Source organism: Solanum tuberosum, unplaced genomic scaffold (genome assembly GCF_000226075.1).
Source record: "Solanum tuberosum cultivar DM 1-3 516 R44 unplaced genomic scaffold, SolTub_3.0 scf00004, whole genome shotgun sequence".
NCBI classification, from domain to species: domain Eukaryota; kingdom Viridiplantae; phylum Streptophyta; class Magnoliopsida; order Solanales; family Solanaceae; genus Solanum; species Solanum tuberosum.
Window position 1 is genome coordinate 1769826 of NW_006238930.1, and position 69351 is coordinate 1839176.

Sequence of the window (69351 nt, forward strand, 5' to 3'; positions counted from 1 at the left end):
CCTTTGTCCAGATAGGACCTCATAATTCACTAAGTTACAGACTCCAAGTTGAAATAACACATCAATGAGTTTTTAGAAAATCATTACCTTCTCAGGCAGTTCTTCCATACGAATTCGGTCATCTACAGCATGAACATGACAATGAGTTTAACGTTGCTAGAATCGAATAAAAGATCATAATCTTGACTATGTAGAATCAAGCAAAAGATCATAATCTTGACAATGTAAAAAGGGACGCACATTTATTTTGACATAAGAATATACTCCTCCGCCAAACAGTCACAGAGTGATGAAACAAAAGATAAAACACCTATGTAGAAATCCCATACTCTCTACTGTCTCATTCTTGCCTTTCTTAGCCTAACCTAACAAAAGGGAATTCACAAGACTTCAAGCGTCTTTCGGCCAATTCATTCTCCTGAGGCTCAGATTTGTTATAAAACCAGGCAAAAGGAAACAAAGAAACCGCCATGGCTGCAGACCTCGGTTGCAAAACGGAGATGCCTTACCGGGTTGCCTCGCCAAGAAAGGGTAGCTCCATTTCCTGACCCAACTCTATACAACTTCATTTGTCATCATCACAACCTTATCCTATAATTAAAAGCTAGCATTGGTAGATAGACCTTACCCCGGTCCTTTGTGGGGGACTAGAGAGGTTGTTTCCAATCGACCTCAGCTCAAGAAAATCACAGTCCACAACCAGTACTGGGAAAAAAAACCAGAAACTGTAGTGTACTCTATCTATGTATCTTATCTTTTTTAAGAGTTGTTGGTTTGTTTTGAAAATGGAAGAATCATAGGCAAAGCATAGAGAAGGGAAACCACCCTTGAATAGAAATTTCATTATTCTCTCTGCTGCCTCATTCTGAGCTAATCTAACAAAAAGGGGTTCACAAGTAATTACTTGCAAAACCGAAAATGCAAACAAGCATAAGTGCAAAACTTCAAAAAAGATCGGGGCTTACTAGAGAAGGGAGGTAACCACCCCTAAAAAACCCAATATTTCATACAAGATAAATACAAATTCTTGAACATCCTATACACACATGGCAAGATTAACAACATAATTTTAAAAAAAAAGATTTCTTGAATTTCCTGAATATGTAAGATGTAAAATGTCAATATATTCTTGAAAACAACATTTTCTTTGATTTCCTAAAAATATGCATCTAAGAATACCAAGGTAACTTTAAAAATCCAACAAGTTTTTGAATTTTTGTTAAAGAGAATGCGTGCAAGAATACCAAGAAAATCTGCCAATATCAAGTTCTCGAATTTTCCTTCTTTCTTTTTTAATGGATGCAAGAATATCAACATAATGGGAAGAACAGTAGATTGGCTGGAAAATTGATTTAGGTATTTGATCGGACATTGTCAATGGGACAGTTAAGAGCATCAACCCGGTGGAGTACTCTAAGATGTGCCGTATCAAGCGTCTTTCGGCCAATTCTTTCTCCTAAGGCTCAGATTTGTTGTAAAACCAGGCAAAAGGAGACAAAGCAAACGCCATGGCTGCAGACCTCGGTTGCAAAACAGAGATGCCTTAACGGTTTGCCTCGCCAAGATAAGGGTAGCTCCAATTCCTGACCCAACTCTATACAACTTAATTTGTCATCATCACAGCCTTAAGGGGTGTTGGTTTGTTTTCATCCTTCGATGTTCTATCAAACATGTTGCTGTAAAGCTAAAGAACTGTTGCTTGGCACGACATTTCAGGTGGGTTTGTGATGTATTTTACAACCACCAGTTCGAAGGAAGCAAATGCACTTCAAGTCCTTTCTAGTTTTCCTCAAACACAAGCAAGTAAAAAAAATTTGATTTACATACTTCACTTCTAAAGCTATACTATTGATCTTTTGGTTTGCATATATAATCCGGAAGCCCAAACAAGGTCTTGCATTCTCTGAAAGAGTTTCTGCTGAGAATCGCCCTTGTGCATCCTAGTGTCTCCTTCAAAATTGTTGATATTGAAAGGTCCATATTTGATACACCAGTTAACTCAATGATATTTCCCGTCTGGTTTTTTAGATTTTGTTTATTTGCATGCAGTGAGGATGACCTGCTTTGCACAGGTGCTCCGTTGCCACTATTGTCCAGTGGGTTTGGGATTCATCTAAGTTCCCTTAACAAATTGAGTGCAAGCAATCGTTCATTCAAGCTTTCAGGATACATCTCAGGTCCTGATGTTTACACAGTGGAAGTATACAAGCATGGATAAAGGGATGTGATAAGTTATCTTTTCTACACTTTGTTTGATTCTAGCATTTATCTTCGTTGAACATTACAGTGTGGTGACGGTTTATTCTCTGTCGAAAGGTAATGTTATCAAATTTCTTCGGAGGGTTAGGTGTCTTGCTGATATTATCTCAATCAAATATGTTAGTAACTCTCACGACCTGGTGTTTCTCTCATCAGGCCAAGTGTGAAAATGAAACTTGTTAACATCTGGAATACCAAATTACAAGCTCAAGGGGAGTGCACAAGTACACGCGATGGGAAGTCAAAAGAAGATAAACTGTTCCTGACCTGAATAAGAATTAAGAGCTGAATGTTTCTAGTGCATGTTTCAGTCAATTAGCTGCATTTCTGTGATTCACAAGTAGCCAACATCTGTCACAAAGCATGGCAAGCACTGAAGAACTTAAGATACAATAAGCTCAAATAAAATATAACTGGAGGAGTCTGAGAAAATAATTTCCAGAGAAAAAGAACAATGGACTGATCTTGTATTCAGTCAAGTTAATGATCTTATATAGAATTACAACTTTAATAGAGTCACAATCCCACTAAACCACTAACTAAATCCACTAACCTATCTCTCCTAAACTTTAGGGAAAGCTATCTGCTACTTTAGAAAATAATAGAACACCCACATACTAATAAAATATCAAACTAACAACTAAGCTAAAAAATAGTTATACTACAGACTTGGTCAAATTAAACTAGGAATGATGTTGTCAACTTTAGCAAACACTTCTTCTCAGGATAGTTTAGCACAGTTTATATCAGTTCTGTGCTCCATCTTGTTGAAAGCAAGAAGGATTTCTGAGGGTTTAAGCCTTTCAAGTGTCATTTCTGCGCATTGTCTAGATTCATCCCATTGTTTGTAGGGACAAAGATGTTTGTCACAGTATTGATTCCAGCTAATGCTGGACAAGCCTTGCTAATTTCTCTATTCTAACTTGGCAGATAACGTGTAATCTAGTGATGAAATATTTCTATCATTTTCAAACGGCTCCAATGATGTATATGTGCATATACATTTATAGTGTTTGCTGATTGCTATGCTTATCTCGCTTCACAATAACTTAATGACACATTACAAGTTACTCAGTCTGTATACATATGAAACTCTTAGTTTTGTTGAATATAGAGATATATATCTTCGGTTATTTGTCACAGTTCAGTAACTCCTCTCTCATCCCAGTTTTTGTGTATGCATGACAGGAACCAGATGAATGTGGTTGAGCTAAACAAGACAAACTACTAGAGCTGCAATACTGATCGATCATCCGCTCCACAATTAATTGGACCACTGGAGCAGGAAGAGACGTGATATTGCCCACTTTTGTTCAATGCCATTGACAAAGGAAGTTCAAGTTGAGCATCTTCTGATAAGACTGGATTAGGAAAAAAACTAACATCCGATGGAAGTCACGAGCGCGCAAATATTATATTGTTCCACCAGATGCCTATAAATATGTGATAAGGACTCAGGTAAAGACTAAACTATGATTCTTCGCCTGAGAATATGTTAATAACCAGTTGTAATTTATGATTTTTAAGTCCTTGAGGATGTGTAAGAGATATAATTCTGAGTAATGAACATTAATAAGCTGGTCTTGTCCAATGAATTCCCATGTGGTTTCTGTCAGTGCAGCCTTTTTTTTCAGTGTACTTTACCAGATTTGTTTAAGGATTCATATTCTTTGACTGTTACCAGAGAAAGTAATCTCTTTTGACCAAGGAATTGCTATTTTCATGTTGATGACTTTATAAGTCTCCAAAAGCCGGTAAGGGCCTGTTTGGAAGTACACCCTGGTAATTTGATTTGGTTTGGTGTAATTGGTGTAATTGCACTATCTTATCCTGTTTGGAAGGATATGTAATTACTTGGTCAGTAGGTAATTGGTGTAATTGGCAGGAGGTAATTACACTCTACAATTCACAGACAGAGGTTGTGAATTGCTGGTAATTACATGGTCCAATTACCACCTGATTACTTTTTCATTTTTTTAAATTTCTATTTTAATTTTTTTTGTTTTAATTTTTATTATTCTAAAAATTTGTAAAAGTCTATTTTTTATTTTTTATTATTATATTTCATTTTATTCTTGTTCTCAACCTTACTTTACGTGATTCTATGGAATTTTCTCGTATTATCTATTTCTTTATGCCATGTTTGTTTTCTCATTAGCATAATTTTATTTATATTCTAATTTTTAAATTAAAATAGAATTTATTGTTAAGTAAGGTTATAGACTTACGTTTTCTTTATTATGAAGAAATAAAAATAAATCATATTTATTGCTATGTTGAAATTTGTTATAAGAGTATTATGTTAAATTTTTTGTTTTGAATTTATAACTTATGTTATATTTTCAGTTTCATTTGTTTTAGTAATATTGAATTTACATTGCACGTCATTTTTTAATTAGACTTGATAGATTATATTTTTGTCAAACATTTAATAATTTATGATATTTTATTTATATATTACTATTCTTTTTATCAAACATGCATTTCACAATGTTCGTAGAAACTTCATACTTTTAGTTGTTACGATCAATTCAATTGAAATATATTAATTTGAAAAAATATAAATCAATTATTTTTTCATAATATTAGTTACAGTAAATATGTTTATTAATTAATATATTTTCAAAAAAGAATATATATCTTAAATATTTAATTTAATGTCATTTATAAAATTTCTTATTTGTCTAGTATAAATTTTAAATGATTAATTTTTATTTTTAAAATTTATTATAATTTTATGATTGCAATTGTGCATCCAAACAGAACATGTGTAATTACACTGTGGCATCCAAACAAGACATGTGTAATTACACTGTGGCAACCAAACATGTCAGTGTAATTACTAGGCTGGTAATTAGTAACCTAGTAATTACACCAATTTCAATTACCTGGTGGCTTTCCAAATAGACCCTAATAGTTTCCATCCGTCGTTAGCTCTACTGAAGTGTCAAATTTAGTTCCACAAAAATGTAGCCGAATTTACCTGTCTAAAATGTTCGAGTAAAAGTGCTCCCGATCGACATCGAAAAATTATGTTAGGTATAAAGATATTATACTTGTAAGTATATATAATAACAAAAATAACATATCCTATGTAATCTTGCGACTAGTGGGTGGCCAAACACTTACTAAGTCTGTAAATAAAAATTTACTTTTTACACATCATATATATTAAAATCTTAATACAAATAACAAAACTAGTCCTTGTATTTGTTTTTAACTTTGAAATGAATGCATAGGCGGAGCTAGGAATTTGACTAAAAATATGTGAAATTAAAAAATACTTTCAACTTCAAAATTTTATTTTTTCATCCCTACCATCGACCCCCCCTCCCCCCCACCCCACAAAAAAAAATTTAAGTTTGTTTTTAAAAGATATTTTCAACTTCAAATTTTTATTTTTTCACTCCTACCCTCGATCCCACCCCCGCCAGCCCCTCTATCACCCCCGCCTCCCCGGCCTCCTCAATCCCCAAAAAAAAAATTAAGTTTGTTTTTAAAATACATTTTCAATTTCAAAAATTATTCTCTACTCTAGTAAAAATAAAATATATTTTTCATTCGTAAACCAAACATTACAAATCTTTTCCGGAAAATATTTTCTACTCACCAACCAAACATGATAAAATAAGTAAAAAATCTACTTGTTTTCCAGGAAAACATAAATTTATTTTATATTGAAAAGTTATAGGATTTTTTTTTTACTTTTATGATACAATAAAACTAAATGAAGCATTTTCAACATATTTCATCTAAAAAAAGACTAAAATATTTTCTCCATGTTGAATTCTCAAGTAGAGAACTATTTACTCATGAAAATATGAGTAAAATATGGGTAAACTAATATTTTACCCAACTCATTTGTTACCCAATCTATTTTTACCCATATCAAATATAAGCGGATTGAATTATTATCCATTTTATATTGACCCATTTTCAACCCGCCCAAATTTAACTCGACCCGCTCATTTGCCACCACTACTCACAGGTCACAATCGATTCTCTTACTAGAAACATACAAAGAAACATACAAACTTCTATAGAAGTATTTATTTTTGTTTTCATCTGAGAAAAGTTTGAAACATTATCTTCTTAGTATATACTATTTCTAATATTTATATTTGATGTTCATGTGCATCGAGCGCGTCATTCTTTGAAAAAAAATTTTCAAGTTCAATTGCTTTGTATACCATATCAAATCTGAAAAAAAAATAAAAAATTGTGGTTGCAAATGTAAGCCGTAAATCTCGGACCAGAAATGCCTAGCTGGACCTAAGTTTTATTGTGAAATTCTTGATTTTTTTTTCATTTTAAAGGGAAAAAATGCAAAATTTGACATTTTTGTCTGCTGTGTACCATTTTTTCAACGCATAAACTTTCTTGTACTGCTTATCATGTTTCTAAAACATAAAAAGTCAGCAATTCATAATCTCAACAGTAAAATTGTGTCAGTTGTTTTAACAAATATGATCCTAACAAGTTAGACTATACTAATATTGTACAATAAAATTTTTTGTCATGAAATACAATTTAATTTCATATCTATAGGTAGTTTGAGAAACTTACAAGTTTGATCTAAACTTACTGATTGCAACAAGCTATCTCAGACGTTTTGTTATTGATTAGAGTTATTTATAGAGATTAGTTCAAAATTTAGTTATTTATATATTATTTATTTTAATTTTATTGTGGATATGATTTATAATTTAAATATGTCATATTGTAAATTAATAATTGAATAACGTACATAATACTTAATGCATATAATTCACTTAACTAATGTATCTTGCACCGTTAATGAATTGAGCTCAAAATTTGATTAAAAGGTGGTAATAATGGATCACATGCAGTTGAGGGTAGAAAGTAGGCGTATCCTATGTGATAAATGAGCTGTTAAGTTTTGACATTGCCTTTTAGCTTAATATATGCGTTACTCCACTTTATTAATTAAAAAATATCATGTTCTGTTATTATTATTATTATAGGAAGATAAAAGGAGGGTAATTTCTAAAATAGTTAAAAAAGATAAATTATTTCTTGACGGACTTAGTGCAATGAATAAGTTATTTATCTTTAATCAAAATTTTCGAGTTCGAAACTAAATATGACAAAATCAACTTTCCCTAAATGCCCGCAAAAGTTAGTAAAAGATAAATTACAGTTGAGTAAAGTTTCAACTATAAATAAGGTAGTCCACATGCATCTCTCAAAAGAAGAAAGAAGAGCTTTTAGCTAAGAACTCTAGTATATTACTGTAGCAATGGAGGTGGTGAGAAGGAGGAACTTTGGTTGGCCGACAATGGCGGTGGTGCTAACATGCGCCTTGCTCGTTATGCTGCCTCAAGTGTACTCGGTTCGGTACATTGTGGGATCGAGATTTGGTTGGACTAACAATGTCAATTACACCAATTGGGCTAAGGACAAACATTTCTACAACGAAGACTGGCTCTGTAAGCTCTAGATCTACTCTTCTTTCAGCTCATTCTTAAGATTTTCTACTGTTCTTAGCTTGCTTCTAGCCTTCTACTAATGTCTCCTTTATTAGAAATTAGTCCGGATCTTAAATATACCCGGGGTTTAGTATAAATATGAGTATAATTTTGTTTCTACAATTGGAGCTTGGAGCCTTAGTTTTCTGTTTAAGCTCTGTGGTTTACTGGGTTTCATTTATTTGCTTGCTGCTTTCTATAATTGGAGCTCTGCCTTTTCCAGTGCTAACTAGTAGGAGTAACTTTCTGAAGCTTTTATTGACTTGATGTTGCTAGATAGTGAAGGTCTCGTGTAAATTGCCTTTTTTTCTGTGAAGGAGTGAATTATTTTCAAAAATTAGAAATCTTCTGTGTCGTTCAGATCTATGTTTTTAGCTTGCATTTAGAATGACATTTACTCTGTTTATACCTAATTTGAATTATAGAGTTTCCAGCTGGGCATTTTTGGTGATGAAAGTTTGAAGTTTTTCCTTTTTATGACTGCTTTTAGCTCTGGAAAAGGCAGCTTCTTCATAAAGGCAGTGGTGTTTCGTTTGAAATTTAATGTTGCCCTTCCCTTTTTTTGGGGTTTATTTAGATCTAAATCGCACACATATGCTACTGTTTTACAATGAATGAGAAGCATCATCTTGAATTACTTGTCATTTTAGTGCTATAGTTGCGATATCATCACCATTCTTCTCACGTTGTAATGTTCTCTTTCGGATGTACATTTTCCCCCGGCGTTTCCTTTATGCTGGTTGTTTTTACATCAAGAAGCTACAGTTGTGATATCACCATTCTTCACACATCGTAACGTTCTCTTTTGGATGTACATTTACCCCCAGTATTTCCTTTATGCTGGTTGTTTTTACATCAAGAATATTCCTTTATTACTCATAAGAAGAAAAAAAGTTGTGATATCACCAAATTTCTGCTCTATTCATGATCTTCACTGTCCTCAATAATGTGTTACTGTAGAGATGGCTAAGCAACTTCGCCATGGATCTCAAACTTGTTTTTTTTCCATTTCTTAAATTGCATTAACACAGACAGATTAGCTGTTATGGTGAGCCATTGATTAAAGAAATTGTTTTGAGCTTCTTATTCTTAGAAGGTAAATCCAATTTTTTTCTTGTGACTGTAAAATTGTGTCTTTACTCTCAAGTGTTTTTGTTTGGATCAGAAGTTCAAGTAACCACTTTTGTCTGATATTCTTATCTTTAAGCCAATTTGCAACAATTAAATTCTTGTAAAAATGGATTTGGTAGGACATTATAGCTAATCAAAAGAGAAATAAAACATTGGATAAGACAACAATTCCAGCCACATGCTTAGATGTCACCCTCATGGCTGATCATGTCCAGAATCATCCAGTTGTTTTGTAGGGACAAATATGTTTGTCACAGTATTGGTTCCAGCTAATGCTGGACAAGCGTTGCTAATTTCTCTAATCTAGTTTGGTGCATAATGTGTAATCTAGTGAAGAAATATTTTATCATTTTCAAACGGCTCAATGATGTATAAGTGTGTACTTGTGCATATACATTTGTAGTATTTGCTGATTGCTATGCTTATCTTGCTTCACAATATCTTAAAGACACATTACAAGTTACTCAGTCTCTATACGTATGAAACTCTTAGTATTGTAAAATATTGAGATATCTTCAGTTATTTGTCGCTGTTCAATAACTCTTCCTCTCCCATCCCAGTTTTTGTGTATGACAGGAACCAGATGAATGTGCTTGAGTTAAACAAGACAGACTACGAGAGCTGCAATACTGATCATCCTCTCCACAATTGGACCACTGGAGCAGGAAGGGACGTTGTTCCGCTTAATGTGACTAAAACTTACTATTTCGCTAGTGGCAAAGGATACTGCTATGGAGGCATGAAAGTGGCTATTCATGTTGAAAAGGCACCTCCACCACCAAAAGCTGCTCCAGTACACAGCAGTTCAACAAATTTGCTCAACTCATTTAAAGGACAGATAATGATACCAGCTCTTTTTGCAACTGCTGCTGCGTGGGATGCATTTCTTCTGCTCTGGTAGGATGGTTAATTGAACCATAAATGCTGGATGCTTCAGATAATTAGTTAAACCAAGTGTCAAGAAAGTGTTTAGATTTTTATGTTTTTTTTGTGTGCTCGTATTTTCTTTTTTCTTGAAAGTTATCATCTTTTTTTTTTTCCCACTAAGTGCCATCATCATTTGACCTGAAAGTCAATTTTTTATTTCAGATCAAATTGGTGTGGGGGGTTGATTTGAAAAATTTGTTTATTTATGTTGTTACCTAAACAAGTTTACAATTGTTTCATTGGAGAAATTGATCGCGTGGATGACGGAGACCTTTCATGTTACTTACTCTTTTCATTTGTTATACCTCTCTTAATTATCATTATTTTGTTGTAATTAGCTGTCTCGATTTGAATTTGGAGTCATCTAAATTTAGATTGTGGTCCAGGTCCACACCAGTGCAAAGTAGTTATGAAAAGTTTGTCTTCATATTAAAGAGCTCACATGATAGATTGTGATCATTTTAGGTTATATTAATCTAAAAGAGGAAAATAAGTTGCGTGTGTTATTTCAATGGGTTCAAATACTTACTACCTGGCAAGGGGAATGGTGGGCCCTTGCCATGTGACTTGATGATTCTGTTCTCACAAGTTAATTAACAGCTGGTTTCCAATAATGTAATGTATAATATATCGTTGGGTTGAAGAAAAGTAGATAGGAATAAAATATTGTTTTGTGCCATTTTCTTGTTCAGTGCGTTTGTTTTATTTTTTGAGGAACCTTATCAATATTTTTCCAACTTCTTTTGGTTTCCTACCCAACGCCAATAATTTTGCCAACACACATTTGCAGTAATCTGATTTTTTTTGGTTTCCAAACGAAAAATGGGCGAGTATTTGGCCATGAGATGTTTTCACTTTTTTGCAGAGTTGAACTTCTAAAAGAACTTTTCTTTTCAAGAATTTCAAAAACAACAAAATAGTTTTCACTATTTTTACTCTAAATTACTCACATTTAAAACAAAAAACACTTTAATTTGTGTTTGTAGCCTAAAACTACTTTGATTTTCAAATATCATTTTTTTATTTTAAAAATAAAAGATAGTACTTTTTTAAAAAAAAGGAAAAATTATAGAAATCCACCTTTTAGTTTACTTATTACCAAATCTCCAAAATCCATCATTTTCGCGCATCAGATAGTGTATCATGTATAAAATGTACATAAGATTAGTGTATCATGTATAAAATGTAATATATCTTACTTAACAATTAATGTATCTCGTTCATCAGATTAATGTATCAGCGCTTGTATTATTGTATCCGTTTTGAAGGATTTATGTAATTATAAACTTTTAAGGGATATATTGTAATTTTGCCTTAAAAGTATGTGATTTCTGTAATTCTAAAAAAAAATCACAATAAAATATGATCAAACGGCTCAAGAAAGAGTTATTTTAATTTTTGAAGAACTTTTTGCACACGTTTCTGTAACTAACGTAAGAGGCTCTGTCAATCGGATTCTAGTTTCTTCTGGGCCTAGTTCTGTAATTCCAATGAATTGAATGCATTTCTGGACGGGAATTTTGCACTTTTGTCCGTTTTTGTGCTTGTTTTTGAATTTTATCTAATAAATATTTTTCACATGATATACGTTTATATTTTTATATCATAATATTTTAAGTTGTGTTATTTTAATTTTTAAAGAACTTATTTTTCACCAGATGTAAGTTTGATGACTAAAAGACAAAAAAATAAAGACCAACTTATTTGTAGGACAAAAATTAAAGACCAATCTATTTATAGAATAAAAATTAAAGAGCAATTCATTTGAAGGACTAAATTAAAAATATTCACACGAATACCTCTATTTTGAGATGATCTTTAATTTTTATTATTCAATAATTTAAGTAATAAAAAAATAGCCTCAACATTAAAAATAATCTCAAGGCACAAGTTATATCTTACAAGACATAAGCTCAATTTCAAATAGTGTGCCTTAAGAAGTTCATAATCCACAACTTATGTCCTTACGATACAAAAAAGGGCAAGGTAAAATTTGCAAGATACTACAAGTTATGCCTTGTCAGACATAAATTCAATTTCAACCCACAAAATTATGTCTCTTAGTTCTATGAACTTTTGTTGGATAAGGTAAAAGTTCTTTAATTTATGCCTTGTAAATTAGATACTACACAATTTACGTCAAATAAAAAAAAAGTTTTCTAAACTTTTACCTTGAAAAGTTAAATCATAATTAAGAATACTTTGGTCTATAAAATTTCATCAAATAAAAAGCACGCACAATAACTTGTAATTATGTTTATGGACACTGATTGGATAAATGGGGCTCAGGATGAACGAAGCCCATTTGAGCGTTTAAATTGTACTCAAAGGTAAATTTGAGTATATTGACATAATATTTTAAAATTAAATTAAATTGGATGAAAAATTATAAATTATAACTTTCTTTTCTTCATATTAATATAATAAAAATATTTTTTTAAAATATTGATCAAAATTATTATAATTTAACTGTCGAAAGCAAAGCATGATGATTAAATTGAGAGGGTAAAAGAAATTACTAATTTTATGGTGTTCAAAATATGCGAGAAATTTCAGGCGCTCTCTATACAATATCTACATTCATATGGAAGAGGCATTAATATTTGTCTCTTCTATACTAATAGCCATGTCTTTTATCTTAAAAATGAATTTAGGCATCTTGTACAAAGGAAAACGTGTCACATAAATTGAGACAAATTAAAAGAATATTACTTAAATTAGTTGGGTCTTGTTTTTATGCTCTGTTAATTATGTGAAAAGAAAAAAATGAAATTACATAGACAATAATTACACTAAAGGATAGTTTGGTATGTAGGATGAAATAAATAAAAATATCTCAATAAATTATTTATTCCGCATTTAATATGAGATAGTAATCCCACAATTTTAGTACAAATTGTAGGGTAAAACTTACCCGCACCGGGTGTTTACACCAAGTCAATATATGCATGTCATGTGTTTAAATTTATAGTTCATTTTACTTAACCATAATTAATTGACATGTGTTTTACTTCATTAAATCACGTAATAATGGGAATTGCATTGACTTGGTGTAAATACTCGGTGCAGATAAGTTTTTCCTCGTAGAATAATATAACTTTGAAATTAGCTAATACCTCAAATCAGACATGAGATTGACTCAATTTTTATTTCAGGATATTATCTTTTATTCCTCGTACCAACGACCCGTTGAAGTAAGAATTCTTGACCCACATTTTTCCTTATGTTAGCCAAATTCATTTCAACCCAAGCAACTTTTGAATGAGACAATAAATTGCATATTTATTAACTTCCATTTTGTCTTCTCAAAACCATCTCAATTCTCAACCCATCTACTCTCTCTGTCTTTAATTACTTGTCCATTTTGACAAATCAAGAAAAGACAAAAGTTTTTTTACATATTATACCCTCAATTAATTACTTTGAAAAATGTAGACTTTTTGAAAATCTTAAATTTTTAATTCCTCCACTTCATAATTAATAGGAATAAAATGGTAAACTCACTATATCAATAATTATTTTCTTAATAGGTGTGCAAAATCAAAAGTGGACAAGTAATTAGAGATGGGGAGTATTTGACATCTCTAAGCTCACCCCTAGCTCTGAATGTTAGAAGCATTCTATTTTGCAGTAACATGAAATTAGGAAAGCTTAAGTTAGCTTATAAAAATGTGATTTTGCCAACGTGGTTTCATTTATGACATGTTTATATATTACTTTAGCTCATTGTGATTTGCCCAATTCAACCCACTAAAAATCTGGATTAATATGTAGCTCAAAATTAATTCATAAAAAATCCTATTAAAATATTTAAAACGACTATTTTTTCTATTTAACATGTGACATATAACCATGATAAAAAAAATAAAATCGTAGGCACTTGAATAAATCATAGAAAAAACAAACAAATAAATTAAAACTTACTAAACATTAGACTACTTAAATTACGACCCATTTATTAACCAATTTTTCTCGGACTCTTAAAAAATGTCAAAGGGTGCGTGTCGAATTCGCTAAAAGGAGTGTATTTGTGGAGAATCCGACACGGGTACGGCATCGAAAGTGAAGAGTCCGCGCAACTTAGCCGCCCAATCAATAATGATCTACCTATTTATTAGCCTAGTTCATCCGATTTATACTCAAATTCAACTTAACTCGTTCATTTGATACAATACTCGAAACAAATCAGGAGTGTGGGGCACACACCAAAGGAGAAAAATGCATCAAAGGTCCTAAATCGACGAATAGTAAAAAAAGGTAGTACATAATTAGTCACTTTTTTGCCATTTATTTCATTGCTCATTTGGTATGCGTGAGGATTCACGCAGACTTACCCCGATGATTCCTCCCTGTATATTTATGGCTGTATCCTCACTGTCAAAATGCACCATATATATGCTTATCAATCACTATTAAATACCAAAAACAATAAAATTTCCTTTGAATTTGTAGCAATTGTGTTGCTAATACATTTTCTTAAGCAAATTCCAACTTGAGAAAAATATCCTTATTTGTGCCAATGAGGTTTGATCTACTGATAATGATAAGGTTGATGATGCTGTTAGGATTGATCAAGTGTGCAACCAGTGGACTTGACAAGGTGGGCGGCAAGCATGGCTGGGACCAAAATGTTAACTATACTGATTGGGCTTCTCATCAACATTTTTACCTTGGCGATTGGCTTTGTGAGACTCCTTCACCTTTATATCTCATACTAATATGATTTTGTTTTGTCTTATGTCTATTGAAAGTGAAACATAATCGGTGCAATTTAAATAAAACTTGCATTCTTTTCTGAGAACTAATTAAATGGTTGCTGAACCTCACTTGTGGTTTCGTTTCAGATTTTGTGTTTGACAAGCACTATTACAACGTGCTGGAGGTGAACCAGACGAACTATGAGCAGTGTATTGATCGCGATTTTATATCAAACATTACAAGGGGTGGGAGAGATGTTTTTCATCTAACTCAGGCAAGGCCTTATTACTTTATCAGCAGTGGAGGTTACTGCTTCCATGGAATGAAATTAGCTATAAATGTTGAAGAACCTTTGCCAGCTTCTCCTGCACCTTCTTCATCAGATAAAACTAATGCTTCTCCACCCCAAATTGTCAAACATTTGATTACACCAGTTTTCGCGATTAGCAGTACTCTTATGTGGACGTTCTTGTTTGCTTAAGCTACGTAGTCATGACTCCAGTGCGTTCTGATCTAGGATTTAATCTTTATGGATTTATATTTCTTTCACACAAACACATATACATATCTAGGTTTATCTTAATTTTGAGTTTGGGAAATTGTTTCTATTTCAAAGTTTATTAGGCAAGCAACTTTGTATGTTTAGGAGTATTTCTCGTTTTGGTTCAATATTGAATTCTCCCTGATTAATGCTAAATGTTGCATTCTATTGTACTTTTTGAATTTATTAGAATTCCTGGTTCCGCCATTACTGTCCCTCATACGCAGGTTACCCAACTTGACCAATTGGTTGCCAAACATCTTTCAAATCATACAGAAGAACAGAGAAGATAGAAAAAACTACTATGTTCTCATTCAGAAAGAGGCACAGAGTAACTGGAATGGTACCTACAAACATCTTTACTGATGCACCAACCATTAGCAAATAGCAATGCTTCTATAATTCAAAGCTAATAAGATATTTGTCAGATATAAAATTCTGTCTGCAAACTATAACTACTACTAAATTGCGTCGAAATACTAAGCTTTCATACTTGAAATCATTAGTACTTCTGCTGCTGCTACTACTTACTGGTAGAAAGTTTGCTGTGTATAGCAATTGCTTGAGAAATTAGGCTAGCAGCATCACTAGAATCTTGAGGAAGCAATGTAACGGTCCCCATCTTGTTTATCTTCTCAAGCACTTCAATATACTGCTCAGCAACCCTCAAACTAGTAGCATCAGAACCTCCATCTTCAAGAATTGCTCTTGATACCTCAGTAATTGCATGCGCAGTTGCTTGAGCATTAGATAAAATAGCATCAGCTTTTCCCTTAGCTCTATTCACTTGGTCTTTTTTAGCAGCCTCAGACTCCAAAATCACAGCCATTTTCCTCCCATCTGCTACATTTACATCAGCTTGTCTTTGCTCTTCAGAAATCAGGACTTTCGCCCTTTTCTTACGCTCTGCTTCAGATTGTAATTCCATAGCCACTCTTACACCTTCCGGTGGTGTTATATCCTTGATCTCATACCTTAAACACTCTAATCCCCAATCAGTACGTAAAGGCCAATTGTTAATCGCATTAAGTATGCATCTATTCAATTCAACTCGCTCTTCAAAAGTCTTATCAAGTGTAATTTTCCCAAGCTCACTACGCATAGTAGTTTGTGCTAACTGGACTACAGCGTAAATAGGGTCCTCTGTTCCATATGAGGCTAAAACAGGATCAATAATTCTTATATAAAGCACACCATCCATTTCAATTGGCACATTGTCTTTGGTAATCCCAGTTTGTCTTGAAATTAGAATTGCTTGTTCCTTTAAGGAGTGTACATATTGGATCTTATCGATAAACGGAATCAAATAATTAAGTCCTGGATTCAGTGTTGTAGTATACTTACCAAGACGTTCAACTACGTAGGCTTGTTGTTGAGGAACAAAGTGAATGCCCAAATTTTAGGGTGGCTTGATTTTGTAATTGGTGCTGAAGTTGCGTACGGAGGAGATACGTGAAGGGATTATATGTTTGCCGAATAGTTGAGAAGAAGTTGAGAGGTTTTTGCTAAACTGCATTGATTTTCTAATGATTTTCATGGCGTTGAGAGAACTTCCTTTGTAGAAACTCATCATTTTTGCTGAATTTCTTATGAACAATTCTAACTCTGGAGTTCTCTATTGTCGTGCTGAAGTAAAGTTCTTGTTGTTTGACGAACAGGTTAAGTATTTGGTTTCTTGTAGGGGAAGACAACTCTATTTATTCTTTTTCTCCAAGAAATATTTTATAAAATAGATTTTTTTTTTTAACGTGGATCATTAAGCACTTAACGATAGTTTAGAGGAATGGAGTCACAAAATCATAGAGTTACTCCCTCCGTCACATTTTATGTGATACTTTTCGCATTTTGAGATTCAAACAAGTCTATTTTTTACCGTAAGTTTTTCATAGATCCTTTTAACATTTTGAATTATTAATTATTGTGGCTTATAATATTTTTTATGTAGTTTACAAATATATAAATTTCATTTTAAAAAAATTGAAGATTCCATACGCAAATGTCTGGTCAAAGTTAAACTGTTTGACTCTCGAAAAATGAAAAGTGTCACATAAATTGAGACAAATGGAGTACTATTTTTACTTTAACAACAAAAAAAAAAGCTCACGAATATTTCTCATATGAGAAGTTGGTTAAACATGCCTCATCTATGAAACAAAAAAAGAAAAGATCTTGAGAATAAATATTATAAATTTCTTATTTTTAATCTTTTTTATCATATTATTTATTGAGATAAGTGTCAAAACACATTTAAACTATATATATTTTTTTGAGACTCATAGTTTAAATACGAAATTAAAAAAAGAAGAAGATAATTTAGACGTATTTTGATATTTTATCTCTTATTTATTTGATGCGTGCGTTATGGGAGGGGTCTTTATTTCTTCTTACGGGGTCGGGTCGGGTCAGGCACTAAAGCAGAGGAGCAAATTTCCAAGATAATCGGATAAGATTATTCATCTATGGTGGGTTCTAGCAGGAAGAAACGTCCGAATTGCCTCCGTCATGGCAACGGCTATGTCAGCCATTTTTGTGCCTCCTACTTCACTCGCTTCCTCCAATACACGGAAGATTAATCTAAGTTCATGGAACGAGAAACTCTTTATACCCCAAAATTTTCCATTCCGGACTCCCAAGTACCAGTCTAGGAAATCACCGTCATGCTCCGGTACAAATGGCACGGTGGTCCAAGGTGATCGGAATACAATCGAACTACCTATAAGTATCGACGCTCTTGACAGTTTCATTCGCCTCAATTTGGGCAACTGGACCGGCTCTTTCCATGTCAGTGTCAACTCCTTTCCTCTTTCTCTCTTTCAGTGGATGCATAGTCTATATATATGTGTATCTTTTAAAATTTGAATACATGCATTTGTATGACTTTTGAATTTTTGGTTAATATTCATATGCAATCATGAACAGTTTGAGCTGGAAAGGTGCATTGGATTTGATTTCTTCATCTGCTTGATTTATTTTGCAGCAATTTGATGGTCATGGCAATTTGATGCATAAAATTACAACGAAGCTTGCTGTGGGCTCTTACGGTGAAGGTGAACTGATGAGTTTATTACAAACGTGAGTTCCTATAATTTGATTCTTCCCTGTTGGTAGTTAGCGAGCTACTTGTAACAAACAATGTGTCTTAACCTTGCTAGTTTCTGATGAAAATTAGAATGTGATTGCTAGTAAGAACTGCATTGGGACTTGGATTAACAGTCCTTAACAATTTTGTAGCTTCTTCCGTGACTAATATGTGTAAAGTATGTATGTTAGTATATACATTCTAGCTTTGAGAATAATCCAGTCTAGTTCTTTTTGTAATTATGAAATTACTAGTACTTATGTAGTTAGCATTTAAATAAAACTAAAGGCAGTTGTTAGTCATCTGAAGTTAAAAAACTCTTTGAGATTAAGGTAAAGTTAAATCATTAGAATTGAGGAGAATACCACGGAAATTTCAATGTTTACACTTCATGTTATATGGTTATAGTTTAATCGTATGTAGGTGAACTTTAGGGAGTATATAGAAATCCAGGTGAATTTCTCTTTTTCTTGTTTGTGAATTTTGAGAAATTTTCCATTTAATGGCATGCATATCTTTAAGTGCAAGTAGATTTTGTCAGCCCAAAGCTCAAATTCTTCCACTGGTTTAAATACAGTAAATTTGGAGCAACAATTAAGGAGGCCAAATTCACACATGTCTCTCTGATTCATAAGCCCCTTTAGTTTCCGGATGTTTGCTTTTTTATCCGCATAAAATTAGTTAACAGTGGACACTAATGTATAGGGTTTCTTCATTAACTTTGGGTACTGTAATATGTGTTCACTTTGTGGTCTGGGAAACAAGTGGACTAATCGGCTTCAAAATTTTAGGTTATACATCAAACAACCTCCATCTACCACTTCATTTTCTGGCGATGATTGTGAGTCAGAGTGGTTTGAGTACAAAATCAAAGAGACCAACATGTTTACCGTGGACAAATATCAACAGGTGAGCTTCACTAAGACAGAGAACTAACTTATATCCACTCACTGGTCATACTTAATTAAGATTGTTATCTGTAGTTTCTTTTTCTTGTCAGATTTTATTGCATTTGAGGTACCACTAAAAGTAGTTTGCAGATTGGCTTCTTCCCCAAGGAGAAGGCATACGCACTAAGATATCAGACTGCTGGCATGTTGGAGACTGTGTTGAGACAGGGAGTGCTAGGTGAAGATGATATCGGAGAAGAATCACCAAGGTAAATGTTTCTTACGTGGAGATGACTCAATCGATAAGTTAAAATATCAGTTCTGATGAGATCAAAGGTTGAAATTATGCATATATTTTGCTGCTAGCTTTATTTTGGAAATGCTACCCAGTATGACCTTAATGTTGCTGTTTCTCACTTTTCGCCTTGGCTCTGTTCTGGTCTGTGTGCTTATCACTGATGTTTTCAAACATATTCAGTTTTCACCTTGTACTAAAACAAACCAAAAAGACCAATGCCTAAGAATTTGAGTAAACAAACTCCAAAAGGCAAATAAGACGATCAATATGTAAATAATCCTCACATCATAGCAGTAATTAGTTCCCAACTTAAAAGATATCAACTATGTAAAAGAATCTCATACAATTAAGCATTCATTAGTAGATCTTTCCTACTAGCAAATAAATATTGGTGGATCTTGGACATCTCATAAGCTTCATCAGATCAATTAGATGGCATATTATTGCTTCTGACTTTCATATTAGAAATTATAGACCGTCTTCTAATATCCAATTGCAAAGGTTATGTACATTGCACGGGATCTTTTCTCATGAAGGACTGATTCATATTTTTTTATTAGCTTTATCTTTTGGTTCCAGGCTTTGAATGTGTTAATATCATTCTATAATTCCTTCTTTTCTTTCACAGAAATCTGAAGCTTCCCTCTAAACGGCCTTCTATTGTATGTGAAAATTGTCTTTATTCACTGGAGAAAGATAGGCGAGTGAGAGCGTTTCATATAATGGACCCGAAAGGAATACTGGAAATGATTTTAGTTTTCCTTGAAGAAAGAGGTAATGGAGAGGCCATTCCTCCCTCCTTTGACAATTTCAAGGTAATTTTGACTTGAAAGGGGAAGGGTTGCCCTTCTATTCTTCGTTTGGACTACCTAAACATAGTTTGATTCAACATGTTAGTTACCAGAACCAAATGATTGTTCTTATGCATTCCATGGTCATCTTGTAGGAGGATACTGAAAGAATTCTGCCTCATCTTGGAACTTGGAAAGGTCATTCGCGAACAACACGTACTGGTGTTTATGGAGCAACAATTAGTGAAGCAAATACAACTGCTGTTCTTGAATTTGACAAGGACGGACAGCTAGTTCAGGTTTGTTAGCTCCTTGCAATCAGTTCCTTGTATCCGATCGTTAAGTAATGGTGAACTACTAGTATCCACGAAAGGGTCACCTGCCCAGTTACACTTGGATAGTAAATGGAATCTCTCTTTCATGCAACTTCTTTGAGAAATGAATTTGAAATAGTTCAAAGATATGATGAATTTGCCGTCTGGATGATCCTCTGCTCTATATGAAACACAAATGCATTGGTAGAATGGAGTTGTCACCATAAGCTTAGCTCAGATATGGAGATTCCATTTGTTGTTTTTCCTGAAGGAGGATAATTAACACTAAATTAGAATGGTTCTCAACTCTCTTTTTTGTTTTTCAACCCTTTAGCAAAAACTGTTTCTCTCTTGTTGGCGTCTCAAGTTAATTATCAAAAAAAGATGGGAGGGTGGGGAAAGTTGTGATTTCTCATTTTGCTTTATTTATTTATTTATTTATTTATATCAGGCGCTGAAATGAATATCTTTGGTCTTAGCTTTTGGTTGCTAATATAATTTCCTTCTTAAATCAAGGATATCACGTCTACTTCTGGTGCTACTAATATTACAACGAATGTACATTGGATCGGTACCATGTCCGAAAACCTAGTGACTTTCGACGGTGGTTTCCAGCTTACTCTGTTGCCTGGGGGCATTTACATGGGGTACCCATCTGATGTGGCCAAGAATGTGCAAGAATCCACAGCATTTCATGTTGAGTTTTGTTGGCTTGAATCTCCTGGCAAGAGACAAAGACTTATTCGCACTTACGATGTAGAGGGCTTTGCTGTTTCATCTACATATTTCATCGAGTCCAAAGTCTGAGTTATTTCCCCTGATTCAAAAAGATCTGCTTCAGGCACCATATTCTGCTCCCGCATGAACCATTTTTCCTGGGTACAATCACCATTGTAGTATCCATTGTATCTATCAATTTTTATTTTACAATAATTGTGTGACGTTATTATCTGATTGGTGCTGATTGATGTCCAACCAAATGTATATAGAATTCCCCTGACCAAGCCACAGTGAATTTCATTGCGTCTGGGTCTAACTTGGAGATCTCCTGTGTCAAGAAAATTATTTATACTCCGTTAAGGTTATGTAGGCTCGTGCACACGAGTCATGACCCTGTTTACTGAGCTTAAAAGATTGTACCCAATATTTATGATTGGGTTATCTTTCAGCTTTACTGGATTAAGTGGGAACTTGCCTCTTGTCAGAAAAGACAGGCTTTATTGAGTTATTGTGATAGCTAGAGGACAAAAAATGACTTTATTTGTGAGGAAAATGCCACTAGCTTGCACCTTATGAGATGCTGATGCAGTTGCCCTGGACCATATGTTACGTTATGTGTTTATTCCAAGCTAAGAATGACGTATACCCGACATACATATTTTCCCTTTTTTTCTTCTAAAATTTTCTGAAATAATATAGTAGGTATATTAATTCGTATTTTCTTTTCTATCAGCCGACTCTCTTCTTGATTAATTTCCATTTATTACTCCCCAATTAGATATCATTTGCTTTGTTGTATATTTTTATCTTGTTGGGTTAAACTATTGTATGCATTTTGAGAAATCAAATTTTTACCAAATAAGGTGAAGTTCAACTAACTAATTGAACTACCAGATATTTCATACAAAAATTATTTGAACTAGCAATATATACCATATAAAAAGTACTCCCTCCATTTTAAAATAACGGATATTTTTTTATCCTTTCATTTTATTTCAAAACGAAAAATATTTCGTAAATCAAAAAGATATTAATTTTGTAAATAAAATACTTCTTATTTTCTGCAAGTAGATAACTTTTTAACGGATGGATGGTGTCCAATTTTTTATCCCTTGTTAAGAATTCTCATATTTTTATTTTTTTAATGATTCGAACTCACAATCTTATCAAATTAGAAGTGAGGAGGTTTGTCGTTCCATTTTAGAAAACCACTTTTATGAAAACAGAGGGAAGTATTAAGAAAGTGGAGGTATCGACTTCTCCCAAGTGGCAGTTGGTAGGTAAACAATTCATTGTATATCCAATGTGTAGTACTCTTTATTTAGACCCCTTTTAGCCCACTAGCCTGACATCTTATCCTTTTGTTGGCAACTTGAAAATACACTACTCCTCTACTCCAGTCCAGATATTAACAATCAATTGCCTCAGTTTATCATTTTACCTTTATTAATTATGAAGTGGATGAAAAGTTTTGTATTTTTCAAAATAATTAATCATTTAATTGAGGGTATAATAGGTAAAAAAAATTTGTCATTTCTTGATTTGTCAAAATGAACAAGTAATTAAGAACAACTATAAAAAAAAAAGTGGACAAGTAATTAGGGACACAGGGAGTATTTTAATTTAGGGAAGTTAAAACATCTTACCATTACTCACTAATTTGACATCTTATACTTTTTGGGGGAGTACTAGTTGAAATCATATTAGTCCTACTACCTAATTTGGATTTGTCAAAAAACTTTTATAAGCCAATAAAAAATCTTGAATTTCAGTTAATGTGAAATAGTAAATCTTGAGCTATTTATAGTTGTGCCAACTCCCACCAAATGGAGTAACAATTAGCCAGTCTGCCAAACACTACTTCTACTAACAATTTGGAAAAAAGTTTTCAAAAAAATGTTGAAAAACAGTTTAAAACATGAGTACAAAAGAAGTAAAATACATTCCCTCCTTCCAATCCAATTAAACTTTTAGCCAAACAAGTTTGATCCAAACTGGCTCTAACTTAAAATACTTACAAGTTATTTTGACTATAAAATAGCAAAATAAGGCAATCCAAACCGACTCTAAATGTGCACATTTTGTGTTTGACCAAATCGGATAACTTTTATCCAAATTTTGTACACTCAATAAGTAACTAACTTAACTATAACTCAAGTTAGTAATAAACTTCAAATCATGATTTCGCGTCTAATAAAATATCTCTATGTATATTGACGAATGAGGAGTGACGAGTGCAGCCCCCATCATATACTCCACCAATATATATACACATCAGAACGAAAGGGATAGCAGGAAAAGCAACTCCACTTTCTTCTCTTTTTTTTTCTCTTGAGAAGAAGAAGAAGACTGAAAATGGGGGAAACAGGGGAAGCTTCAGCAATATCGTTTCCATCTTTAACAATTCCACCTCGCCCTTCATTCGAATCCTTTTTTAACATGTCTTCTTTCAGCCCAGGTCCAATGTCTCTTGTTTCCAGTTTCTTATCTGATCAGAGCCCTGATTCTGCAGATTGTCCTCCTTCTTTCTCCCAGCTTCTCGCCGGATACGAATATTCTGGAGATCTTGCAGGGTGTCAAAACAACTCTGTGTATAACCCTGTGAATCCTCAATTGTTCATGATTCCCTCTGGTTTGAGTCCTTCTGGATTCCTTAATTCTCCTGGCTTTCTTTCCCCACTTCAGGTATATATAATCCACTCAATTCTTCATTTCACTTGCAATAATAAATCAATAATACCCAAAGATTTGCTTTTTTTTTTCTTTTATGTTTTGATTTAGTGATGTTGCTACTTTGCTAAATTTTATCCTAAAAACATGTTTTTGTTACGGAGCTAGTATTGGAGTTATGAGTTCGGTAAAATTCAGTAATTTTGGTTCAAACTTTATATTTGTGTTATAGAAACACATGGGGAGAGTTGGGTGAATGTAGACCTTACCCCTACCTTTGTGCGGTAGAGAAACTGTTTCTGAGTTGGTTATAGAAATAGTTAAACTAAAAGTCATCAACATTACTTTTAGCCTTATGTGGTTACTTATGGTTTCAATTTGATTGCAGAGTCCCTTTGGAATGTCACATCAGCAGGCTCTAGCACATGTTACAGCACAGGCTGAATTTTCTAGTTCATATATGCAAGCCGAAGATCAGTGTTCCTCTCAGGTGGCTTCAGTAGAAGCATTAGGACATGAGTTGTCGATTGATCCAAATGAGTTTTCTTTGCAGATAAAGGAATGTCTGCGAACTAGTTTGGATAACAAACCATCAGACAATCAGGGTAAGCAATTTGAACAACCGGAGGTTTCTCAATCTGAGAACAAGACCTCCTTTGGTGCTCTCGATAAGCCAGCTTGTGATGGTTATAACTGGAGAAAATATGGCCAGAAAAAGGTTAAAGCTAGTGAATGCCCTAGGAGCTACTATAAGTGCACACATCTCAAATGTCTAGTGAAGAAGAAGGTTGAGCGGTCTGTTGATGGTCACATAACTGAGATAACATATAATGGCCGGCACAACCATGATCAACCAACCAAACAAAGAAAAAATGGTTCTGCTTTGGATAATACAGACTGCTTTGGAGTTCGACCAGATATTAGTACACATGATTGGACAGTAATGAATAGCTCGGATGGGTATTCTCCGTCTCGTTCTGACCAGGTTCCAACCCAAATGGCATCTGAACTTCTTGTCAAAAGAGAATGTGATGAAACCGAAAGCTATTTGATAGACGTAGATGATGAAGGGCATGATGAACCAGATGCAAAGAGAATGTGAGTTCTCCTTTCATGAGTAAACAATTCCCCATCCTTCTTTTGTAAAACAAGAAAAAAAATTGTAGAGCAACAAAAGTATGTATCTAATTCAGTTACTATGTCACAGGAAGACGGCAGTTATGCCTGTAGCTTCATCACATGTTACAGTAGCTGAATCCAAGATTGTTCTGCAGACGAGAAGTGAAGTTGATTTCTTAGATGACGGGTACAAATGGCGAAAATATGGGCAGAAGGTGGTAAAGGGGACTCAGCATCCAAGGTACCTATATAGTCTACATATCTTCTGACTGCACGATTTTTTTTTTCAATTTGATGTTAGTTGCTGTTGTGCACGAGTCTTGTTTAGTGTAAAGTTAGTTATACTAAAGAACTTGTGTGTGCATGTATAGTGCTTTTTCGTGAACTCTTCAGGAAATGATGTTAGGTTATCTCCTTGAATTTCTTAAGTATACCAAAACAATAGTTCAAAATTTGTGTCTATCTTGATTTTACAAACTATAGTTTGAAATGGATACATTATGAAGTCCCATACGAGAGGAAACTTCCACAATGTAGTTAAGAAAGTCACCAGAGGTTTACTCAACACTGATAACATTTCTTACGAAACAGGAAGAACCAAATGTATGAATTTTTATGCGAAAGCATGTGGCAGAATTTAGAAATCTATGATTAGTCATTAGAACAAACAAGTGCAGTAAGATTCTCTAGAGATTAGAATTAAGTGCTATAATCAGCTGCAGTGTCTTGTTTGAGCAATACTAGTTCTTTGTCCTTCCAGAATATGTTTTCACATGTGTGATGTGTCCTGTTGTTTTGTTAGATGACATGAATAATCCGCTTATGCATCTAAACTTGATATACAGGAGTTACTATCGGTGCACATATCCTGGATGCAATGTCCGCAAACAAGTCGAGAGGGCTTCAACTGATCCAAAAGCTGTCATAACAACATATGACGGCAAGCATAATCATGATATTCCTACTGTTAGGAATAGAGGAACGAGGAATAAATACAGCCAAAGATAGCATTGAAAACGTAAGAAACTGTGACATGAAGGCCTTCAGTTCACAAAAATATCTTGGTTTCCGAAAACAACGAAATTCCCTTGTGTGAAAAGATTGCAGCATTAGGAAAAGTAGATGTGGTTTGAGCTTCTTACTTCTGTACAAAAAGCTTATAATTAATAAATCTATCCTTGTTGAAAACCACATGCTTGGTCCCTTGAATTTGTTGGTTGGTCTCAAGAAATATTTGTAAATTCTATTGCTAGTTTCTAAGATGTCTAATAAAGCAACGAAAAAAAAGAAAAGGTGTAATAGTTTGTCCTTGTCGTTGAAGCTTCCTGGGCCAGGCTTCAAACTCTAGTCCAGAAGAATAAAGGAGCTTATTCAAGCAAAGTTGTCAACTTTTGATACCATAATTCGTTTGCATCTCTTGATAGTTCCTCCACACCTAATTTGAACTTGGAACCTCACTGTGAATCTTTAAGACTTCAACCACTAATGCTATATTTAGGAGGTCAAAAAAAAAAACATATATATACATAATAAAAATTAAAATACTTTTATTAACTCCACAAGTATTGCTCTTATTCCAAAGATTGATGTACCAGAATTTGCTAGTCAATTCAGGCCAATATCTTGCTGTAATGTGATCTACAAGTGTATTTCCAAACTAATATGCAGTAGATTGAAAACTGCAATTAGATATATAGTGGCAGAAAACCAATCAGCTTTTGTACAGGGTCGATCAATGATGCATAATGTGTTGATATGTCATGATATCTTGAGACATTACAATAGAAAGAATGTATCTCCTAGGTGTCTTATGAAAATAGATCTAAGGAAAGCTTATGATATGGTAAGTTGGGATTTTCTTGAAGAGGTGTTAGCTGGATTTGGATTTCCTGATAAGTTCATCAAATGGATCATGACATGTGTTTCCACTACCATGTTCTCAGTGAAAGTTAACGGGGAAAATCATGGTTACTTTGCGGGGAGGAGAGGTTTGAGGCAGGGAGACCCTATGTCCCCTTTGCTATTTGTCTTAGTGATGGAATACCTATCTAGAACATTACAGAACATGAGTATGTTACCAGATTTCAGGTATCATCCCATGTGCAAGAAAGTGAAGCTCACTCACCTGATTTTTGCTAATGATTTAATGATTTTTTGTAAAGGAAATTTGAACTCAGTGAATAGAGTAATGGAGGCCTTAACTCATTTTAGTGCTGCCACTGGATTGGAGGCAAACCTGGAGAAGTCAAGTGTATTCTTAGTTGGGGTGGATGAAGACACAAAAAATCAGATTCTAGCAAGAACTGGTTTTTCAGTTGGTGAATTCCCTATTAAATATCTTGGTCTTCCTCTATCTCCTAAAAAGTGGACGAAAATAGAATATTGGTCCCTGATTGCCAAAATTACGCAGAGGATTAAAGTTACATACTCTAAACAACTTTCATATGCTGGTAGACTACAAGTGATCAATGCAGTCCTATTCTCCATACATAGCTTCTGGGGGGCAGTATTCATCCTCCCCCAAAGTGTACTTAAAGAAATTTATAAGATATGCAGGGCCTATTTGTGGGGAAATTCTGATGAAAAAAAGAAGAAGGTAGCTTTGGTATCTTGGGAGAAGGTGTGTTATCCAAAAAAACAAGGTGGTCTAAATATCAAGGGCAGTAGCAGCTGGAACATTGCATCAGTGGGACAGTTAGTATGGCAGATTGTAATGAATAAGGAAACCTTGTGGGTAAAATGGGTACATAGAATTTATCTTAGAGAGAAAACCTCGATATGGAGTAACAGGGCACCTATTGATAGTAGTTGGTATTGGAGGAAGCTTAATGCAATAATGGAACAGATGCATGGCTGGTATAGCCAGGGTAGATATATTCTGACATCAAATGGTACCTATTCTATCACAAGAAGCTATTTAGCAATCATAGGACATAGACCACAAATGAGAATCACAGATTTAGTGTGGACTACAGTGGCTATTCCAAAGCATAGATTTATGGTGTGGCTGGCTATACAAGGGAGATTACTCACACAGGAACGTAAATAGAAATTGCACATCCAAGTTGATGACTCTGATTGCTGCCTTTGTGAGGAAAAGGTAATGGAGACTAATGTGCATTTATTTGAGACATGTAAATGGCTAAAAGATGTATGGCAGGGGATAACACAGTGGACAGGCATAACAATGACAAACAATGGGATTAAACAGGTTTTGGAGAGAGCAAACAGGAAGCATTGGAAACAGTTTCAGAAAGAGACATTTGCAGCTATATGTGGGGCTATTCTCTACCACACATGGCGTGCAAGAAACTGGAAAAAGTTTAAAGGGAAGCATGTACATACAGAGGAGGCAGTAGCTCAGATAAAAAAAGAGATTATAGAGAGAGTACAGTTCTTCAGTAGTTCAAGGAAAGCACAAAAATGTAAATAGTTTATTCGATTACTTGGTAGTTAGTTTTCTTGTTTGTTGGAGGCCTAGTTTTTTATATCAGAAATGGGTGCTTTTTATTTGTACTGGTATTTTGTGGTAATGGTAATATTTTACATTGGTTACCAAAAAAATAAAAATAAAATTAAAATACTTTTATATACAATATAATTTTTCGCCAAGCAGAATTAGGTGAACCTCTTGCTATCCTCTATCTCCGCCCCTAGACTCGTATTAAGTTTAATGCACTCAAAGACAGTTCATGAGCTCTATAATATAATTAACATATAAGAACAGCTTGCAATTCTTTATATGTGGTAATCTAGAAAGTATAACAATATACTGATAAAAATATTATACACTACTATCTGTCCAAAAAAACATGACGTTCTGTCTTTCAGTCAAAGTCTGAACAATTATTTTGCCACTATGATTACTCAATAATCTGAAGATAGTGATGAGTTGTTGAGCAGTTGGCTTGTTTATTGGATAAGCAGCAGCAGCTCACCAGCACAGGACCCCAGCGAGTAAAAGAAAAAGCAACACAACAAAAAAAAGAAGAGAAGGAAAGAAAACGAACTCCTAACGGCTACTTTTACCTATGCGGCAATTTGCCTCTCTTTTTCTGTGTATAAAGAATGAAAGTTTTGTAAAAATGGCGTATGAATTGGTCTCAACAGACAAAGTGAAAAAACAAAAGAAAAAGATGATGTTGGTGATGATGATGATGATTCTTGAATCTTGGACCCACAAATACAACCACACAATATTTTTCTCTTTCTTGTTTCTCTGTTGTTCCTCTGCTTTCGCATCGCTCGACACCAACTCTAATTTCTTGGCCTCCTTTTCAAATCCTTCTTTTTTCATCTCCGCATATCACGCAAAGGAAAGAGAAGGAATCCCAACTCTCTGTTCTCCTCCACCTCAAACTATTACCTCTTTTCTCAGATCAATTTTATGAAAACAAATCTTTTTTTCGCAGATACAATGAGCTAATTTGGGGAGAGACCCTTTTTCGCGCACCCATTACTTTCACTTCCCTTGACCCGTTTTATATACGGGTCGATCTGGGGTCTCTCCCAACTGGATCGAATTCATTTATGGGTTTTGAGGGGTCATGGGTTGCGTCAGCTCCAAGCAAGCCACGTCCCATTCCCCGCCTCACGATTCGTCGGTGAATGTCGCCAGTGTAGGGAATGTCGATCCATTATTGCATATTGGATTTGCCCCTTTGGAGAAGATCAAAGAGGAGCCTGAGAAAGAGGGGGAGGATTCCGTCAGACGATTTTCGGGAAAATTGAGAGCATCCAAGAAGGGAAATTCTGATAAAAAGGCGGCTAGTTTTAGCATCAAATTTGGAAGGTTAACTGAAGGTGAACATTTGGCCGCCGGATGGCCCGTTTGGCTGACTGCCGTTGCCGGTGAAGCCATTGATGGATGGATGCCTCTGAAATCAAACATGTTCCAGAAATTAGAAAAGGTAATCAATGTTTTCCTAATAAAGATATGATTCCTTGTATTCTTGATTTTACAAATTTGTATTCATCTGTGTATGCAACATAAAAAGGTTATCCTTTCAATAGCAGTTCCATTACTTTTCTTCCATTCCGTTGCAGAAGGAAAAGGCACCATTGCAAACATTAACCCCAAAAAGACGAATATTGTGGTGCTTCATGTTAGCATTAACTCCTGCATACGCCATTTATAGATTAGGTATTACTTCAAGTCATGGTCTCCTATTTTACTGTAATCAATCATGTAAGGAAGCCTACTGACAGAATCTAAGGGAATCTCATTAGATCATTAAAATCTCGGCTTTAATCATAGTTTGACTATTTTTACACTGGCATCAACCTTCCATAACCTTCCTCTTTTAGGATGTTTTGAAACACATATAGGCGAGGTTATCTAAAATTGGTTGATGCATCTAATAAGGAGCAGTTAGATACAGAGGATTTTTATGGTTGATGCAAAACTAATTTGGGAATGACGCATAGTTAATTAATTGAAAATCTTCAGTTATTCTATCAAGGTTATTTTTGATGAACAAGTGTCTGAGAGAAATCTGCGCCACATCATTCTTTCTCATCAGTTCCTACTCAATTATCAGCCTTTCAATTTGAGTAATTGGCTAAAAGTTCTGTGCATATTTTAGCCAGTTTGTTTTTGCTGAGACTATAATTTACCATTTCTTTAACCCCTCTCATGGTAGCATTTTAATAAACTTGATCCTCCCCAAAAGAGGAGGGATTTTTTTTTTGCTTTTACTTGCCATCCTTATCTTTCAATCTGAACTTGCATGTGATCCACACGCTACTTCCAGTTATTAGGAATTACAAGGTCTATAATGAACTGAAAATACCTTTGAATTCTGCTTTACTTGTAGTTCCCTTATGTTACCTCTGGAGAAAGAAAAGCTTATAGTCAGAGTTGTTAATCTGAAGAAAACCGTAGAGATATAATAACAGTGCGAGATTGAGTCAGATCTGAGCTGGGATATAGGTGTGATATGGTTTATAACTTAATATTGAGGAATTTAGCTACATATCTTGACTTTGGCTTCTTAGTTTAATACTTAGCTTTGTCTGGTAATTTTAGTGGTACATTATCGCCCTACTAATGTAAATTATTTTCTTCTTACGAAGATTCTTTCTTCTTTCATCATCTGTAGATTGGACAAGGTACATATAGCAGTGTTTACCGAGCACGTGATATCGGAAATGGTAAAATGGTTGCCCTAAAGAAGGTGCGATTTGATAATTTCCAACCTGATAGTGTCAGATTTATGGCACGAGAAATTGCAATTCTCCGCAAACTTGACCATCCAAACATTATGAAGCTGGAAGGGATAATCACTTCTCGGTTATCATGTAGCATTTACCTTGTTTTCGAGTATATGGAACATGACCTATCTGGATTATTATCATGTCCTGACATCAAATTTAGTGATTCACAGGTTGGTTCATCTTTGACAGTCTTTCTTTCATTGAGTTTGGTGTTAAGATCACTGTTTGAATCTATCTTTTCTTGCAAAATGTAAATGGGAGAAGATTCTCTTTGTTTATTGAATTTTCTTTTTGCATGGAAGTAGATTAAATGCTACATGCAGCAGCTACTGAGAGGACTAGAGCACTGCCATTCACGAGGGATAATGCATCGGGATATAAAAGTTTCCAACATTTTGGTTAACAATGAAGGCACTCTGAAAATAGCAGATTTTGGTCTTGCGAATTTCCTTAATGCTAGGCACAAGCAACCACTGACCAGTCGTGTGGTTACATTATGGTATCGACCTCCTGAACTTCTATTAGGATCAACAAGTTATGGGGTCACTGTGGATTTGTGGAGTGTTGGTTGCGTTTTTGCAGAACTCTTTTTCGGAAGGCCACTCCTGAAAGGGAGGACCGAGGTCAGTATTTCCCAAAGAACTTCTATTGAATTTGATTATATTTATTACACATATCTGTGAGCATGTTGCAAGAATGGTACATGATTGCTAAATAGTGCTAAATTAACACGACTGAAGCTCTCAAAATATTATGAAGTGATTAAATCGTTCTCCTATATCGAATGCTTAGTAATATCACTGTTTCTTGTCAATTGTGAAAAGATTCTGATTTTGTCTATTCTGCAGGTTGAGCAATTGCACAAAATTTTCAAACTTTGTGGTTCTCCACCCGAAGATTACTGGAAAAGGTCTAAACTTCCACTTGCTACCATGTTTAAGCCCAAGCAACCATATGACAGTACACTTCGAGATAGATGTAAAGAATTACCAAAAACTGCTGTTAACCTTATTGAAACACTTATTTCAATAGATCCTCATAAACGTGGAACTGCTTCATCTGCTCTCAATTCTGAGGTAAGCTTAACAAAGACAGCAGTGTATGAGTTTTTATCTCACTGGAAAATTTCCGTAACAGAGTCACCTCATTCTTTTTATTTTGCTTTTAGTTTTTGGTTCCTCTTTGGTATTGATGATGTTTATGTTTTGTTCATTTGTTCTTAAGCATAATAGTTCTTTAACCTGGTTTCTCTTATTGCTAACTTTTTGGTTCCAATTTGTGCTGTACCTTTCTTTAGTATTTCAATACCAAGCCTTATGCTTGTGACTCATCAAGCCTGCCTAAGTACCCACCGAACAAGGAAATTGATGCAAAGTTCAGGGAAGAAGCGAGAAGGTGAATTCTTTTCTTCTTCTTCTTCTTCTTCATGGAAAGGATTTTACTGCACATGGTTCCATTAAATCATTGCCTAGTCCATATATGGGCCAGTAAAACAATATATGCATTTCACCGTCATTCATTGCTTTGAACATTAGTTCAATGCTGCACCTCATTGTTATCTAGATAACTACCCAAACACATCATTATCAGGCTTCAAGTGAGTTGGCTCCAATGAATTAAATTTATACATCTCATACATCTCTGTTTCTAATAACCGTGCACCTTTCGTGACTTTGCATCTCTCTTATTCCTCTTTAAAACTTAATTTGACCCTTGCATTTTCAGAAAGAGAGCCAGTTCCACAGTGCAAACATCGGAAACTTCAAGAAATTCAAGAAAAGCCCGGAAAGGTCTTCAAGAACCAAGCAATTTCTGCAAAGTTGTTCCAGCAGAGGTTTCTGTCTTATCTCACAGACACATACATTCATTCACATTTCCTCTTGATAGTATATTAAGAAGGTTTGTCTTGCATTTTTGAAGGAAGTTGAGGCAAATGTTCATGGTTCTCATAGAAATTACGGTAGTAATGCACATATATCTAAAGGAAGACGAGCTACTGTCTCACGGATATCAATGAAACCATTGTATGACACAGTATCAGACGCTGCTTCTCAGATGACTGATGAGTCTCAAGGAGACAGCACCGTTCTTTCTGTTCCTGTGCAAATGCCAGAATCGAGTGGTTTTGCATGGGCCAAAAAAGGAAAGAAGGGTTCTGCAGCCACAAGATTATATCCACCTCCCAATTCAAGAAGTCAAAAGTTGAGTGCCTTCGATCCTTCTGGTGTACTCCACTCTGGGGATACCTTGGAATCAAATATGCAAGATAATGATGAGTTTTTAAGAAGGACCCACACTTTCCAGCATTCTATCCATAGGAAACATGGTCATCATGAACGCCAAGATTCATTTGACTTGTCTGATCAGGAACTATCAGCGGTTAGTAATCTTCCACTAACTTAAGCTGCTTACAATTGCTGTTGCTGACTAAAACATTTTTGTATTTGATTCTTTGGTCCCTCATTAAGGTTTAATTACATTACAGTTTGGGGGGAGAAAAAGTTTTAGCAAATTTCATGTATGATACAATGAAGCCTAGTGGTAATTGTGCTTTACATAGACGAAATCACTAGATGAGTGTTGTAAAAATGTGAATGTTAAGATGGATGTGCCAGAAATGATCCATCTGAAGAATAAATTGAGAAGGTCATCTGAGATGGTTTGGTCATGTCCTTCATGGATATCTAACTGTATTGATCCAGAAGTGTGATACCATGATAATTGGAAGTGTTCAAAGTAGACGAGATAGACCTTAAGTCACCCGGAATGAGATTGTTTTAGAAGACTCATATAATCTATCAAAATTCATGTAGACTGAATGAAAAATAACACAATGGAAGCAAAATACCAATATAGTTGATATCATCTTGTTGAGATTGAAGTTTTTGATCACATATTGGTATACACTATATATACTTTCATGTAGTTCCGTGTGTGCTAGAACTTTTTTTTTGTATGTTCAGAGATTTGCTTGTCAGTAGAAAATATATAGAGAACATCTAGTGTTAGAGAGCCCCAAAGTATTGTGTAAATGAAATTTGTCAAAAATGGAGCAATAATGCATGGTGATGTTTCATATAGCCGAACCTAATTAGCTAGGGATTGAAGCGTAAAAATATGACTTGGGGAGAAAACATCTGGTAATCATTTACATCATGGTGTTATGGTATGTGATCTCTCTGAAATATGACCAGGATTACGATGGCCAACAAGGAAGGGTTGGGTTCTCGGGGCCCTTGTTATCTCAATCCCAGACGTTTGACCCGAAGAAGGATAGTCAAGCTCGAAAAGCTGGTCGTAGGTCCCGATTCTATGGAGGTGAAATAAATCTTGCCATAATTTCCTTTACATCAACTAGACATATTTGACTCACCTACTTTAGTCAAATATTGCTATTTTACAAACTTTTACCAAGTTTTTTTTTCTTTTGCATGCAGATTTATAATTTGAATGGCTAAGAGGAGGACTTTGTGTCTCTCTTATTGGTACCTCAAAGTTCATCGAAAGTCTAGGGAGCGATGCAGCTTGTTTTTACTTGCAACATTCTTGAGGTTTCGTATCGATCCTTGTAGTGAATGTTCTTACAGATCTTCAGGAAGCTGGTGAAGAAATCATGCATAAGAATGCAAGTTCACATCATAGAAATCAAAAGGGATAAGCCAGAATATTGATGCTCAAAGTGGTTTGCAAATTTCATTAACAGGTTGGAGAACATTAAAATGCTCTCCTTTTGCTATCCAAACTTGATTTTACAATCTCTTTTTTCTTTTTATTTGCTTTTCACTTTTTTTTAGTTTGTAAAACACGTTTAGCTCATTTCTTATACAGCTTTCACATTATTTTTGTATATATATATCATGGGCATAGAGGGTATGATTTACTACAGAACTTTCTTTACTATTTCTGCTATTTACCCTGTGTATATACTTCAACAAAAAAATGAACAGCATGATTAAACGTGACACTTCATGTTAAGCAATTACGCCTTAATTTCAAACTAAATTCGAGTGAGCTCCATAAAGACTAAAAAACTGATCTCATAAGAAAGAAAATTATGTCTGGTATTTCATTCAGTTATCTTCGTAGTATGTTACAGCACTTGGTGAAATCAAACTATGGAATATGTTAGGGAAACCTTTTTATATTTGAATAAATAAAAGTTAAGAAATGTCTCAGTTTCATTATTATTTAGGCGGCAAACTGGAAATTCAAATATTTTCAGTGTTTTATACTTGCAAACAATATCAGAACTCAAAACTATCTTTTCGAATTACAATGATGAAATTCAAACATGAAAAAGAATCATGAACCTTCATACTTGCCTCAGGTGCCACTCAACAAAATTGGTGGCCTAAAGCTATAATGTAATTAACATATAATAATTTTGTTTTATTTGTAGGTATAAGGCATAAGAGCTCTTTGAATTATGGCTCAATTCTTATACAATCTTACCAAATGAGCAGATCATATATAGTCATAAACAAGATATTGAAATATCCTAAGGCACCGCATTGATTAATCACATACTCCAAGTTCATTTTATAATTAAATGTTTGTGATTAGAAATTTTCAAATACACATAATTTTATAAAGATCAATTAGTGAACAATAATAGTAATCTAACTATGCTTTAATATAATCTTTTCACATGGTACAAACAATCTCTTCACGCTAGACAGTTCTTTTTCCTGCAAGTAGACTTGAATTCAAAAAGATATAACGAATTGTCAAGTCTCTTGATATGCACCCAAGCAAATAAACTTGAATTTAAAAACACTCAATTGCCTTCTCAAAATATATACAATATCTTAAAGTAAATGATAAGTGATAGTGGTTTTTTTTTATTACTAAACTTAAACTATGTTAAGGGTGTGATCATTCAGCATAATTCCTATTAGGACAAAATAATCATATGTAGTTAAATATATAAATAAGTAAAATGTTTTTGTTTTTTTTTGCTTGTATAGAAAGTTGGAATGGCTTGATCATCAAGGGACCATTTGAAAACTCCCCCATGCAACATGCTAATGTATCACTGATTTTGTATAAATTAGTATGAACATTCATCTTCCTCAATGCTCATAAGAGTTGGAATTTGTCCATTGTCAACAAAATCAATCTTGTTCATTCTCACACAAGCAAGCACTTGCTCGGGTAGCTCCTCCGGCTTTTGTGCCTGCAGGAATTAGAGTTATTTTTACGTTATCAGTATATATAACTTACATCTGTGCACATCATTTATAAATCCAAAGCATCAGCTCATTTTCTAATTCTCAAGAAGGGAAAAGTATAATAACAAGAAACCTGAATTGTTAAACCAAGATCCAATATGCCATGTTGTAAACGATCTCTGAATGCATCAAGTCCCCTTCTTGCTATGTAGCTGAAGCGATGAATGTCAAGATCAATCTCAAAGTAATTTGAGCCCTGTAAGTAACAGAGAATGGGTAAATAGAATTCGTTTTGATGTTCAAGAACAGCGAACACATTGCCAAACTGGCTATTATAACCAATGCCATAGAGCAGTAATAAGTAGAAGATCATCACTGAATATATATATACACCTCATAAAAGCTGTGTTGAGGGCGGGAAAGCACAGGTTTCTCGTTGTAACTATTCAAAAGCTTCCTTTCAGTTGAACTGGAAACAAGATCTTCTGGATTAACCGCCCCAACCATTATTTTCAACCTCTCTCTGAAAGGAACTATTGAATCTTTTGCAAATCCTTTAACCTTCTCCATATCATCATCAATAAGTTTCTGTCACATAAGCCAACAGAAAGAAAATCAAATTGGGAAACAAGTTCCAGTGATTTCTCCCTATCCGCCATAACCATTTCTACTAAAAAGTAAACGACGGCTTAGAGGATCACCACATTTTCATAAGGGAAAAAAAAAAGAAGCCATGTCAGCAAAAGTTTGATATAAGGAAATCCCAAGACTAATGTGGAAGTAACCCCTGCCCCAGGAGCTGGGGAAAAAACTATGGAGACATGGACGTGAACTGAAAAATCATCCCAACATCTCGATCAAGCAAGACTTAGATTTCCAGCTATGTCAAGAAAGGGGAAAACACACTATAAGGCGCTTATCCTATCAATGCCAGACTAGATGGAATATGTTTAGCTCTCTTGTCTAACAAATCAAATGCCAGATAAAGAACACCCCAAATCGAAAAACTTAGTTGAATTTTCAGGGATAAGGAGAATATGTATAAGTTCTTATAGTTACGTTATAAATTTAGTGGTGGCAAATGGGCGGGTTGGGTCAAATTTGGATCAACATAAAATGGATAATAATTCAATCCGCCCATGTTTGATATGGGTAAAAATGAATTGGGTAACAAATGGATTGGGTAAAATACTAGTTTACCTATATTTTCATGAGTAAATAGTACTCTACTTAAGAATTCAACATGGAGAAAATATTTTAGTCTTTTTTTAGATGAAAAATGTTGAAAATGCTTAATTTAATTTTATTGTATCATAAAAGTCAAAAAAAAAAATATACTATAACTTTTCAATATAAATTAAATTTATGTAATAATAAGGGGAAAATAGTTTTAATTTCAAAGTAAATGAATATTTGCATTTTAGGACTAAAACATGCTTAATGCACTTTAAGCAATGTCAATACTAACACATGATTTGCTTATTTTACACTATTATTTATTATTCAATATAAAATTAAACAAATAAAAAAATAATTAACGAAAGAAATGTACATTTAAAATATATATTTTTGGAGGGCCAAAGACTTCACATTTTCAATTATAGAAAAAAATAATTAGTTCTATAGAAGAACATAAAAAGGAAGAGAAGTTACAACATTTTTAGTGAATCCATATTTTTATGGGTTGAATATAAAAAGTCACTCACACAACCCATTAAATTATGGGCGGGTTGTTACCAAAATATGAGGTCATTTTAGGGGCACTAGTTATAATTAAGTATGATATAGATAAACTATTATTGAAAAAGTCCGACAGAACCTACCTTGATGCTTTCCAGGAACTGAGGAGAGACGTCTTTCTCTGTAGTTTCAGAAAGCTTAAAATATACTACAAGGCTCAAGCTTTCCCCATCAGCATCACCAATAAACATTTGAGCAGGATAAGTAGGTAACTGTAGAGAAGAGCAACTTTATTTCATTAGTATAGAAAACTAAAATATCTTTTATTTCCTTTGTTGGGGAGTCAGTCATGCCCATGCCTGAATGTTGACAATTAGTAGAGGAGGTAATTTTCCATCTCCTTTTACAGAAGGAAGTTCAACATGTTGAGCAATGTGATGGATCTTTCTTGGGCACAAAAATAAATCGACTCCAATAGGAGTATAAGGAGACACATTTGGAGCAGGTGATTTTTTCTTATCTCTGCAATGCAAAGAAACAAATGGATAAATTAAATTGTGAAAGATACACAAGACCGATTAATTCACAAAAAAGGGCAAGTTAAGAGCATACATGAAAAAACTACTGCTACGTAGCTTAAAGGTCGAGGGCTCAATCTCAGACCAACTTCCTACTGTTGGCTTTTCTTCTGTACAATGAGGAACAATGAGCCCAGCCCTGGGACGCAAAAGATACTTTCTTGGTGCACCTACAGGAGTGCCATTATGGTTAATGTATTGTAATGCTGCCTTTGCATTAGTTTTTGCACATTTCTTTACATTACAAGAAGAAGGAAATGATTCAGTAGGATAATATGACCAGGAATTTATGACACAAATTCCTCTCAAATGGGACTCAATTTATACTGAAGAGTAATGACTAAATGGAAAGTCACAAGGTACTTACGAAATCCACTTTTTTCTTCTTCAACAGATGTTCTCAGAGAGAGCCTTATAATTGTTGATTTCCTTACTTGAGAAACTCGACCTGAATTTGATGCATTAATGATCTTGTCACTGAAACTCATGGAAGTAACTAGCTGTCGTAGAGAAGACTATGATATGTAATAGAGAGAGTGAACACATGTACATAACTACATAAGGTTGCGAAGGATATAGATTAAATTTAATACATTGATCTGAAGGACTATAAGAACCTTGGAGAGCTAAGGTTCACAAAGCAAAAAGTATTCCAAGAATATTAATCATTCAGAAATTTCCCCAAAAGATACGATGAAAAACCCCGTCCCATAAATAACAATAGCTAAATGAAAGGGACAAAAACTAGCTAATGATCACATTATCTATTAATAATCAAGCACTGTATAAAGAAGAAGATGTGTTCTTAGTCCAAACACTGAACAAGTCATTCTCTATAAGTATAAAAATAAAGATACCAAAGTAGTTACCTCCATGAACACTACTGAATTCATCATCTGAGTCAGACTCAAAAATGCTGACTGTGTCAAACCATGCATCCTCCTGGCAAAGAACTGCAAAGCAGGTAAACCGCTCATTATTGCAAGTCGTACGTAGTCAAATAATTATGATTTGGCAGTTGCTCAAACCAACTAAACTCCTTTCGAAATGCTTTGAAGAAAAATGAACAATCACATGGTCCTTCTTGTCAACAGAAGATCACCACAATATAGGCAATACAGCCATCGATCAATGAACTATATTTAAGGCCATCAACAAAATAAAAGCTAGCAGTTAATATGGTTTGATTTGATAGATTTGTCATCAATCATAAGTATATGCAATGGATAAGGTTCAAAATAAGAAACAGAAAGATCACATACCATTTGCATCTATTTGACTATGGTGCCACTGCATCTGAGTTACATGGACTTTAGAATTGGAGCACTCAGATCTTCTGCAGGTTGTGGTTTTGTGAACAAACTCACTAACAGCAATATCTGTAACCAGTGATCCTGCATCACTGTTTATTTTCGAAGCAGATTTTGAGTTCTTTCCATGGTACTTTCTAGGGCGACCAGGAAATTTCTTCCTCATTTTGATAGGAATTGCTGGAGTTGATACACAAGCACCCATTCCTCTGACTCAAGTGAAATTTCTCTGCCAATCAATACTATCCCATACGAGACGCCACTTCCAGGTGGAACACAAGAAATAAGGATACCTGGCACATGCATAAGAGAAAAAAATTGAAATGATTGGTTATAGTACTGGTACACTAACAACAACAACAACAACTACGACCTCAATCTCACACAACTTGCGGCAGTTATATATGAAGCCTCAATCACCGTGTTGCTAATAGTACTCATAACCCCAATTTCGGTAAGTGAAAATAATTATCGGTCATAGGTAGAAAAAGGTATGCGCATGAACTAACAGCAAGATATTGTAAACTGACTAGTTTAAGAAGAGTGAGCTGAAGAAGTTTAAGTCTTACTCTCAGAACTCAGTAAAAGTTCCAAAATTAAGCATCACCTGTCTGCAAAGAAGCATTTAATTACTCAACATTAGATTAGTCTTTATTTGGCAGTTCACAAATCTATTGAATACCTGAAATAGACAACTTCTTGCAATGAATCCCAAAAGACAACTATATAAATTCTACAAGCTGCACTTCAGTTGTTTCATGTGATTTGCAGATGGAAAAGAAGAAAAAGAAAAAGAGAAGGGAGACATTAACTGAAAGGTGAAGACGTTTGCTAGCTGACTAGAATTATGCAGATATTAATAATGCATGTATTAGTTATTCCATAACTTACAATCTAATTAGTTATTAAACATTATATAACATTATAACTTATGCAGAAACTAATACATGAATAATTTATCTCTTTAGTAGCTACCAAACGAACCCCAATTACTCCGGTGACAAGATAAAGCTGTTTTTCATCCACTTTTTTTTTTTTTTTTAAAAACAATTTTATAAGTTGCCTTGCCTTTTTCAAAAGGATATGGAATGAACATGATGAGTTTGTTTTCACTTTACGAGACTGAATCAAATTTAAAAATGTCAGATCAGCTATAATTGAAAAAAACAAAATGGGTCACATCATAATAAGCAGAGGACAAAATCCATAAAGGTAATGGATAAAACGCACCCAAACAGACAAATAAACAAAAACAATATTGTTCTTAATAGCAGGAAAAAAGAAGTATTTCCGTAGAAATTCAGATGAATGAAAGTGAAAGAGGAAAATCCCAAAATAAGAACCAAATATGAAAACGAAGAACCATAATGACAACAATTTATGAATCAGTAGCCTAAAAAACAATAATTAAGCAAAAATTCGAAATAATACTCTCCCATTTGAAATCATGAAATGCGATTCAACCACAATGTCAACAAATAAGAAGAAAAAAAAAGGGGCATACCTGGTGGATAGTGAAGGAAGAAAGAAGACGGCGTCTTCGGCTCTTTCTGTTGAAAATGAAGAAGAAGAAAAAAACAAAAATGAAGGAATACAGAGAATAGGAGGAGGAAGTGTGGGCTCCGACGTCGGATCCAAACACACTTCCGAACCTGCTCTGTTTACCAACTGATCTTATTATTTATATTTATATATTTATATACACAACTATTTTGTTTTTTTTTGTTTTTTTTTCTGGATATATATGGATAGATATATATATATGGGTGTTAAGATTTGATAAAGTGATTATAAATATATAGATAGAGAAACTTTTACAGAGGAATGAGAAAAACCAGGAGGAAGACAAGGAAGACAAAGAGGTGGAGGGACATAAACGTCCTTTCACATTTCTGTTTGTTTATTTAGTTACTGGCAACCACTCTTCCCATTAATTCATGTATTATTATTATTTCATTTTATATTACAGTATGTAAAAAAAAAAAATTAAATTATACCAAAGTTAGCGATTCAAAATATAATTTAGACACTGAATTAAATAATTTACATGATTAATTTATCTTATATCAAATACAGAATGGGTCCTTACTATTGTGAGCTGAAATATGACATTTTGTTGTATTTGTAGAAACTTGTCTGAATTTAAAGAATTTTATACTAGTAGTAAATTAGGTGGCTTAGTAACCTTCATGTATCAAGTGCATTGTCGTAATCTGCAATTTTTTCATAAATGTTGTGATATATTTTACTTTAAATTGAGGATCTATCGAATTTTTATTTTTTTTATTATATTTGTAGGAAGGGTAAGACTACGACACATTATCCTCTTTTAACCTCATTTATGAAATTTCACGTTTCGTTATTATTGTTGTTATAATGTCATAATCTAACATATTGAGTAAGTCTTCCTTGTATTGTCCGTCCACTTCATTATATTTCACTGTCATTAGTTGGTAATCTTTAGCTTACTTTATTAAGTTTCCACCCAAAAATCAGTTTGGTATTTGGTAATTACAACTGAATTAATTTCATCACTGACCAAAGAGGATAAAAATAAAAAACATGCATGTGCTTCAAATCATACATGTTTTTAACAAGTTTTTCCTTTCGTATGATAAGTATTAATGACTCCAATTCTAACAATTAAGTAGATCTAGGAGCCTAATTGTAGATAATTAGGTTGAAACCATTCATGATGATATAGTTTTTCAACTATATATTTATGATTTATGAAAAAAATAAAATTAGATGGAGTCCATTCATTTCACGTTACGTTAGAGCTCTTTTAATAACAAAGATAAATACTTGGTATGCAACGAACTGCATCCCCACTTGGAACTATGTATATACGTATATATTTTAGTATTTAATTGGAGTGAAGAGGTCTATCGTAGCATATTATAAAAATGGAAGAGAATATTTGGGAATTATCGTAGGGAAAACAGATGCATGTGATGGATAAATAATGCAATGTTCTCCAGGCTCATAATTATATCAATGGATAATAATTAATAAAGTTGTATTTTTAATACGATTTCATGTCTTGTGGCATTGCCTGTTTACTATGATTTCCCTTAAAATTATTTGTTTTATGGCCCTTATGTCTAACTAATTTCATACATAACGCTACATCTAGTAGCTATACCAGTTGGCGCCCTTCAACTTTTTTTAAAGTTATCATCAATATATTCTTCGCTTTATATATAACTAATAATCAAAACTCTTTAATCAGAAGAGAAAAATAATTACAATTAAAAATAAAAAAAAATAGGAAAAATTACAAAAGTATACTACTTAAGACTTTAATTAACAAAATATCAATGTACTTCTATTTAATTACAAACATAGTTTTTAAATTACATACATAGCAAATTAATTGATTTTCATTTTTAAGTTTATTTATTTTTTCAAATTTTTCTCTCTCATGCTTTTTTATTAACGTGCATTTAATGTGAAGTATAATTAGGATATTAAATTTTCCCAATATTATCTCTCCTATTATAGTCCCATATCTACACGTTTCATTGATTATTATTGGGATCATATTTATTTTCTTTCTTTTTTTATATAACTTTTTATGTTACCAATAAAGTTGATGTAGCCATAGTTGAGTTATAGTAGTTTCTAGGAAATTTCCTTCCCAAACGTCTAAACTCTCCATATTCTTCATTTTCAATGTTTCATGTTGGTATACATTATCAGAATATCATTGTTGGATATTGTGTTTATTTTGGAGTTTAACTACCTCTATTTGGTTCATTATGTTGGTTAATTTTTTGTGAGAACTTATTGTGAGTTTGGTTTATAATAGAACATTTCAACAAAAATGTGTGTTTTTGGTATATAATATAACTATGTGTGAGATTGGTATATAATACCAACATGTCAGACACTATATACCAGCATTATTACATGTTTTAACGTAAGTAGTAGTTCAAAGATTCGATGTATGATGTTGACATATAATACCAACATTTTATTCAAAATAGAATCCTTTACTTTAAGTAGTGGTTTCATATTCAATGTTTCATGTAGGTATAAATTACCAGAATATCAACCATTATATACACCAATTTTTACTATAATTTTTGTTTACACAACTATACCAATTGTGTATGTGTTGGGTATTTATAGTACAACTATTATTTTAAACATTTTTAGCATTATTATACATAATTTCTTACGTTAATGATGTTTAATATAAACCAAACTTATCACTTTAACTAGCTTTAAGTGTAGTCAATGTTTCAGGTTGGAATATTATACCAGAATATCATCTAGTATATACCCCTCATTTATTACCAACACTTGTGCCAATGTTACCAGAAGTACACCAAATCGGTACGTGATAGCCATTATCTACATTCATTTTGTTAACATTTTCAGTACTACTCCAAAATTATACCAAAAAATTTACATTAATGATGTGTATTAATTTTGGTTCCAAAAAAAAAAAAATTTACTCTAAGTAATGTTTTCAATTCAATTTTTATCAATATTTGTGTTATTTCACAATAAGCACACCAATTGTGCTACATTTTTTTTTTGTATGTTACACTAACATTCACTCATTAGTTACAACACAAATTTTTTGAACATGTAGCATTTATGTAAGTCACCTAGAACGCAACACTGTAGGACAAACACGATAATACCAAGCTTGTATGCCAAACATGAGAATATCAAAGATATGTCAATTAAATCATCAATAATACAAATAAACTAATCAAGAGTAACCAAATTGGATAAAAGAGCATTTATTAGTCTTAAAAAAATTTAGAACTATTGGAAGAAAACATCAACAATAATAATTGAAATACAACAATGTTAATTCTGATAAGCAAATTTGGGGCAAGTCCTTTTGTTATGCCCTGATGTACCACATTTATTACAAGTGACTTTACTCCTCTTGTATTTTTCTTCGTTGAATCCCTTCTTACGGTCGTTGCTTGGTGGTCTGCCTGGTTGTTTTCTTGTAATAACCCATATCGTTATGAATCTTCATTGGTGGAGATGGTCCACTCACGACATATTTTAGTTCTAAATGAAATATTGTTGTGTCCACAACTAATTGGGAAACAATAGTAGTAATTAAGCCTTCATATTTTGTGTTTGCATCATATATTACTCCTTCAATATCGTAATCAACATATCTACCTGTTTTAGATCAAAACATATTCGAAGTCAATCTCAACAATCAGCCTGGTCAATTCAATGTAATAAAGTAATATAGCCTGGTTTAAAGAGTTCTCTCCAATAATTATTCAATGTATGTACCACAAAATTATAAATTGCACTATTAAGTTATTTTTTGAGTTATCCAAATGATCTACCAAGCAGAATAAATATGAACACCATCATTATGTACCAAAAACACCACTATGAAAAACACCATAAAAATTAGAATCTAAGCAACCTGGCAGACCATTATGTTTAGTAAATAAAAACGATCAATTACACCAAATAACTTACCAATCTAAAATATTCAAACAAATAGAATTAATATGACACCATCATTATGTACCGAAAAACAACAAACTGAATGACACCAATTAAAAACTATCATTTTCACCCAATAACTTAACAGTCCAAATTATCTACCAAAATATAATCAATATGCACACCATCATTAACATTCTGAATGACACCTTAAAAATCAGAAATACACCACACGGTACGATCAAAATGTTCAATATTTAAAAACAATTATTTAAGCAATTTACTAACCATAAGCACTAAAGCTACTTTCTATTCTTAACCTACAGACCCTAGAAAACAAACAAAAGAAAAAATTCCCCCCCAAAAAAACTCAAAATTGCTGAACAACAACAACAAAAACCATTAATTAAAGATTTGAAATTACACCATTTTTAACGTCGTTTGTTAGATTGTACAAAAAAAATCATATCCAACATAACGATCATGATTTCCACATAGAAAAATCACTTTAAAAAATACCAATCAAATTTTGATTTATCAATATTACCTGATGCTTCCCAACGTCCTTTATGGTGAATTGGGATTGAATAATTGTTGGTATCCATGATTGAAGTGCGTCCAGAATAAGTAGTAAGAGATTTTTATTTTTGTTAAGAAACCTTTTATTGTTAGGAGAGAATATATATAACCAATCTGAGCAAATAGTGGAAGGTAAAAATTTGAGAAAAAAAGGGGAACGGTGTAAATCATGGAGCACTCATTTAACGTGTTTTTTTTTAAAATATTTTTTTTTATTATTAAAACATAACTTTGAAAAAAAACTAATGCTATTTAGGTGGAAAAAAATTGTTGCTATATAGTCGTAATTATGATACTTAAGTTTTTTGCCCAAAATTTGAGACAGCTATTTTCAGAAATTACGATAGATAGTTTGAGAAGGAGGAAATATAATTATTGGATTCAAGGATATGGTTTGATGCAGGGGCAAATTTCATATAAAAATTGTGGTGCACATTAATTTTTATAATCATTTCGTTAAATTAGATATTTTATGTACATATATGTTAGAATTAAGCTAGTATTAATTATTTATTGGCACTCATACTCCAAAAAAAGATTTAATAATGCACTTAATTAAGGAAAAACTACACAAATGGGCAATAAAATTCAAAATAATTACATGTTCATAGTTCAATCAAAAGTAATTCAAGAAATAATCATTCTCTAAAAACAAATTACAACTCATACCCCCATTTATTAAGGTATTTCTTTTTTTCTTGTTCAGAAATTACTCATTAGTCAATAATACTATAAGGTTATATAATATGATACTGATTTAGTATCAGTTAAGTGAAATTAGTTGGAGAATATACAGTGTAATTTATTTAGTGGGATGTGAATGTAAAAGGGTATATATTTGTAATTATTCTGCTTTCATGAAGATATTTGCTTAGTTTCCCTAATTATAACGAACTCTTAATTACTTCTAAAGAAGTGATGCACCAGGGATAGAAGTTAGTCGTAGAGAATAAGCCCACTACTTGAAACATGGGCCTCCGCACATGGATCTAATTTCTAATAAAAATGAACATGGGCCGAATTTCTCTACGCTTCAACTTCACTATCAGCTTGTTAGCCTTCTTTCTTATTTCCAAGTACAAGTAGATTCAAAAGCATAATCAATTTTGAAGAGATCAAAAGTTGGACAACAACGAGTTATTCCACAGTCCAAACTCATATTTCTAAGTTAATAAAAAATCTAGATTGCATTGTTTTCGACCAAGATTTACTGATCTTGGGAAAAAAAATGAAGGAGAACACAGAGTAATTCACCTGTGAAAACAAAAGTTGCGTGATCCAACAATAACATACTGAAAATAACAGAAACAAAAACAAACATTTTTTTTCTAAGTAAAAAAGGCGCAGATTGGTGGTAGATCAATTGAGTTCCAGAGGGACAATTCACTATCGTAAGTTGTTTCTTCCGAAATCGTTGATGAAGATGATCCAGTTTCCGGTGAACTAGAAGATGGTCCAGTTTCTGATGAACTTTCTGAACTGTATTCACTATCCTTAATTTTCTTTTCCTCTTCCTCCTCGTTGTTGCGGTTCCTTTTGCATGCATTTATCAATCTGCTTAATTGTTCAGATCTTTCTCTCTGCATAACTCCTCCTCCGGATTTCAGCTTCAATTTTAAGCATTCTGTTATTCCGTTGAAAGCATAAAGTGATGCTGAGAACTTCCTCTCGTAATTCATCCTCCTCATAGCTTCACTTAGCATCGATGACTCGTCTCCATAAATCATCCCCTCTTCCATTATCTCTGATGAATTAATCTCTTCAAATGGTGAATAGTAACATGACGATCCAATTTCGTCAACAAATTGAAAGTCAATTGGCTCTACCTCTACATCTCCTATATCAGTATTGTTTTCTTCTTCAATCTCTTCTTCTGAGTCTACTTTCACAATATTATTAATCTCTCCAGCAATCGAGTTTTCATCGCTTTTCACAGGCTGAATTACACTATAATCGTTTACAGCCAAGCATGTCTCCAAGGTGTTTGTGAAATTGCTTACGTTAATTGCACTCATATTACTGATCATGTTGTTTTCAGTAATCAGATCTTCGGGATCCTTGAGATACTCCATATACTGCAAATCCGAAAAATAAGCTTCTTCTTCTTTGAATTCTTCTCCCTGTTTGTCCTGATCATGAATTTCCACAGGCTCAGAAGAATCAGAAGAAGAAGAAGAAGAAGCAGCCGCAGCAGCAGCGGCGGCTAAGGAATTATTTCTAGCTTTGAGCCTATTAATAAGAAGATTAGTGATTTTCGAAGGAAGAGCTGGAGTAGAAGAAGAAGATGAAGAACAGGGCCAGAAATTCGTGCGAGTATTGGCTCCACGAAGTAAACAAGCAGCTTCATCATATGCCCTTGCTGCTTCTTCAGCTGTGTCAAAGGTACCTAACCACACTCTTATTTTTTGTATAGTATCTTTAATTTCAGCTACCCATCTACCTGATGGCCTCTGTCTAACACCCACGAATCTCTTCCGTGCTCGCCGTGCTCCACCAAGCGCAGCTGCAACAGCAGTTTCCTTTACCATTTCGTCCCAGGCCACATTCCCTTGATCATTATCGCGGATATTTTCACCAAGTGCCTCACTCGCCCTTCTTTTCCTAGCCATCGCACGAGCGTTAGTGTTAGTATATATATAAGTACAATCACAAAAAATGATAAATTCTGAATTTAAGTCATGGATTTGTGAATGCTCCTATGCAGAACTTAGATTGGTATGAAGTGGTATTTATATGAAGTTTCTTTCACCTTGTTAAGATTTTTAAATTGTTTGTGCTTCTTGTGACAACAAATGGAAGGCTTCTGATTGATAAACTATAGAAAACAAGAAACAAAAGGATTTAATTTTATTATTTTATTAATAAATACAGAGAAGAGGGAGTTGTAAATAATGAGATTTTTAATGCTCCCTTAGTCCGTTACGTGATGTTGTTTGAATTGATATATAGTTTAAGTAATAAAGAAAGATTTTTTGAAATTTGTAGTCTAAAACAAGTTATAGATGTTTGTGTGACTATAAAATATATTTTAAAGTTAAATTAGTAATTAATATAAAAATATATCACTTCTTTACAGTAATTAAAAAGAAAAGCGTGTCACGTAAATTGAGACGGAAGGAATAAGTAGTTTGACCCAGCCAAAGAGTGCAGTTTCTTGATTTCATATATTTTAAGAGATACAACTTGTTTTCTGGGATAAAGTATATGGCATAAGTTTGGTCACTACAATAAATTTCACTTTGTCTTCTTATTATATAAGTACAACATGATGAAGATAATTAATTCAGTTTATAAGTCACTTATCAATGAATTTATTAATTATAATAAATTCCTTTTCTGATCTTCAAGGCGATGGACATTGAAATTATCAATTATGAAAGAGACATCGTGCATCATTGTTCCGTGCATGAAACACACAGGAAACCATGATGCAGATTGCAGAACGATCCTTCATTATAAAAAGGAACTCAAAGCATCTGCCTAACGTTAAATCTTATTATAACAACAACATACCCACGATATTCCCACAAGTGATTAACGTTGAAACTTATTGTTGGCCTAACATAACTCATATTGTCTGTTTTGGGCCAAACTCGCACTGCAACATTAAGAGTTTTTAATATCAATGTGGGATTGTGTTCATATGCACTTAACAAGAATTTGCGATCCCCACCGCACGTACTTTATTAGCCCATCTGTTCAATAACATATATGGTGAGGCTCCTAACAAGAATCAGCGTAGCTAAATTTTCATATTTTCGATTTGCATATTGATTTCTATTTTATTTTTTCAATTAAAATTTTACATATTTAGAAACTATTTTGTAAATTACTCCTAAGTATCACTAAATAAAATATAATATTTGTTTCAAACATCAAAGTATGCATACTGACATGCACTATATCAGAGATAATTTGAGTAGCTGGTGACAGTTACAATATTACTAGGTTTTTATGTCACTTTTAAATGTGGAACCATACAAATAGAAAAATGTTGATAACATAACTTTGTATGATTAACCGAACAGTTAAAAAATATATTCCCTCTGTCTCAATATATGTGATATATTTCAGATTTCTAGATTCAAATAAGTCTATTTTTTATCGTGAATTTTTCATATATCTTATAAATATTTTGAATTATCAATTATTGTGACTTTACTTTTTATGTAGTTTACAAATATATAAATTTCATTTTAAGAATTTTTATGAGCAAACTTAAATTATTTGACTCTCAAAAAATAAAATATGTCACATAAATTGAAACAGATGAGTACTAAGTAGTACTTTAGAGAGAGAAGCTTGTCACTTGCAAATGGGGTTTTTTTCTTTTTCTTTTTTCACCCCTCTTCTTTTGGCGTCGAACGTCTTAAAAACAAACAACAGAAGGAAAAACAAAAAACAGTTATAATAGGCACAAAATGCCAATTACGTCCGTTGTGCTGGTTTTATTTATTTCGTTCCTTGCTAAATTAGCCGTAGAACACCAACTAGTAGTTGCATGCCAAGTGGAATTTGATTTTCTTAACACCGAAAAATGTCGTGGGATGGTTATGCTCTATCACATTTAACTAGAGATTTTGAATTTAAGCTCAAATACATAAAAGAATCTTTAGATAAGGTATGTTTATATCCTAAACGATACATCTCAAGATTTTTATAAGTCACGGGTGGGTGTTCTATACTTGTAATCTAGAGTTGCCACTAATCACGGAAGGGTTCTCGCTCAATTTATTTGTGTGTCAATGCTAGTTTCCTAGTAAAAATACACTGTTGTCGTGATCCAATTATTTTTGAATGTAAAAATTAGTCCATTCAATTAACTGTGCAAATGATCCATGAATTGGTCAGGCTTCATTCTTCAAATAAGTTTCCAGAAGGAAAAAAAACTGATTTTTTCAACAAAATCAAGAAAAGAAATGTCAACGGCCACTCCAAATCCCTCCACATGGAAGTTCCAAAATGATTAACAATTCTTCTAGTACTTGTGATGTAACTTGATGTATAACAGTAGTTCATTAATTATCATTCGTTCAGAAAGGGACTGATAAGATTCCAACGAGAGGGCATCAAAAACTGAGAGCCCAAAAGTTATAACGCACAAATAGAGACGTCAGGCACAAATATGAATATCTTTAATGCAATTATTTGCACTTCATGATCATTGCAAATAATTGACCAATCCAAGTATCTCAAGTGAAGCTTTTGGGGTGATGCACATTTGACCTTTTCTAGTTCGTCCATATAAGAATAAATAAATAAAAATAGGCATGAAAATTTCTGAAGGATCAGGTCTTTATAGTTAGTTGTGGACTTTCTGGTATGCAGATTCTTGATCAAGTCTCTTGACAGTAAAAAATATACCTTTGCCTATCCAAGACAGTGTCAACTAGAAAGTGGTGTTATCCAAAGTACTGAACTAAAAAGTTGGTGTTATACAGAAACAGTGTAGCAGATTGAACTCAAACTACATACCCACATGTTTGCCAACTAAAAGTGTTAAATGATTACAGCAAGCAATAGCTCGATTACATCCTAAGCATCAACTTCAGCAGTACTAAGAAGGGGGGCGATGATACTTGCACTATTTCCAGAATATCCGCCATGTAGCAGTGCTGGATCTTGATAAGCTGTGGCTAGTCTCTCATGAAAACTTGCTATTGTCGGATCATTTTGCTCCTCTTTATCCTTTTTTAGCAAGCTCTGTAGCGCTCATGGAAAGGCAGAAAAACAATCATTATACATGTTAGGAAACGACAACTCAAATAAGGAGCCTATCGAACTTTAAGAATTGACAAGACTGCTCAATGAAAAGAGCAAATAATCATTTTCATTTTCATAAATATCTCAGGTTCTATAGCAACGTGGAATTTAAAATATGTGATAATATTCATATCTAGATTATGCAATTCGCTCTATGCAAAAATATCACCTCTCTGACTGTTAACAGTTATAATGACATGCTAGCCAAGCACAGTAACCCCAACTAATCCTCCTTGACTTGCAGGCTTATCCATTGGCTTACATTAAAATAAGCAATCAAGTCACTTAGACATTCATTAAATAATGTACATTAGATTGTTCACTAGTATGCATCATCAATGTAGAGTCACCAGATGCAAGAGATACCGCCCTTTATTAAGTAAGTGCAGCAATCAGCAACTGTGTTCTAAATTGCTGCATATATGTTGCTGAGACCAGACCACAGATGGTTAGCAGTTCTATTTATAGTATGCTTAAATGCTTCTCAAAATTCCGCAAGAATTGCATGGGAGCTATGCTTGGATTCACAAAGTTACCAAATAGGGCAATTGTCATCAAAAAGCTTGGCAAGTTAATTGAATTCTCCAAGAACCCCAAAAGGACTATCATATCAACAATGGCTAAAAGAAAAGAAACAACTTCCGCACTAGTTGCTTATTTTTTTTTTGATAACTGAGAAATCCGTCTGTGACCCACCCTTTGGACCAATCACAGCCTTCTAAACTCGGTGGATAATGGGCCCGCCCCTCTACCCTAGTTGCTTATTAATAACTAATAAGATATGCAGAGGAGAAAACTAAGAATGCAGCTATATAAACCACGAGCTACAAAACAAGTAAAGAACAAGGCAGATGTACCTCGACTGAATAAGACTTGAACATAGGTAGGAAACGTCTCCTACAATAGCTGTTGAACACAAGAGTAAGGATTGGAAGAGGAACTGTTAAGCTTGAAGCGAGAGGAAGTTTCTTTAGCCCAAATATTCCAATGGCTATAACATGCATCAGTATCAAGGAGAAAATCATAGAATCATGTACTATAGGCCACAACTTTCCACCAGTCTCATACTTGGGTGCATATACATTCAGAAGCTGCTCAAAAAATTAATAAAACATGATCAACCAGAGCAAGCCAACAGAATTTTGATATTTCACCAAGATCTCTCCAACAGCCAAAAATAACAACCAATATTTATCGAATTTGAAAAAGAGTCAAAAGACAACACCAACAAGAAGTCAATAAATATGCTTCAGTCCCAAGCAAATACATTCAGCTATATGAATCCTCACTTATCATATTTCTCCACTTTAACCTCATTCATGTCATCATCATATCAAATTGTTTTAAAAAGGAAGAGGGTCCCACTTTAACCTCACTGATCAATTCAACAGCATTTCATTTTCTCTTTTTAATACTTCCCAGTTCCCAGAAAATAGAAAAGAAAAAGGGAAGCCCGTGCACAAAGCATCCCGCGTTAGCAGGGTCCCACAAAATAGAATTCATCATTTTTATGTATCCCAAGGAAGCAGAAGAAAAATGTGCAACCAACCTGGTTCCGGTAGATGAGGTACCCCAGACAGTAGTAAACCAAGAGGAATGGCAGAATTAGGGGAGCAAGGAAGAAGTATGTTATACCAAGGAGGCCAAACAAAAGAATCCTGGGAATCTCACTGTGGTAAGGAACTGAAGGGACCTCAAACTCATCATCATATTTCCTACAAATATTTCTCTTTATAAAATTGGAAACGAGTGTTGACAGCTGAAAAAGTTCTGAGGAAGTGCTGGTCCATCCTGATGTAACCACATAAGCGATAAAGAAAGTTGCCTGCAAGACGAATAGGAACTCAGTTCTCTAGTAGTAACTGTTGACTATGCAATAAGTACGTATTGAACTTTGTCATCTTTCTCATTAGTGTTATTTAGTATAACAAACAGTACTAAAACAGGTATATCAGATCCATATTCCACATGAAAGTTAGATGTCAGAGATTTCTGCCTTCCGATTGCATTCTACAACATTTCATTTCAAAACTTCATATGATTCTAGTGACTCAACTAATCACATAAAGCCGTCGATCTTTTATTTTTTTATTTTTTTTACAAAGTCAAAGCCATAGATATATCCATGCAAAATGCTAAAAGAGGTAACATTAAGCTATCCTACCAACATGTTCAGTTCCTACATAACCATCTCTCCCAATAAAAAATGAACTTCCTCATGAGTTCGGTAGGAAAATGCTTAAAATAAAAGTTCACTTTGTTGTTAAGAGAGATTTTTGCCAGAATATTCCACAAGAGTGGAGCACCTATTCACTTTAGTCTTCAAATATCATTTTACCATTTCTGGTCTTAGCTAAATTATCCTTCTGTAACATCAGCTGCAGAGATCACCACTAACCCCAAGTGTTCTGTAAACATGCGGTCAAGATTATTTCAGTTATTGTCCAAAAATCAAATGGTTAACTCTACCCTCTTACTTAGCATCCTAATCAAAATTAAACTTTAACGTTATATATTGCAGGAAAATAGATGTGGTGGCCAATGTACCCTAGTCTGTGCTGAAAAGATATTTGCAAAAAGCAATTACGTGGTAGTCTTAATTGAGAAAATAAGTGATGAAATCACTTCTTCATCATGTTTGCTTGGACAATGTAGTTTGTTGTGTCCCAAACTTCTTTTTATTTATCAGTCAAACATTGATAACAATTTATCCAAAAACAATAGATTGAGCTACAGTTGATATTGTACAAATCTTCTAAAACATATTTAAGGATCAAACTTCTTCTATTTCAAGAAGATGATTACCATAATGATAACTGAACCACACTCACCTGTCCTGGAACTGCTACAGCTAATATGGCAGGAATATTTTTGGGCTCAAGAAAAATTTCAACTCGATAGAGAGCCGATCCAGAGAGCACATTTGCAAAGAAAATGTTCCATATAGTAAACCAAAGAACTTTGATGCATGCACTTTTCTCTATCTGGCTCATAGCAATGTATCCTTGTATGGATGAGAACATAATCATTATGGATGGCACAACATAGAGAAACAGTTGAAGTACAAGACTAGGAAGATATCCGGTAATCACTTGGCTAACAAATGCTCTGCAAGGCACATTAACTTATTTTACCACCATGCAAAGACATCAGAAAGTATAGTAACATGCTCATTAAGCTGAAACTTCCCAAAGTTTTCAGTTACCACTTACATTCTAAGCAAGCCTTTCAAAAAGGGAAACCAGATTTCCAACTGCTCAAGATGTGTAAGCCCTTGGACTATTAAAACGGGTATAAGAAATAGCACCGTAAGGAGGACGCATGCCACAACAACCACCAGGTTGCTAATCCATCTCTTTAGAAATGATGCTGAAAAGAAAGGCCAATACACATCCTCTGGATCAGGAGCTGTCTCAGTGACCCATTGTGTAGGATTTACACCTTGCTGCATGTGTATAGCTGAAGCTGCGGCAAAACGTGTCCTGAAAGATACAAAAGCAGCTCCTACCTCCTGTTATATAGGATATGCATAATTAATTGAAGACAATCAGACATTTATGAAGCCTACCTTAAGAAAGATAGGAAATAGATGAGCATGTAACATTTTAGTGACCAATAAAATGGAAAATAGCATCTTAGAAACTAATTTTCTTCTACACTTTACCTAGGGATCTTTATTGCAACATATACATATGAGGTAAGCAATAACATGGTGGTGGTGGAATGGCTTCATATGCATTCTTTTGTCAGTTCTTCCACATTTTAAATTCAAAATTCTTCAGCAGTTATTGTTTGTTCCCAATGCTTTCAGGATTTAGCAAATTCATTTGTTAGATAAATCACGTAGTTTAACTACATGACTTGGTTAAGCTTGCTTCTCAAATGCATCTATGATCAGCTGCACTTAAAACCCTAATGTATTGATAACTTTATACACATCAAGTAGAGTAGTCTTGTCCATGTTGACAGAAGTAACTACTAAAAAGACAAGTGCTAAGCCATGTCCAGATACAATTCTGTATTGTGAAACAAGCATCACACATACACAATCAGAACATGTAAACCCTGATGATTACCTTTCCCAGACATGAAGATTGTTCGGCCCTTACATTGTCTTCGATAACTTCGAGCTTCTTTTCATAGTGATCAAGTAGATCAACTCTCTGTCCAAAAAGGCCCATGAAACCAGCACGCCCGAACCTTTCTCGATCAGGGTTGGCTGATTTCAAGTTCACAAGCCTTCTGTACAACCTTTTAGAATTTTTCTGCACAAACAAATGGCACAGACCGCCACAGCAAAACAATAAACTGGTCAATACGTTCTGGCATCCAAATTATAACTCTGCTTGCACCACTATAGTGAAAGACTCGCCTTCACAGCAAACTTATTATACAACAACGACAGATCAAAATGTCAGAGAATTTAAATTATTGTTCTTGTAGTACCTTCACTTTCAATATTTTAATCTGCATTTACATTACTTCATTTTCTTGCATGTTGAAATATTTCGTGTAGGGCAATATCAGATAATGCATAAGCATAACAATATGGAGCTGTGAAATGCAACAGAATGTGGTGGGCAACATGAAGATATTAAATCCGGGAACTGGGACGAACTTTATTTTGAGGAATATAGGGCTTGATAATAGATGGGAACATGCCATTCACCAATGTGTTTCCACTGTATAATGAACCACATTCTACCATGTTTTATTAGATAAAATGTACAGTGAAAGCTCCTTATCTGAAAAAAGAAATTTTGAAACAACTTCAGCAATTGAAAGAAGAGCATTGGCTGGGAAATCTTTATTGAAAAATATTAACAGGTAAAAAGAATAAGAGGGTACAAGCACACATCAACTTCTACTTAACAAAGTAGAATAATAAAAGAATTATGTCCACTCAAAAACAGAAAAACATAACTAACAAGTGATGAAAAATGGTAAACAAGAAACATTCTATCATAACTGAAGTTAATGTGGCTATCATTCTTACAATGAGATCTTGGAGTTTGCTTGCTCGCCGGACAACCCAGTGTGAAAGATATGTAGCAGGATAATACTCTGAAAAAAAACTTTCAACTGTTTCACTGTAACTTCTTCCTGATGAAGCTGGAATACTTCGAACTAAAATGGTAAACTGATGTGGATGAGGTTTTGATGAATAAAAGTAAGAAATTCTCTTTGATGAAATATAGTCATACTCCTGGAAATAAGGTGGTATCTCACTGTAAGTTGAAGTTTAGCAAGGATGAACAAGAAACAAAACAAAAGATATGTCAAATCACTTACAAAGTAAAGAAGATAGCAAACAACTGCCGTGAGGACATACACAGCTGAGAAATGGATCCATAACCTTGAAAGACAAAACAAATAACTCTCTCAGATTTTAGTGCCAACTACCAATATCAACATATTTTGCCAATGCATTACATGATCCGTTCTCAAGTTTCATTGGTAAATGATTTATAGATACAACTAGTTCAAGACATTGAATCCATAACGCGTTGATGTATAAGATGCAGAATCTTAGGTGTGGAGCTGTTACTGAAAACTTTAATAACAATGTTCTTCTTTAAGGGACCCAGTTTGAACATTCTGCAGATAAATATCATATAGTTTCTAGTGTCTGGGATAACTAGTGATTGGCTGAGAAACTTTAGGATGCATGTGATTTATTACATGCAATCTACTATCATGAGCAGAGCTGAAAGAGAAAGATAAAATACGATTTAACAAGACAATACATAAGTCATAGAAGACATCCAAATTGAAAAATAAAAATATATGCACAAGCATCAAGGCTACCATAAATTCTAGTCAAAGATACATTGAATTATACGCACATGTCAAAGAAAAAGTATATGAGGCTTTTGCATAGTTGTTCTCCATTTAATCTCGATTGTCGGAATGATAACAAAGTGCTTCTTGTTGAAAACTTATACATCAAGGATCCCACAGACTAGATTCCGTCACACCACTATTTGAGCAGCGTAATATCAAAGAAAATCTTTTTAATCTGAAATCCCGATATAGACACTTTGTTACCAAAAGAATCTATGGCTTCACCAAAAAAGAGAAGACCAGTACAAACTGAGAAAGACTAAGACTGGTAGTCGATTTCAGTTTCATGGAGAAACAAGAATGTGATCCAATTTTATTGCCACAGGGCAATTTTACTTTTCACCATGTATAGATTCTTGTAGTGAAAAAAACTCTATTGACATCATAGTTGAATAAATTTTGAAGTGGAAGGTCTTCAGTTTACCTGTTTGATCCGTCGTCAACATTTGAGATAGTGAATGATTCCAGAGACTTGTTGGGCAAGTCAAACAAATCAAGACTTAGTTGTTTCCCCATGTAATTGATAGGCAGAAGAATGAAAATCCCCACGATGACAGCAAAGGTAAAAACTCTAGCACTGTTGAGATATGGGAAACCAGATTAGCTCAAGACAATGAACATGAACAGTAAAAATTAGTAAGGATCCAGATTAAGGTACAAAATTCAGAGTTCTGATTTTGAATGAATACTGAAAACTTCTTCAACGCTAACTCCCTTTTGAATTTATAGTTTAATGTTAGTTTTACAATGTTAGAGGTGTAGAGTTGTTTTTTTCTTATCTTCAAAATAAGGAGTTAGAAGTGTTAAGTAATCAAGTTCGATAGCGTCTGATATTGAAAAACAATATCGCCTTTAGATAGATGCATCCTCTTACCAAACTAATCAGGCCCCACATTCTGCTGATTACCTCTTATTTCTCACAGGGCAATAAAAGCATTTATGAACTTGGTGGAAATTTAAATAGTGTTCTGGCTTACCAGAGGGAGGCTTTAGACCGGGACCGCCTACCAGCCATATTTATTTTTTCTTTTCAAAGTTTACTGCTTTCATTTTAGTTAACCTCTCCAGCAGCTATGCTCCCATAATCGGAAAGGTTGTCGCCAGCCAGCAAAAAAAAATTCTCTTCATGGTTACTGCTTTTTTTTTGGCCAGATTCCAACAAACTACTTTTTCAACTACTTTTCTGGCGATTTTTTCGACAATAGTAATCAGGCCACTTTCTGTTGACTACTTGCTCCCATGTTTCCATAGTAAGCAAACTCAAGTTGGTTATCCCACCTCAAGTTTGAAGGGCGTGTTATAATTTCCAGTGGTAGTGTTAGAAGTGCTAAGTTGGTGTATTATATATCATCTCATGGTGAACATATATTGTATATTTCACATGGATAAATAGGTGCATCTTCAACTCCATATTAATCATAAAGTAATCAAGTAAAGCATTTTCCTAATCTCTTCAGTTATTTCTCACACTAGCCAATACCTAGTCTCTACGACACAAGCAATATTAGTCAACACCTAGTCTTTTCAGTAACAAGTATAAGTTGTCAATAACTAAGCAGAATTGTTGCTATAACATATGCTGCACCATAGAACTACAATGGTAAGGATAAAAGATCACTTTGACATCCTCAACGTTTTTGGTGGAAGTGGAAGAATAACATGGCCAGTTATCTTAGACCCAAATGTCAACTTCAGAGTAATACACCAAACAATTTCCAGCTAGCAAAATCAGTGGTGTATTGCACCATTCATATGTTTTCTTTCCTATTCTTACAACTGGCAGGTTTATTATTGAACAATTAATCTAGTACAGGCAAATCCTGGATATAAAATGCAAATGTCACTCACTGGAAATAAACATAAGGTGTGAAGTTCGGCACAGAAGCTATAATAAACAAATTATTCTCGTCAAGCCTTCATCGCATAACAGTGCTTAAGTAACCTGAATATAAAAATGCGCATGAAAACAACAGCATCCAAGCCCGAGGTGGATAAGAGCTCTGCTTCTGAGGGTCGCCATGCTCTCGTCACCCAACCAGCAGACGGCAAAAGTCTCTCCAAATTGAAATTACTGCTTTGCTGAGATTTCCCCTGAGCAACCAAGCGTGGTGCATAAACTTCCGCATTTCCTGGCTGCTTTCTCAATATAGAATACAATGTGAAGAACAGAAAACAAAGTCCAAGATTGATTCCAACAGAAGTCAAAAGTGCTGAGAGGATCATTCCTTAAATCCTTTCACTGAACTGTCTGCTTACAACATGAGCTCTTCAAATCAACAACACCGGAATACGAATAGCACAGATAATAAACATTTGTTAGTGCAGTTTATCGCAGCTTCTAGATAGGCTGCAAAATTATGAACAATCAAGATTTCAATTCAAAAGTGTCTTAACAGATCAGTACGACAAGGCAGCAACTGGAATATAACTTATAGATGTAATTACCTGAATAAAGCTGGTTAAAAGTCCAACAACTAAATAAAAAAGGTAACTAATTTATAGGTAAAGTTTTCATTAGCTGTAAAATTAGTTATAAGAGGCTAATATGGATTTGGCTGGGATATAGTGGTACTTTCTCAGTCATCGGAGGGCACAGAACATAAGGAAGGAAGCTAGAGTAAGTCAACAGACAAAAAAAGGTTTCTCCTTCCTTACACGTAATACACACATTAGTCTGGAAATCATTTCTCCTCTGTCAATTCTTATTTCTTTCGTAAATTGAACATAATCGAATTATTGCAAATTTTGCATCGAGTGTGCAGCTAATTACTTAGAGAGGAGTTACAATTTTCCATCTTATTCATACGAAGAAATCTTCCACTTCCTTATTAAGTTTGTTAATTGAGATAATTAGAGCAGATATGGAGTTGGAACATCAATACACATTTAATTTGAAAACAAAAGAAGTAGTAGGTGATGAATGATGGATGACAAATTACCTTAAACAGAAGATACGAGCAAGCAAGGTCCGTAGCCCTAATCCTAATGAAGAAGATAGATAGAGATGAGAGATCCAAGGTCAAACCTTTACATTACTTACTATGAAGAAGAGGGACGAAAAGAGTTGCAGTGGAGTTTAAGTAAACCTTTACCTTACTGGAAATTTCTCTCGCTTCTCCCTGTGTTTAACAATAAGTAACCTTTATTTCGTAAATACTTCTAAAAAATAATATCAAACTTTATTAAAAATAAGAGCAATTATAAAAAAAATTCAAACATCCATTTTAAACTTTCAATTATTTTAAATAATGAAAAAGAACCAAAAATTAAGTTATAATATGAAATTGAGGGAGTAATACTACCAAATAGTGTTTTTATAACAAAAAAATTAAGTACGAATTGAAATTAAGAGTTGAAATGATAGTAATTAAAAATAATGAATTTGGCTCAAGATAAGAGAAAGATCCAAGTTTGTTTGATGATTATAAAGTAAAAAATTAAATTATAATTTGGCAACTATTTACCTCATCAATGAAATACAAAATTAAATAACTCCCCATGCCACGTATAAAACATTTGAAGTCATGCCAAAGTAATTAAGGAAAATGAGAAGAAAGCAGTACGATTTTATTTTGCAAATTAGAAAAAGAACATGTAAGAAGAGAGCACGTGTTATTCGTCTTTTCTAAGCCCTTGCGAAACAAAAAGATCCGACCCGTTCCATAGAGATTTGACAAACAAGACTTTTCAAAATCAAAATCAAAATAAGTATTAGCAAAAGTGTGGCCGTCTGCCGGACTCCGACGACCCTCAGACGAACAGCTCTCAATTCGGGGCTGGAATCGTCTATAAGGTATCCCAAGTTTTCCATTCGATCCACTCTTTTACTCTTCCAAATTCCCTTTTTTTAATCACTCAATTTTGCTGATCTGATTGGAAATGATTTAGATCTGACAATTCCAATTTTAAGATTTGATCATTTAGTTATTTCTGCCGAATTTTCATTTTAAATAACACTATGGCGCATTGCCTGTGCTTTGGAATTCGCTAAAGGGATGATCTTGGATTGTTTTTGAGATCCTTTCTATGCCCCCACCCTGCCGTCATATTTTCTTTTTGGATGGTAGTTCTGGTGGCGTAATTGAAAATTTTAAGCATGATGGTGTTGAATATGTTTACTGTTTTTCCCCTTTTTTTGTTTCAAGGGGGATTGGGGGTGAAATTTATAGTTGTTGTTGTTCTATTGATTCCCAAAGTATGTAAGGCAAAGCTTGCCATGTTGTAGAGTTAGGACAATGGCTTGTGAATCTTGCTCGAAAAATTCTAATGTGATTGCCTGGCAGAATGATCAAGTAAAAGTGACCTAAAGCTTTTAGGTTGGTTTATTAAAATGTTGAAAGAGACAAAGAAAAAAGGCTTGATTTTGAACACTCGCAAGTGGAGAAATATGAATTACTTACTAGCTATGATATTTGGAATAGTATGTGTTAACATGGTAATAGAGGTAAATATTTGTCGGATTCAAAAATTTCTTCAACCCATGGCTTACAGGGCTGCTCTGCATGTGTTTGGAAGTGCTGCGCTTTAGATAGATAAGGAACTTCTTATGGCATGGGACGCAGGATTAATTTTTTTTGTTTGCATAGAATTCCATATTTATCACAACCGACTTGGATTAAATTACTGTTTAAGCATCCAACTGCATGGTGTTATTACACAGTAAGAAATGCATCTATCTTTACTGGATATATGTGTATATGGTCCTGTTACATTCTCCATCTTCTATGACAAAGGGACTATCTTTGTTATGAACAAGTAAACCATTTTTTCTGAAGTTTCTTTCTTGATGTTGGTTTTCATATAGTTCTGCTATGAACCTGTCAGGTTTGTTAACCTTTTAACTCTTAGTTTCATATCCACATTTATCAGCATGGACGAGATACAGGAAGTGTCTTCATTCTTTGGTTTCACACTTCATTGCTTTACTTATCTCATATCAAACAACTTATTGCTGCTCAGGGTAACGGTTCAGACAAGCAGCTGCCTGATTCATCGTTTTTTTCATACATTTCCAATTGAAGTGAACTGAATCATAAGTTAAAATTATGATGGGGTGCCCTAATCAGCAGAGTGGAGTCAATACTCCAATTTCAGAACCCAAGGTTCATACTATAAAGCCTTCCAGAGGTGCCTTAGAATGTATGGTGAATTCAGAAATTGGTGCTGTTTTAGCCGTGATGAGGAGAAATGTTAGGTGGGGATTTCGTTATGCTGCTGAAGATGATCAACTGGAGTATTCTCTCATCCAATCTTTCAAGGAATTAAGGAAAAAGATATTCTCATGGAGACATGAGTGGAACAATGTTGATCCACTTCTATACCTTAAGCCCTTCTTGGATGTGATCCAATCTGATGAGACTGGTGCACCAATAACTGGTGTTGCATTGTCATCTGTATACAAGTTCTTGACTCTAGCAATAATTGAATCAGCTGACATGAACGTGGACAAAGCTTTGCATCAGATAGTTGACGCTGTGACAAGCTGCCGTTTTGAAGTGACTGATCCTGCCTCTGAGGAAGTGGTGCTGATGAAGATACTTCAAGTTCTTTTGGCTTGTATGAAAAGTAAAGCATCAAAGAATTTGACCAACCATCATGTATGCAACATAGTAAACACCTGTTTCCGATTGGTTCATCAAGCAAGTGCTAAAAGTGAACTTCTGCAGAGAATAGCACGCCACACGATGCATGAATTGGTTAGATGTATCTTTGTTCACCTGCCTGACATTGAAAGCAGAGTGTGCGCTGATCCAGAGGTAATTGAGATTCTCTTTCTTTTCGTCCCCTGTATTTTTACTTGGAGTTAGGACATTCACTTTTATGTACATGTAATTTTCAACAGACAATTACACAAAGCACTGTTTCACGTGTGAGGGCTTGTTTTGTTTATATTTTGTTGTGAACTTACAACTTTTTGCTACATTAGTTTCTTAATCAGAGGTTACCGTACAGGGTAAACACTTTCTAGAAAAAGACCAACTATTAAGTAAACAGAATTATTAAATGTTGATAAATTATCATACAAGCCTTATCTAAATAAGCAGTTGCAGAATCCTAACACGGAGATGCTAAGGAATAAAGTTTACTCTTTGAAATCCAATGCAATTGATACAAATCACGCTCTCTAACTTGACCCTAGAATGGCTTACACTTTTGAGTCTTGTGAATTTCCTGTATATTAGCTCACTCTCCTAAGTATGGAGCTTGCACACTTACGGCTTAGAATTCAGCCTGTACACTAATTTAGGCCTAAGCCCAAACTGATAAATTTAGCTTCTTTGAACTGGATCTCGTGTGATGCATTTTAGACACAGAGCAGTTTACTAACCGTATTGGGGACTCGCGTGTTTTCTGTCTATTGATAGTTTTCCTGAGCTCTAAATTATATCAGTGAGGGGTTGATTGAGATTTAGATATTTCATCTCTTAAGTTCTTGACACTTGAATACTAGTATCACCTTCTTGTATATTGTGATTCATAAAGCCATTTTCTTGCAGACTGGCAAGAAACAAGAAGACAATGGATGTGTTAATGTGTCCGTAGGGGATGATCCAACAGATGAGAAAACTAGAAAAAGGGATATTGCTTGTAATGGAGAAAATCCAATGATGGATCCTCATGGGGTCCCCTGCATGGTGGAGATATTTCATTTCCTATGTTCTCTTCTGAATGTGATGGAGTCCATTGAAATTGGTTCAAGATCCAACCCTATAGCGTATGAAGAAGATGTCCCATTATTTGCGCTGGGTTTAATTAATTCAGCCATAGAACTAGGTGGTGCTTCTTTTGGAAATCATCCCAAGTTGTTGGCTCTGATACAGGAGGAATTGTTCCACAATCTGATGTGTTTTGGGTTGTCAATGAGTCCTTTAATTCTTTCGACAGTTTGTAGCATTGTTTTAAATTTGTATCATCATCTGCGTTTTAAGTTAAAGCTACAGCTTGAAGCCTTTTTCTCTGGTGTTTTACTGAAGATTGCCCAGAGCAAGCATGGAGCATCTTATCAACTTCAGGAGGTTGCCATGGAAACACTTGTTGACTTCTGCAGACAGCATATGTTCGTGGCAGAAATGTATGCAAATTATGATTGTGACATATCCTGCAGCAATATTTTTGAAGAACTTGCCAACCTGTTATCAAAAAGCACTTTTCCAGTTAACAGTCCACTTTCAGCTCTAAATACTCTTGCCCTGGAGGGTCTAATTGCCATTATTCAGGGTATGGCTGAGAGAATAGGCCAGGATTCATTAGTTTCAGATGAAGGTTCATTTAATCTCGATGAATATAGACCATTTTGGGTAGAAATATGCAAGGACTATAGTGATCCTATTCATTGGGTTCCTTTTGTCCATAAGATGAAGCAAATAAAGAAAAAGTTGTTGGTTGGAGTTGATCACTTTAACCGTGATCCAAAGAAGGGTATGGAATATCTCCAAGCAGTGCATCTGTTACCTGATAAACTTGATCCAAAAAGTGTAGCATGTTTCTTTAGATTTTCAAATGGCTTGGATAAGAATCTTGTTGGGGATTTCTTGGGAAGTCATGAAGAATTCTATATTCAAGTACTTCATGAATTTTCAAGGTCATTTGATTTTCAGGATATGAACCTAGACACTGCCTTGCGTATATTCTTGGAGACGTTCAGATTGCCTGGAGAATCACAGAAAATACACAGGGTGCTTGAAGCGTTCTCTGAACAATATTATGAGCAATCACCAGATGTTCTGGTTAACAAAGATGCTGCACTTGTGTTATCATATTCACTTATCATGCTGAACACGGATCAACACAATACACAGGTCAAGAAGAAGATGACGGAGGAAGATTTCATCCGCAACAACCGGAGAATAAATGGAGGAAATGACCTCCCTCGAGAATTTTTGTCTGAGCTTTACCACTCCATCTGTGAGAATGAGATCCGGATTTCCTCAGATCGAGGTGCTGATACCCCATTGCTGGCACCAAGTCATTGGATTGGTCTGGTCCACAAATCGAGGCAAACTTCCCCGTTTATTGTCTGTGATCATGGACCTTATCTTGATTATGATATGTTCGCTATGCTGTCTGGTCAGACAATTGCTTCCATCTCAGTGGTTTTAGATCATGTGGAGCAGGAAGATGTCTGGCAAACATGCATTGATGGATTTCTTGCCATTGCCAAAATTTCAGCCTCCTACTGCTTTGATGATGTATTGGATGATTTAGTAGTATCTCTTTGCAAGTTCACAACTCTTTTGTGTCCATCATATACTGATGAATTTATTGTTACATTTGCCCAAGATAATAAAGCTAGATTGTCCACTTTAGCTGTCTTCACAATAGCAAACAAGTATGGGGACCATATTCGTTCTGGTTGGAAAAACATCCTGGACTGCATTTTGAGCTTGCATAACTTTGGCCTTCTTCCTACTCGTCATTTTAGTGATGACGTGGAGTCTACTTCTGATGCTGACAAAAGCAAACCTGCTGCAGCTTCCCCATCAGCACCTCATGTGCCTTCATTGGCTCCATCAAGGAAGTCATCTGGCTTAATGGGCCGATTTAGCCAACTGTTATATCTTGATGCAGAAGAACCTGCTCCTCAGCCAAATGAAAAGCAGCTTGCCGCCCGTCAGCAGACTCTTCAGACTATTCAGAATTGTCACATTGATACCATCTTTGCTGAGAGTAAGTTTTTGCAAGCAGAATCCCTTTCACAGCTTGTCCGAGCCCTTGTGATGGCTGCGGGCCGGCCTCAGAAGGGCAACATCTCTCTAGAAGATGAAGAGACTGCAGTATTCTGTCTAGAGTTGCTGATTGCAATCACGATAAACAACCGGGATAGGATAATGCTTCTTTGGCAGGTTGTTTATGAGCACATAGCAAGTGTTGTCCAATCAACAACAATGCCTTGTACTTTGGTAGAGAAGGCTGTTTTTGGTCTGCTTCGTATATGCCAAAGGTTGCTTCCTTACAAGGAAAACCTCACAGATGAGCTCCTCAAGTCACTGCAACTCATCTTAAAGCTCGATGCAAGGGTCGCCGATGCTTTTCTTGAACAGATAACCCAGGAGGTGATGCACCTTGTCAAAGCAAACGCTATGCAGATACGATCTAATATGGGCTGGAGGACAATTATATCTCTGCTTTCTATTACAGCTCGGCATCCAGAAGCTTCTGAAGCAGGATTTGAAACACTATCATTCATCATGGCTGATGGGGCCCACCTACTGCCTGCTAATTACATCCTTTGTTTAAATGCGGCCAGCCACTTTGCTGACTCCCGTGTTGGAAGTGTTGATCAAGCTGTGAGATCCTTAGACCTGATGGCTGGGTCACTTGTTTGTCTTGTTAGATGGTCTCACAAGACAAAGGATGCTCTGGGGGAAGAGGCTGCTATAAAAATGTCTCAGGATATAACTGAGATGTGGTTGAGGCTGGTACAGGGACTCAGAAAGTTTTGTTTGGATTGGAGAGAAGAGGTGCGAGGTCATGCCATCTTGATGTTGCAGAGGTGCTTGACAGTAATTGAGGGGATTCACATTTCAACTGATCTGTGGTTGCAGTGTTTTGATCAGATGATCTTTACAATGCTGGATGAATTGCTGGAACTTGCACCACAAGGTTCCTTGAAGGATTACAGGAGTATTGAAGGAGCAATTTTTCTGTCTCTGAAGCTCATGTTCAAAGTGTTTCTACAATCACTGCAGCATCTCTCACAGTTGCCATCCTTCTGCAAACTATGGTTAGGGTTACTGGATCATACTGAAAGATGCATGAAGATGAAATTTAAAGGTAGACGGAGTGAGAAGATTCCAGAACTTGTCCCTGAACTCCTAAAGAACACTCTACTTATCATGAAAACTAGTGGAATTCTCATACCAAGTGATCCTGTAGGAGGGGACAGTTTCTGGCAGCTAACGTGGTTGCATGTGCACAAAATATGTCCATCCCTTCAATCAGAAGTTTTCCCTTCTAGTGAATTGGAGCAGTTGCAAAAGCAGCACATTCAAGCTGGATGTAGCCCTCTCTCAGAGGGAACTGTTCTAGTCTCACCTAGTTAAAACACATACTGAAGATTCATGCTGTTGACAACACTTTCATTTGGTGAAACTGACATTCTTAATCCATCATTAGCATGGTGAGAGGATACATTGTGCAGCTGAGAACGTGTCAGGCGTTAGGCGAAATACGTTCATTGAAGCACAAGCTACAACCTGCTGGAGCAAAGATGGTTTCTGATTTACAAGTGATATCTCCATTCTGAATGCTATATGGTGTTTTACTGTTAAAAGAGCCTTGCTTTCGAGGGAAGATTAGGGAGAGGGTTTGCCTCGTGCAATTTTGTGCTTCTGTGGCGGTTACTGCACTTTAAGTTTGATAACTTAGTTGTTACCATTTTGGCTGTACAATATTGACTTTACTACAAATTAGTGATTGATATATGATAGTATGAAAGGTTACGGTTAGTTGATACATTTGGTTTCTTAGAAGTTATATGTTCCGATTACATATAAGATATAGATTGCTCTTATACTGTTTAATGCAAGACCATTCTGAAAACATGGATATAAAATACAGCATATACAGTAATATCAAGACTAGTCTAATTGTAATACTACAAATGATTTGTTCCCAAAGAGTGCATCTTCCCTCATCTTTCGTTAATGTAGTACAAAATTGCTTGGTGCTAGTTTTATGAAGTTCTTTCACCGTCTAATTTACTGAACTAGCAAGGATTTACACACTATGCATGTGAATTTTGGTAAATTACCTTCTTATTTTTGTTGTTTTTTCAGGAGTATATCAATCTGATTACATAAGCAACTGAGATTTGAGAAGCAACTTTTTTGGTACAATAATTGAGTTTTATTTCCTTTCCACACTGTTTTGCATCATAATATCTTTTGCTTTTGAAAACTTTCTTGGCCCAATGTATCTGCATTGAAATCTAAAAGAAATCTGCACGTAATATTAAAAAGGCACGAAACCAAACCTTATACAGGGTGTTAGGGACACCATTAGCACCTAAAGACGGATTTGATGCCCAACACAAAGGACCAAAAGAAGGAGAAGGATATATGCGTACCCGTTTTCTAACCAAGTTAAAAAAGTATAGGCCAATTCTTGTCACCACACTATATGGCTTTATTTATCATCCATCGAGCACATCTAAGTAAAAATGGAAGTGTATGGATTGCAAATAGATTTACATCCTCTCTGAACTGAGATATTTCAGTCTGACAATTATGTTAAAAGAAAAATGGTAGAAGACAAAGATACACACAGCGCACCAAAAATTGGCAAGTTTGAAGTGACAATTATGTTTGATATAACTGTTGCCATCTCACTGACAATGACGTCCAAGAGGATTTTAACCACTCAGCAAGCTGCGTCACCCATATTTAAAGCCCCAAATGCTGAACTTGAATTTTGTCGAGTCCTCGTCTTTTGTAGATGTTTTACCTTTACTCATGCGGCATCAGCTCAACCTCATTGAGCAATCTGACTTCTCATTACTTTCAATACAGCCTTCAACATCTCTAAAAACTGCTCAATAGTTTTGATTTGAGCATCAACGGCATCACAAGTACTTGAGCAGTCCTGATTGTACATGCATTATACCACAAGTTTCATGCAGGGCAATTAGAAGTTGATGTCACTTTATAAATTCAATTTAACAATATTTAAGTTAAAATACCAACATCTATGGCATCTGCAAGAGCCTTCTTCCTTGCCCTGGTATTTGCAATTTCAAGAGCTGTGCTTCTTGCAAAAAGAATCTGCAGGTCAACATTATTGTCAGCCTAAATCAAAGAAGAAATTAAATGGGTGACTGGTGTAACTGTCGTCAGCAAGCAGAATT

The 69351-nt window shown here is 34.4% G+C and overlaps 10 protein-coding genes, 1 long non-coding RNA gene and 1 pseudogene across 20 annotated transcripts in view; 6 read left to right on the forward strand and 6 right to left on the reverse strand.

Moving 5' to 3' along the window:
* Positions 1-537, reverse strand: part of LOC107060347 (uncharacterized) — a 2955-nt gene extending 2418 nt beyond the window's left edge. For both annotated transcript variants that reach the window (XR_001473268.1, XR_001473267.1), the window contains exons 1-2: positions 510-537; positions 88-122 (exon numbers count right to left, since the gene is read on the reverse strand). This is a non-coding gene — a long non-coding RNA (uncharacterized lncRNA). The remainder of the gene's footprint in view (positions 1-87; positions 123-509) is intronic.
* Positions 538-7446: 6909 nt separating this feature from the next.
* Positions 7447-10108, forward strand: LOC102599525 (lamin-like protein). Its single transcript, XM_006338351.2, has 2 exons — positions 7447-7709; positions 9440-10108. Exons 1-2 carry the CDS (start codon positions 7520-7522, stop codon positions 9778-9780), a joined length of 531 nt encoding a protein of 176 aa, XP_006338413.1. The 5' UTR covers positions 7447-7519; the 3' UTR covers positions 9781-10108.
* A 4124-nt stretch (positions 10109-14232) lies between these two features.
* Positions 14233-15097, forward strand: LOC102599850 (lamin-like protein). Its single transcript, XM_006338352.2, has 2 exons — positions 14233-14491; positions 14651-15097. The coding sequence occupies exons 1-2, from the start codon at positions 14326-14328 to the stop codon at positions 14983-14985; spliced, it is 501 nt and encodes a 166-aa protein (XP_006338414.1). The 5' UTR covers positions 14233-14325; the 3' UTR covers positions 14986-15097.
* A 402-nt stretch (positions 15098-15499) lies between these two features.
* LOC102602092 (stomatin-like protein 2, mitochondrial pseudogene) lies at positions 15500-16682 on the reverse strand (annotated as a pseudogene).
* A 756-nt stretch (positions 16683-17438) lies between these two features.
* On the forward strand, positions 17439-21401 carry LOC102600188 (uncharacterized). Its single transcript, XM_006338353.2, has 7 exons — positions 17439-17826; positions 18023-18117; positions 18916-19033; positions 19165-19283; positions 19941-20127; positions 20259-20402; positions 20934-21401. Exons 1-7 carry the CDS (start codon positions 17548-17550, stop codon positions 21222-21224), a joined length of 1233 nt encoding a protein of 410 aa, XP_006338415.1. The 5' UTR covers positions 17439-17547; the 3' UTR covers positions 21225-21401.
* Positions 21402-23492: 2091 nt separating this feature from the next.
* Positions 23493-26033, forward strand: LOC102600522 (probable WRKY transcription factor 3). The gene is given in 4 exon segments (NM_001318664.1): positions 23493-23822; positions 24196-24905; positions 25015-25167; positions 25772-26033. Coding segments are annotated over 4 exon segments (1356 nt in total). The 3' UTR covers positions 25935-26033.
* Positions 26034-28745: 2712 nt separating this feature from the next.
* Positions 28746-35027, forward strand: LOC102600852 (probable serine/threonine-protein kinase At1g54610). 2 transcript variants are annotated; one of them, XM_006338355.2, is made up of 9 exons: positions 28746-29836; positions 31028-31312; positions 31448-31765; positions 31991-32218; positions 32440-32537; positions 32868-32976; positions 33063-33521; positions 34337-34460; positions 34580-35027. In XM_006338355.2, the coding sequence occupies exons 1-9, from the start codon at positions 29474-29476 to the stop codon at positions 34585-34587; spliced, it is 1992 nt and encodes a 663-aa protein (XP_006338417.1). In that variant the 5' UTR covers positions 28746-29473; the 3' UTR covers positions 34588-35027. The 2 variants fall into 2 exon arrangements, with proteins under 2 accessions (XP_006338417.1, XP_015162358.1); XM_015306872.1 differs by having other exon boundaries at positions 29752-29836; positions 31002-31312.
* Positions 35028-35901: 874 nt separating this feature from the next.
* On the reverse strand, positions 35902-41593 carry LOC102602423 (uncharacterized). 2 transcript variants are annotated; one of them, XM_015306876.1, is made up of 11 exons: positions 41386-41593; positions 40451-40492; positions 39834-40174; positions 39441-39524; positions 38939-39019; positions 38606-38741; positions 38353-38515; positions 38137-38265; positions 36707-36901; positions 36447-36569; positions 35902-36318 (listed from the first exon to the last, which is right to left on the reverse strand). In XM_015306876.1, the coding sequence occupies exons 3-11, from the start codon at positions 40084-40086 to the stop codon at positions 36193-36195; spliced, it is 1290 nt and encodes a 429-aa protein (XP_015162362.1). In that variant the 5' UTR covers positions 40087-40174; positions 40451-40492; positions 41386-41593; the 3' UTR covers positions 35902-36192. The 2 variants fall into 2 exon arrangements, with proteins under 2 accessions (XP_015162362.1, XP_006338775.1); XM_006338713.2 differs by lacking the exon at positions 40451-40492.
* A 5412-nt stretch (positions 41594-47005) lies between these two features.
* LOC102601423 (dehydration-responsive element-binding protein 2C-like) lies at positions 47006-48737 on the reverse strand. Its single transcript, XM_006338356.2, has one exon. The coding sequence runs from the start codon at positions 48506-48508 to the stop codon at positions 47228-47230; it is 1281 nt and encodes a 426-aa protein (XP_006338418.1). The 5' UTR covers positions 48509-48737; the 3' UTR covers positions 47006-47227.
* A 2498-nt stretch (positions 48738-51235) lies between these two features.
* LOC102601755 (CSC1-like protein HYP1) lies at positions 51236-60678 on the reverse strand. Of its 6 annotated transcripts, none has more exons than XM_015306900.1 (12): positions 60599-60678; positions 60446-60488; positions 59449-59772; positions 57931-58083; positions 56955-57018; positions 56659-56868; positions 55739-55927; positions 54875-55173; positions 54494-54770; positions 53212-53487; positions 52520-52753; positions 51236-51602 (listed from the first exon to the last, which is right to left on the reverse strand). In XM_015306900.1, the coding sequence occupies exons 3-12, from the start codon at positions 59727-59729 to the stop codon at positions 51435-51437; spliced, it is 2151 nt and encodes a 716-aa protein (XP_015162386.1). In that variant the 5' UTR covers positions 59730-59772; positions 60446-60488; positions 60599-60678; the 3' UTR covers positions 51236-51434. The 6 variants fall into 6 exon arrangements, with proteins under 6 accessions (XP_015162386.1, XP_015162382.1, XP_015162383.1 ...); XM_015306896.1 differs by having other exon boundaries at positions 59449-59853; XM_015306897.1 differs by lacking the exon at positions 60599-60678 and having other exon boundaries at positions 60446-60592.
* Positions 60679-61129: 451 nt separating this feature from the next.
* Positions 61130-67961, forward strand: LOC102602090 (ARF guanine-nucleotide exchange factor GNOM-like). The gene is made up of 3 exons (XM_006338358.2): positions 61130-61299; positions 62466-63262; positions 64004-67961. Exons 2-3 carry the CDS (start codon positions 62552-62554, stop codon positions 67547-67549), a joined length of 4257 nt encoding a protein of 1418 aa, XP_006338420.1. The 5' UTR covers positions 61130-61299; positions 62466-62551; the 3' UTR covers positions 67550-67961.
* A 697-nt stretch (positions 67962-68658) lies between these two features.
* LOC102602421 (uncharacterized) overlaps positions 68659-69351 on the reverse strand; it is a 3471-nt gene continuing 2778 nt past the window's right edge. For both annotated transcript variants that reach the window (XM_006338359.2, XM_015306910.1), the window contains exons 5-6: positions 69191-69268; positions 68659-69089 (exon numbers count right to left, since the gene is read on the reverse strand). In XM_006338359.2, coding sequence (XP_006338421.1) covers positions 68979-69089; positions 69191-69268 — 189 coding nt within the window. In that variant the 3' untranslated portion in view covers positions 68659-68978. The remainder of the gene's footprint in view (positions 69090-69190; positions 69269-69351) is intronic.

Excerpts from the sequence above, each read along its gene's own strand:
- LOC102599525 (XM_006338351.2), top strand. The coding sequence starts at position 7,520 with ATGGAGGTGGTGAGAAGGAGGAACTTTGGTTGGCCGACAATGGCGGTG. Across the intron at positions 7,710-9,439 it reads CTACAACGAAGACTGGCTCT|TTTTTGTGTATGACAGGAAC; the intron begins GTAAGCTCTAGA and ends CTCCCATCCCAG.
- LOC102599850 (XM_006338352.2), top strand. The coding sequence starts at position 14,326 with ATGAGGTTTGATCTACTGATAATGATAAGGTTGATGATGCTGTTAGGA. Across the intron at positions 14,492-14,650 it reads TTACCTTGGCGATTGGCTTT|ATTTTGTGTTTGACAAGCAC; the intron begins GTGAGACTCCTT and ends GTTTCGTTTCAG.
- LOC102600188 (XM_006338353.2), top strand. The coding sequence starts at position 17,548 with ATGGCAACGGCTATGTCAGCCATTTTTGTGCCTCCTACTTCACTCGCT. Across the intron at positions 18,118-18,915 it reads CTGATGAGTTTATTACAAAC|GTTATACATCAAACAACCTC; the intron begins GTGAGTTCCTAT and ends TCAAAATTTTAG. Across the intron at positions 20,403-20,933 it reads AGGACGGACAGCTAGTTCAG|GATATCACGTCTACTTCTGG; the intron begins GTTTGTTAGCTC and ends TCTTAAATCAAG.
- LOC102600852 (XM_006338355.2), top strand. The coding sequence starts at position 29,474 with ATGGGTTGCGTCAGCTCCAAGCAAGCCACGTCCCATTCCCCGCCTCAC. Across the intron at positions 32,219-32,439 it reads CATCTGCTCTCAATTCTGAG|TATTTCAATACCAAGCCTTA; the intron begins GTAAGCTTAACA and ends ACCTTTCTTTAG. Across the intron at positions 33,522-34,336 it reads CTGATCAGGAACTATCAGCG|GATTACGATGGCCAACAAGG; the intron begins GTTAGTAATCTT and ends AAATATGACCAG.
- LOC102602423 (XM_006338713.2), bottom strand. The coding sequence starts at position 40,086 with ATGGGTGCTTGTGTATCAACTCCAGCAATTCCTATCAAAATGAGGAAG. Across the intron at positions 36,570-36,706 it reads CTCAACACAGCTTTTATGAG|GGCTCAAATTACTTTGAGAT; the intron begins GTGTATATATAT and ends TGTTACTTACAG. Across the intron at positions 36,319-36,446 it reads ATCTTGGTTTAACAATTCAG|GCACAAAAGCCGGAGGAGCT; the intron begins GTTTCTTGTTAT and ends TAATTCCTGCAG.
- LOC102601423 (XM_006338356.2), bottom strand. The coding sequence starts at position 48,508 with ATGGCTAGGAAAAGAAGGGCGAGTGAGGCACTTGGTGAAAATATCCGC.
- LOC102601755 (XM_015306900.1), bottom strand. The coding sequence starts at position 59,729 with ATGATCCTCTCAGCACTTTTGACTTCTGTTGGAATCAATCTTGGACTT. Across the intron at positions 55,928-56,658 it reads GCAAACTCCAAGATCTCATT|AAAAATTCTAAAAGGTTGTA; the intron begins GTAAGAATGATA and ends TTGTTTGTGCAG. Across the intron at positions 55,174-55,738 it reads AATCTTCATGTCTGGGAAAG|GAGGTAGGAGCTGCTTTTGT; the intron begins GTAATCATCAGG and ends CCTATATAACAG.
- LOC102602090 (XM_006338358.2), top strand. The coding sequence starts at position 62,552 with ATGATGGGGTGCCCTAATCAGCAGAGTGGAGTCAATACTCCAATTTCA. Across the intron at positions 63,263-64,003 it reads GAGTGTGCGCTGATCCAGAG|ACTGGCAAGAAACAAGAAGA; the intron begins GTAATTGAGATT and ends ATTTTCTTGCAG.